This window comes from Scleropages formosus, chromosome 9 (genome assembly GCF_900964775.1).
Source record: "Scleropages formosus chromosome 9, fSclFor1.1, whole genome shotgun sequence".
NCBI lineage: Eukaryota > Metazoa > Chordata > Actinopteri > Osteoglossiformes > Osteoglossidae > Scleropages > Scleropages formosus.
The window spans coordinates 1,272,164-1,335,140 of NC_041814.1; the positions used below are offsets into that span (position 1 = coordinate 1,272,164).

Here is a 62,977-nt window from a genome sequence, read left to right on the forward strand (position 1 = left end):
GTGTTATTGGCCCACACACCTTATTCACCGCGGTGACTTACACTGCTAGATACACTGCTTGCAATGGGTCACTCATCCATACATCAGTGGAACACACACACTCTCTCTGTCACTCAGTTTGTGTGGAGTTAACACATTCTCCCTGTGTCTGTGTGGGTTTCCTCCTACAGTCCAAAAACATGCTGTTCAGGTTCCCCCACACTGTGTGAGTGACAGAGAGAGTGTGTGTCTCACACCACTCTGGCACTTTAAGAGTTGTCTCAAAATACACCTCCTTTGGACTCAATCCTTCCCAGATCTCCTATGTTCTTGATAAATGTGCTCTTTTATCTATTTAATAATTAAATGATCATGTAATGTACACTGGTTTATACAGGGATATGTGACAAATGGGCGGTACTCTAGAATCACGTGACTGCATCCAAATCTCTCTTTCTGGTGATGCACTTTTTCTGTTGTTCCCTGAGATGTACTGAGAAGTGTCTACTAAATGAATAATTGTAAAATACCAACATTATTATTATTATTATTATCATTATTATTATTATACTCTCTAACCTGCAAAACCTCACAATTACTGTTATTGTTTATAGCCTAAGGCTTGTAATCCACCCTCCACTGTGAAATTCATAGAAGACTAGCAAATCACAGAGTCTGAAACCGCTTGTCCCAAGCGGAGTTGCAGCAAACCAGAGCCTAACCCGCCAACACAGGATGGAAGGCTGGAGGGGGAGGGGACACACCCAGGATGGGACACCAGTCTATGTCAAGGCACCCCAAGCAGGAATCGACCCCCAGACCCACCAGAGAGCGGGATCTGGCCAAACCTGCTGCACCACCGTGCCCCCTATGGTAAATCACATCACACAAAGTCATTCCTAATGATACTGCCTTTCATGAGAATTCTATAGGTATCATCACTCCAAGTTTTACACCAGGTTTTCTCGTGCTTTTTGGCTTTAGGGCTCATGATTATAATAGGTTATTAAGAGTCACAAGGTTTCAGCCATACTTGCAAGATGAGCTATCTAATAAGGGACATAAACAGGAGAAGCCGTGCCAGACACATTGGTTCGCAACATCACCATGGTGCAGGTTTTCAGCTGAAATTTCTGTTCTCCTTAGTGTGAATTGATAGATCTTTGTGATAATTTTCAGGTGCCAAATATATCTGCTCGTAACTCAGAATTGTTATAAAATGAGCGTTTTGGAATACAAAGGAAACCCGAATGAACAACTGGCTTTGCTTCTGCTAAGTAATTTGCAGAAAAATACAATTGTTATGGATTCCCGCTGAAACACCTGCTATAATATTCAGTACAGGGGCCGACTTCAAAGTGGCCTACTCACAAAATCCAACTGTATGTTCTGAAAGAATTCTGTAATCTATTAGAATAATATCAATTAGCAGCCAAAACATTTTCAACTTCTCTCTGTAAAAAACTGACGCAACTGACTCACTCATTTTATTTTAAATGTACGTACCGGTGTAAACTCTGTACATCTATTCTCTAAGATTCAAGTCACTTTGGAGAATCTGCTAAAAGAATAAATGCAAACTGAAAATTTTGCTACCAGCCCAGTTTTTTATTATTATTAGTATTATTATATATTTACATTTATTTATTTAGCAGACGGAGGGGTGCGGTGGCGCAGTGGGTAGGACCGCAGTCCTACTCTCCGGTGGGTCTGGGGTTCGAGTCCCGCTTGGGGTGCCTTGTGACGGACTGGCGTCCCGTCCTGGGTGTGTCCCCTCCCCCTCCGGCCTTGCGCCCTGTGTTGCCGGGTAGGCTCCGGTTCCCCGTGACCCCGTAAGGGACAAGCGGTTCTGAAAATGTGTGTGTGTGTGTGTGTGTGTGTGTGTGTGTGTGTGTGTGTGTGTGTGTGTGTGTGTATTTAGCAGACAAGGGGGGCACGGTGGCGCAGTGGGTTGGACTGGGTCCTGCTCTCCGGTGGGTCTGGGGTTTGAGTCCCGCTTGGGGTGCCTTACAAGGGACTGGCATCCTGTCCTGGGTGTGTCCCCTCTTCCTCCAGCCTTACACCCTGAGTTGCTGGGTTAGGCTCTGGTTCCCCATGACCCTGTATAGGACAAGCGGTTCAGAAAGTGAGTGCATTTAGCAGACACTTGTCTCCAAAGTGACTTCCAATGAACTCTATGTAGTGTTATGAGCCCACACACCTTATTCACTGCGGTGACTTACACTGCTAGATACACTACTTACAATGGATCACTCATCCATACATCAGTGGAACACACTCTCTCTGTCACTCACACACTATGGGGGAACCTGAACAGCATGTCTTTGGACTGTGGGAGGAAACCCAATCAGACACGGGGAGAAGATGCAAACTCCACACAGACTGAGTGTGGATGGAACCCATGTCCAGATGCTGTGAGACAGCAGTGCTACTCACTGTGCCACCAATATACATAATAATGATAATGCTAATAATAATAATAATAATAATAATAATAATAATAATAATAATTTAACAGTCATGGATGTGCCTGTGTTAGATGACAATGATCTGAATATGATTTGGTCCCTTCAGGAGTAATGTGGCCAGCGATGCTGCAGGCCCACAAGTCGTCCGTCTTGATGTGTGTGACTCAAGTTTTGAACATAATGTGCGCTTAGGGAGGACACACAGCCAGTCAATGCAAATGAAACTGGCGTGTTGCCAGCATGAAATAAACAGAACCGAGGTGAATCTGGTAATGACGTGATTCACGTGGAGAGAGGAGCTGGAGAGACATATGCAAACAAAATGGCAAGGACAAGAATACTAAGCAGGCGTATTCCTTTTCTCGTTCATATTCCAACTTTTTCCCATATCGGTTCACTAATTCAGAGAAATTACACTGCAAATTTGTTAGCTTTTTACCATATTTGTTTAGCACATCTTCCTTGTACTGAGAAAACACCTTGAAATCCATATTTGATGGGTTTAGAAACACCCTGTGAAAAATGTCTAAAAGGTATTTTTCTCAACTTTTCTCAACCTGGTGCCTTTTCCAAGGTGAGTCAGAGCATCAAAAAATCAACTCTACAGTGACTTACCCATACAGCAGAATATCCTTACTGCATCATTTCAAGGTAAGCCTGGACGAAAGGTAGAACAAGAGCAGGACTCAAACTGGAGACCGTCGGCAGCCAGGCAAAAGTCCATAATCTACCATATAAATACAACATTCCACAATTGTATCAGCAAGGTATATACTGTAAAATGTAAGTATTTAAAATATATATTTTGATTTTTTCACTGAAATTTCAATATTCGAGTAATGTTGAGCATTCTGTGTAAATAAAGAATAATCACTACTCAAACAATGTGAAAAAGACACTATTTTACCAAAAATCCAGTGTTTCAGATCAACGTTTAGACATCGTTTTTTTGCGTATCACCCTGAATTGGGTTCCCACGCCTATTCATCCACCCTCTCTCAAGTTTCACTTTAATTTGAGTTGTAAGTAGCCGTGCTTGAGCTGTCCATCGAATAAAGTGCACAATCGAAAACACGTTACACTGAACACTTCTGAACACTTTTCAGTCCTGATAAACGGTATTAGTGCGCAAAGTCCAATACGAAAGAAATCCATTTTAAAAGGATTTTTAATGTATACGTAACACGTGAAAATTCTTCCAGACACATTGGGAAGACCATTTGATTATTTATGAAGTAGTAATAAAAGATAAAGAGTGTTTCGATGAAAAATTTTGCATAGCTCAACAGAATAGAATTGCAAGGTTTTGTTCAACCGAATGGACCGGGTCCTGCTCTCCAGTGGGTCTGGGGTTCGAGTCCCGCTTGGGGTGCCTTGCGACGGACTGACGTCCCGTCCTGGGTGCGTCCCCTCCCCCTCCGGCCTTACGCCCTGTGTTGCCGGGTAGGCTCCGGTTCCCCGCGACCCCGTATGGGACAAGCGGTTCATAAAATGTGCGTGTGTGTGTTGAAACGAAAATGAGCAGAAGAGGGAATTGCCGAAGCAGGACCAAGAAAAGCTGTCCGTTTAAGCGGGCTGCAAGAGAGATGCTTTGGGGATTGAGTGTCGGGTCAGTGTACTGAGTGTTTATAAATGTGCTATTGCACTAGAATGTGTAAATTTCTTAGTGCTGCTCTTTTCCACTTCAATATGGTAATACACTCACACACACACGCACACGCACAATGTCTACAACCGCTTGTCCCAGGCCGTGGCCTGGCGACTCAGGGTGACGCGCCCAAAGTGCTTGAGCCCCAGACCCACCACACAGCAGGTCCAGGCCAAACCCGCCGCACCTCCACCCCCCCATATGGTAATAGTATTGGTAATTTACAATTGTAATGGGATGAGGAACTGGTGCTATGTCTGCCCTTTTCTCCTCTGCAGTCTTCAAAACCGTCCACAGAGCACTTTCATGTTCAGGTGTGCCTGGAAGAGTAATGGACAGCCTCTTATCCGCAACCATGTGAGGAAAAAACAGACAATGACCGAAATCCATTGTTTGCACTTGTAAGCGAACAAATTACAGATGATTGCTCTTTGTAATGAAGGCAGTCGAGCATATTGTGCAAACGCTCCGCTTCTTAATGATTTAATTAAGAAGCTCGGCTCAAATCAGCGCGGAGGGCCGCGGCGCCGCCGCGAACGAGCGGCACGCCGAAAGCGGCCGAGGATCTCGGGCCCTGAGCTAATTGGTCCAGGAGAAGCAGCTGCGCGACCAGCCCTCGCCCCCCACAACCTTCTGGCACATTTCTACCTTCTTAAAATTGGATGCGCTTGCAAGGCATACCAAGCCTTATCGAAAGCAAACCGTACACCGGCAGTCCAACGCAAGCAGATCCTGCAGCTATTTGTTCCCTCCATTTTTTTTTTTTTTTACTCTCGGCTCTAATGCGGGACTTTTTTTTTTTCTTTCAGTTTTCTACGCGACTCGAAATTTAGATCCGTTCCCGAGCGTGAACGACGAGGGAATGCAAAATGCCGAACACGTGTAACGGGATTCAAGGTAACCCGCCCATCTGTCGACGCCAGTTTCGGCTCCAGCGTTGCCGTATTGTTGCGATCCCGTAATTGTCCTGCTGTTCCGGAGCCCCATAAACATTCAGGTCACAAACGGCCTTCTGTCTCAAAGAACTGCAAACAAGGGCAGTTCATTTAAGCTGTCGAGCAGTGAGTTAGCTTGTCATTTAGAGAGAGGAAGTGCGGACCTAAATCTATTTCCTGCAGAGAAGGTGCGCTGTCCCTCAGCGAGCCGAGCGATTAATGGCCATCCTCATCAGGGCAATCTGCCGGCACCTCATAAAGCTGAGAAGAGATCAAACCGCTCGGCAAAGGAAGCCTTATTTACTTCCACAATAGCAGCAAGTAGCTGCAAACATCTCACTCTCTCCTTTCCTCTTCCGCCGCTCCTCTCCCTTTCTCTCGTCTCGGATCAATTGAGTGGCCCGCGTCTCGGGGGCTCGACTGCCACGCAGGCCGCCGGCACACAATTAAACCCTAACCCTCCTAAGCAAACCGAATCGCAAACTGTAGTCGTTGCGTGTCACACAATACAAATACGGGGCAGGCGGGCTGCTGGATATGTCCTCAGCAGCAACGCTGATCCAATGCCCCGCCAGCAATTTTCACACAGGCTCGGTTCCATCAGGCTTCGTAATTCGGGCTTATTGATTATCCACAGAGGGTCGCACACCGTGACTGCAGCCTCAGCCCGAGTCTGCCGCCTTGCCGCACCGAGCCAATGGCTTTGGCGAAACAAAGGCATCGCATCGCTCCCCCCCCCCGCCCCTCCATCCCACCGCTCCGACAGAAGATGAAATTTACTCAGGAATCGTGGGCAACCCAAAAGTGAAGCAGAGGTCAGCCCCATATGACAGGCTGCTTTGTCCTCTGCATGCGCCGAAGGTCTACAGACAGCTGGGGCTGGTGTAAACAGGTCGATGAAGGTGTCAAGCAAGAAGAGCGAATCATACCTCTTTTCTGTTCCCCCCTCTTCCTGCAATGTCTCTTTTGACGTATGGCACGGAAAGTTTCCGCAGTACCTCAACCAAAGACCGGCTGGAACCTCTGCTCTGCTTTCCATAGCTGCACTTAGAAGGTCTATAAAATGCAACTGATTGGAGCAATTAATCATAGAAGAGGCATTGTCATTTTTGCTGTCCCAGGGAAAAAAAAAAAGCGCTCACCAGCCTAGACCATAACACACAAGACTTGCAGTGAATGGAAAAAAAAGATGAGTAAGCTCTCTGTTGGGACGGTATGATGCTCGTGCATTTTTAAGAACGCGGGGCCATCCTCGACACTCGAGAGGTGATGAGAACAGAATCACTGCTTCTTTCACCGCAGTAGCAATGCAAAGAGTCGAGGAGTCAAGCTGTTGTTGAACGTCATTGCGTTCTTTGCAGGTCACGGCTCTTTCTGGATCGTTCTTGGTTGCACTTCCGCTGCTTCTGGGATCAACGTGAGGTGGAATTTCTTTTTCTGGTCATCCCTATAGCCAGCTGACCTTAACACAGATTGCCGCAACTGATATTGACTAAATGGACAGTGCATGCGTTACAAAAGGGCCAGAAAAGACTTAAAGAGTGACAGTGGCTGGTGTCAGATCCAAGCTGTACTCTGCCAAGCCCTGTGCCTCCAGGATAGGCTCCGGACTACGGCGACCCTGCGCTGGACAAGCGGTCAATGATAGTGAATGAGCAAGATGGCAAAGTGCCACGCATTTCGCTTTAGTGGCAGCTGTTTATTCCCAGAAGAGACAAATAAGGGGAAATCTTGAGCAAATCTTCAGCAGTGTTCAAACGTATTATTCCAGCCAGGTAATGAAAAAAAAACGTGATGACCCCACTTGACCTTACTCTTCATCAAATACATTTTTTTTGCTATTGGCACACTCTCAGAATACACGCTACTAAAAGGTGCTTCTCTAAAACACGCCTTTGTAAACATGATGATATACAGTAATTAACTGACCGATTGGCATTTGCTCTTGTTCGTCTCACGAGCGCGAGGGAAAGTTTTCAAATACAACACTGCCATCTAAGGGTCAATCGTTGAATTAAGTTCCGCAGGTCGTTCTGTTATTTTTACGGAAGCAAAGTTAAAATACATGACTGAACTGCGATAAATACAACTCAGCCTTCGCGCACACATGACACTTGTTCATCTTCTTGGGTTTCTGCTGTTTTTACTCAGTAGTTGTATCGCCGAAAGTCTGAAGAACTGTCGCAATGATTAATCGCTTGTACTTCATCGATTACGGTAATTTACCCAGAGAGTAAAAACCTTGATTCGCAGCGAACTGGCGGCCATGAAATTATGGCGCGCTTATTTGATGGAATACGGCAATTTTCTCTCCGCGAGAAGTTCAAAGATGGCGGCCTCGCTGATTTGCAGCGACACCGTGAGCAGGTATATACATTTATCCCTTTAGTTGTCGCTTTTCTCCAAGCCACTTACAGTTATTTACGCGTTTATACACCTGTATAATTTTACTGGACCAATTTAGAGTGAGTACCTTGCTCTAGGGGACTATAGTATAGCCTAAATTAGCAGCACGTGAGATTTGAACTGACCACTGCAGTTAGCCATATGCTACCGCTAATGCTAATTTATGAGGTAAAAATGGCTTTGGTGGACTGCAAAAGTGCCTCACTGACCAAATACAGCGGTGATGACTCGCTCTTTTGAATCCTTGGCTTTTCTGTGTCATACTGAATAATTTGGGCGAGAGGACGTGGGTGGGTTCGATCCCGACTCGGTCTGTGTGGAGTTTGCGTGTTCTGCTGGGTGCTCTGGTTTCCTCTCACAGTCCAGAGACATGCTGTTCAGGTTCAGCCACAGTCACAGTGTGAGTGAGAGTGTGTTCCACTGTTGTATGGATGAGTGACCCAGTAGTGTATCTAGCAGTGTAAGTCTTTGGGTGCTCTGGTTTCCTCCCACACTCCAAAGACATGCTGTTCAGGTTCCCCCATAGTGTGCGAGTGACAGTGTGTGTGTGTGTGTTCCACTGATGTAAGGATGAGTGACCCAGTGTAAGTAGTGTATCTAGCAGTGTAAATCACCTTCGTGAATAAGGTGTGTGGGCTCATAACACTACATAGTGTTCATTGGAAATCGCTTTGGAGAAAAGTGTCTGCTAAATAAATGTAATTTCCCCTTTCCTTCTGAATGTCATGTGTGCTAGAGTCAGTTCTGTTCTGAACCGAGATGCGAAGCAGTTTGGCAAGAAGTACATGTTCGATTGCAACGAGGAGACGTGCTGGAACTCGGACCAGGTACTAGCGCATCGACTGCAGCAAAAACGAATGAATCTGACTTTTGAGGAATTGGAAAAACTCAGGCCTGTAGTGTAGCGCATTTCCGCGTGAGCGGTGCGTAAGGGCACATCGATGACACCGCACTGCCGCACAGGGGCTGAGCCAGTGGGTGCTGCTGCAGTTCCCTCGGGCCTCCAGGGTCTCCGCGGTGATCCTCCAGTTCCAGGGCGGATTTTCGGCGAAAACGTGTCGACTGGAAGGTACGGCGCACCGTGACCCACACCTGCTTCTACCCGCAGAACTCGTGGCAACCGTACGTGACAACCTTGTCGTCCCCCGCCCCACAGGGTGTCTACGAGAGGGAACATTTGTGAAGATCACAGACTTTTACCCAGAAGACAACAACTCCTCGCAGATATCCTTTGAGTCCTCCCTGCAAGCGGTTTTAGAGCCTTTAAGTTTTACTGTACATTTAATCTTAAAATCTCTGCCGTCAAGTTTCGTCTAGCATAAATGTATACTTGCAGTTCTGGAAAAACCACACCATCTGCTCTTTTTCCAGCTAGTGCTTATTTTTAAGTTGTACAGATATAGTTAGCGCTAGTTTGAGAGATTGGGAAAGCGTTCGCTCTGTTTGATGTACGTCTTTCTTTGTTACTCTTTCCCTCCTCTTCCTTGACTGCCCACCCACAGCTTTCCCATTGAGGAGAGCCCCTTGGTGGACAAGTTAAAAATAGCGTTTGAGAACAGTACGGACTTCTTTGGAAGAATCGTTGTTTACTCCTTGGATGTCCTGGGAGAAAGGGCTTCGTGATTGTTCGGACACAACCGGGATAAATAAAAGGTTGGGTGGAGGAAGTTCATCCTGGAGCCACAGAAGCTGAATTGCAAGACCCTCCCACCGTCTGCTGTTTATCTTTGGTGCAGAGGCTTTGTTAGCCAAACCGTTCCACAGGAAGCTGGAGAGGGAGAGCATCTGAGCAGCAACTTAGGATGGAGCTGTGTGCTTGGGACGCAGCCCATTTTAATGACTTCCAGTCATACGTGGCCAAACTGTATTTATTTTCCAAGAATAAATTAGCATTTTCCAGGGTACGACTATTTCGATTAAAACAAGTATAAAAAAAATTAAACAATGCACTCAGAACTGTCAAGAACCTGACACTACAATAAGCACAACTTATTTATTAAACTGACAAATTTAATGTGGAGCTGAAGTATAACTGCTCAAAACTAAGTGCTCAGAGTGCTTCCACACTTAGTGTCTGACCGACTGATGAGCAGTGACCTGCCAGGTCATTCACTTTGTCTCTTCCTGCAGTCTGCCAGCAGACCTTACTCATGGTGCCTCTTCCTTCCAGAACTTTCCGCTTGAAGCTGCCTTTCCATACCGGGCCTAGCATCATGGCTTCTGCTTCAGCAGTGTTAGAATGTGTTCTTCAATTACCCTTTGCACTGCAATCACAAGGTAGCAAATACTTCAGCAGGTAGATATTTAATCCCCTCTGTTTATCATCTGTGCTGACAAAAGACTTCATGATCTGTTAGTAATGTCCAAATGGTACATTTATAGTCCTTCTGGTCTGACCTGCCTTCCCTTTCCGAGAAATAAATGTAATTGCAGCAATACATTGGGTAAAGCTACAGGAAATGAAACTAAAAACAAGTAAGCCATTTAAGCTGAGGAAGTGAACTAGAATGAAAAGTAATGCGCCGAGTTTGACAGCCACAACGTAGCCATATGAAGGTGGTGAACTGTCTTAAGTAAAGAGCATCTTCATATGCAGGTTGCTTCTGTACAAAATCAATGGCTACAGAGTTTTAACCAAAGAGGATGGAAGGCAAAATTACCCTTTTTGTGGCCAAGGGCCACAGCAAGGTCCATAGGGCTGTATCCTGAGTCCGCCTCTACGGTCAAATCTGCGCCAGCAGCTGAAACAAGAACCACATGCTCAGTTAAGAGTAGGCTAGCGTGGCCGACAGCACGGGAACTCGAGAATCCCTCAGGAGAGAGTGCCGCAGGACAGAGTAACTCACCGAGGAGGGTGCTTACACACTTGACGTGGTTCCCCCGTACCGCATACAGCAGCGGCGTTCCACCATTCTGGAATTTAGAACATCACACTGTATCCATCAGCATCACGCACCGAAAACCTACAGGCGAACAATGTGTTCTGCACACTACATGCTGCTGCTAATCATGGTACAGAGAACTTAATGATTTGAGGCTGACATCTCACTGAACAAAATATTTGCTGTGACTGATTTAAAGTATTTATGGTATTTAAAATACTGTCCCTCTCTGTTTAAACGGGGTCAAATTGTCTTACCCAGTCGTAAGTGTTAATGTCCACTCCGTGCTTGAGGAGGACGTCCACAATGTCAGCATAGCCCCCGGAGCTGGCCAAGGACAGGGCGCTCTCTCGTTCTCGAGCCAGAACTTTCGCGTCGGCTCCCTGAGAAGTACCCCGCGCACCCGACGTGAAGTTTTAAAATTTTTACAGAAATTTGATTATTTTGACAAATTTGATTACTCCTAAACCCCAGCGCTCACTGCTTACTGTGCTAGTGGAAATTAGACACACGTGAACAAAATCACTGCAGCGTCTAGCCTGATGACGACCGACGCCGAATGGACCGATCGAGTACGGTCCAAAATGAGCCGAAGGAGGACTACGCCACCTGCGCTCACGTTTCATTTCCGAGAGCCTGAGCAGTCATTGTCACCAGCCATAAGACCAACACGAATTAAAGGCAGCAACCAGCATTAATCCTGGGTGATTTTTGGGATGTGCACTCAATCATTTCACCCTCTCTCAGTTGCTTTCACTCACTGCAGCAGAAATCAGGTGTGTGCTGTCAGGGAATGGTGTCAGTGCGAGTGGAGGGCTGCGTGGGATGATGCCTGACCTTGTCGAGGAGGAACTGCACCACAGCGATCTCCCCGAACGCTGCAGCCCACATGAGTGGCGTGAAGCCTCGCTCATCTTGACTGTTCACCAGGGAGCTGTCTGCAAGAGTCACAGTAATACGCACATCCCGACTCAACGCGAGCAGCAGCGCCTGCATTCAGTATTCGATCATCCCGCATCGGTGACCCCACATGAACCCACGTAGGTAAACAATATGTGTAAAAGCGGGTTTCGACCTCTCGTGCTTTTACGAGCTACGTGTGATCACGAACATTCTGCAAATAAACGGCTTCTTTCTCATTTAATCGCCGTTAGGATACAGTTCGTGTTCTCCGTACTGAAGATCCCGTCACACGGGTTCAGTGCGGAATATCACTTTAGAAGTAACGACTTGCCGTGACAGCGCAGGCTCCTGTGCAAGACTAGTTTGGATTTTGCCAAAGGGGTAATAAAAAGCTGCAGACAGCCAGTGTAAAAGGCACAACATCTTACTCGACTGCACATTTACCGTGTAATTATGTGCTGCTCATTACACACGACGCACTCAGAATGCAATGTCATTTAAAACAAGCCGAAGCACAAATACGTCAATTAAAATACTAAATATAGAAAATTAATCACAGTGTCTGTGACCGATATTTTTAGGTGTCTTGGAAATATGTTGTCCAATGCATTCCTGCAGAACGTGTCAGCTAAAGAAAGTAATATTATATTGGCTTAGATTCCAGGAATATTTATTACCTTTTCATTATTCATACAACGGGGGGTGTGGTGGCACAGCAGGCTTGGCCAGGTCCTGCTCTCTGGCGGGTCTGGGGTTCGAGTCCCGCTTGGGGTGCCTTGCGATGGACTGGCGTCCCACCCTGGGTGTGTCCCCTCCAGTTTTACGCCCTGTGTTGCCGGATTAGGCTCTGGCTTGCCGTGACCCCATATGGGACAAGCGGTCTCACATGGTGTGTGTGTATTTATACAATGTATATGTGCACAGTCCTGGTGAAAGCATCTAATCCCAACAAAGTTATCTTTAATCTACAATACTCTAAACCAACATCTATTGTGGAAAGTTGAGGGAGCTGACAAAAATTCAAAACGTTCAACACTCCTTCATAACTACGAGACCTGATCACAAGCTATGCCACAACCAAACAGCTATGCTCCTCAACCTCCGGCCGATCGGTGGTGGCACGCACGAGAGGTCCAAGATCAAAAACAAAGATTCTCAGTTCTGGCTCCATTGTGGTGGAATGGTCCCCTCTTAAAGTGTATGAAAGGTCTCAAGACCAATCTCTTTCAGACTCACTTCTCCTGAGATCTATTTACTCCATAAAATTATGTAATTTATCACATACACTTTTTGAATTTCATGTCAACTCTACAGGCTGCTCGTGCAATGTGACTGTTAATGTCACCCAATTTTAAAACATGTACTCTATACGCAGCTTCCTCCATAACACATACCGGTGTAAATAGTGACAGTACTGTGAGAACTGTATCCTATCTGCATCTATGTCAGGGACAGCTGGTAGAGCAGTGGTTAGAGTTAATGCCTTTGTATCCAAAGGTTGCAGTTTCGATTCCCACCTCCTGCTGTAGTACCCTTGAGCAAGGTACTTACCCTAAATTGCTCCAGTAAAATTTGCCTACTGTATAAATGACTAAATAATTGTAACTAACACTGTAAGCCAGTCTGGAGGAAAGCGTCAGCTAAATGAATGTAAATGTCCATCTGTTGGTGGAATTAACTGTTGCATGTCGCCTTAGTGAAAAACCATCTGTCTGTCCGAACCGCTTGTCCCATACGGGGTCGCGGGGAGCCGGAGCCTAATCCGGCAACACGGGGCGTAAGGCTGGCGAGGGAGGGGACGCACCCAGGACGGGACGCCAGTCCATCGCAAGGTACCCCAAGCGGGACTCGAACCCCAGACCCATTGGAGAGCAGGACCTGGTCCAACCCACTGCGCCACCGTGCCCCGCTAAAAACCATCTGTGAAATAGTATTTTCAATACATAATCAATATATGTGGTGTGATCAAAACTCTCTAAGACTTTTTAAAAGAATGATGTACATCAAAAATACACATGGGACAAGATCAAGGAACACAGAGGGAGTGGTTTGAGAGGAATTTTCAGCGACAATGCTCGTTCCTGCTATCTCTATTAAAAAAATTTTGCCCAAAAAAAAAAAAAAAAACACCAAGAAAAAAATAAAGCTGAAAGGACAGCAATTGAGTTACATTCCAAGCATCCCTGACACATGAGCGCAGAACTTGGGTGAGATCACAGCTGAAGACTTCTGAAAGTGGCAGGAATGTGGGGACAAGCCCATATCATCTGGGGGACACTACTTAATGCACAGCACATAAAAATGATGGCGGTACACTCTCAGCTATAAATTACAGCCTTAGAACTTTCCGATCACACCTCATAGCAAAAGCACTTTACTACTACTGTACATATAAACACATTTATTCATTTCGCTGACACTTTTCTCCAAAGCGACTTACAATGTTCACCTATTTAAAATTATTTACCCATTTCTACAAGCTGGGTAATTCTACTAGAGTAATTACGGTAAGTATCTTGCTCAAGCGTAATACAGCTGGAAGCGAGACTCGAACCTGCGACCTTTGGGTTCAAAGGGAGCAGCTCTAACCACTACATAACCAGCTGCCGCATACATAATAGTGGGGTTAGCTGCTGAATCGTGTCGTGCATCAGGACTCGTACAACTGTCGACGACACCGACATCACTCATTAATCCATCAGCCCACATTCCGTTCGACACGTTCACCAACTGTTTCATTTTCGATCGAGAAGGGAGCGAAAAAACATACGACGACGGCCACAGGACTGGCTGAACATTCTAGCTCCGCAGATCGGAAAACGCGCCGCTCTATTTCCACGCGCGGTTTGGAAAGTCGGGGCGAAGGGACCGACGCGACCCGGGCTGACCTTTGCTCAGGTGTCCAGCCAACTGTGTGACCTCCCCCTGCGCTGCCAGCTGATGCACCGAAAGAGCTGTAAAGATACAGGCAAAAGGCGGCACCGTGTCAAAATCACTGAATCTTGTGCGCGACTGTGGTTCACATACTGCCTGCAAGTACTAGACAAGTTAAAAGGAGGGAAATTAAGCAAACGGCTTTTTTCTTTTTTAAAAAAAAAAAAAACAAATAAACTAGATAAATATTGTGTCTATAGCTGGTCCTTTGAGCAAGTAATTTAGCTTTTTCTTAAAGACAGTAATTAGGTAATGAAAACAGGTTGACAAATACAAAATTCTTCCATTTTCACAAACCAGAAGGTCTTGCGGGGATCGAGACCCACGAACCCGCCCCGTTTCAGGAAGTAAGCGCCATGGTAGACGCTGCGAGTCGCACACAAATTAGTACACCGAGGGTATTTCCATCTGAGCTCCATGCCTTTGGAGGGCGAGGGGAACGTGGAGCACCCAGAGGAAATGCATGCATATGCATGCACGCACACACACGTACGCACTGAGCCCCTTTGCTGCCCCACAAACACAAGAGTGAAACCGAAATTAAACGTATATGAATGTTCGCCGCTTCACCAGCACGATCAGAACAATCGTCTCTTCCTTCCCACGAGCAAAAGCCAGGTTGTTGCCTGCACTGAACTTACTGTCTAAATTCGCGGGCCGCATGGTGATCTCGTTGCCCCGCTGCCTGTTGGTAAGGGTGGTTGAATGTTTAAATTGGCCGTCGTCGTTTTTGTTTTCAAAGGCAGCCGTCGTACCTGGTGACAAAGAGAGAGGGAACGAACGGAAGAGGTTAACTTTAAAATTGAAGCGCACACACACACTCTGAACCACTTGTCCCATACGGGGTCGCGGGGAACCGGAGCCAAACCCGGCAACTCAGGGCGTAGGGCCAGAGGGGGAGGGGACACACCCAGGACGGGACGCCAGTCCATCGCAAGGCATCCCAAGCGGGATTCGAACCCCAGACCCACTGGAGAGCAGGACCCGATCCAACCCACTGTGTCCCCCCTAAAATCGAAGCAGCTACTTTAAAATATATCAAGAATTTCCACTGGAAAATGGAGACGAGCCAATGGCAATCATGTTAAGGAAGAGCGGAGCATTAATGTTCCATGTGAAAGTCGATCCTGTGTAAATAAAGGGACCTGCTTACCAAAATAATAAGTATTCAAGCACCTAAACTTGTGACCAGAGGTTGCAGGTCGAAACTCTAAGAACTGTGCAGCTGAGACATGAAGAAACAACGTGCTCATTAAAAACCATTCATTGAAAAGAAGTGCTACAATGTCAGCTACACGGGTCACTATGGGGTAAAAAAAAAAAAAATAAAAAAAAAAAATAATAATAATAAAAACAAAGAAAAAACTGAAAATGAACAACAGAGCAAGCATACAAGAGGTGCGAAGGAGCTCATGTACAGAATCACTGTGTGTATGATATATGTTTTGTCTTTACACAATAAAGCATTTTCGAAAGCGACAAGTAGCTTTAATGGGAGGGGGGGGGGGGACAAGATCTCGGTTAGAGTGGGACAAACTGGGGTGTGAAGGAAAACTTCTCCAAGTCGAAGGAGCGTGCAAGACCGCTGCAACATTACCATCATAACTTTTATTGGCATATGGTTCTAGTGTTGCAGTTTGGTACACGCTGCTGACTCATTGCACGTCATGTTAGCAATGTAATACACGCACACAGTATATGTAAGGATATATCAAAACTTTAGTCCTTACCATTCCTGACAGGTAATCCGTTCGTGAGCGAAGGTGCGTCTCTTTCCTCCTGGTTGACGGTTAATGGATCAGCGGGGTACAGGTGAATCACTAACGTCTCCTCTGCTAAAGCGGAGCTCTCGCTGTCCATGCCCACAGGATGTGCGCTCGCAGCCTGGTCGCTCGCATCGCTGGCTGGTGGCAGCGCGCTCTTGTCGGCCTCTTCCATCCTGCCCGAGGAAAAGCCAGAGAATTCACGCAGTTTCAGAAGTTGCATATTAATATTATTTGACTCGACATTTGTGATTAATATGAAGATGTATTGGGAAAATTAATAGAAATGACACAAGAAAAAAAGTGTGGAACTCTGAGGTTTAGAAATAAAAGTTAGAAATACGGTTCAAATCGGATCAGATCCGGTTTAATATTACATTACCACGACGCTTTAGCTATGGAGTCTTGAAGGGAGCAACGCAAGACAGTGAATAAACTCAAATTCCAAATAGTCAGACAGCATCTGTGTGACATTGTTATTTAACGCTTTTGTGAGCAATATGTGGAAAGGGGAACAGTGTTGCGGATGATGACGGCATTTGACAAACGAGGAAAACGTGCAAAAAAAAAAAATAAAAGAGAAACTGGTGATCGGAGTCCTAGCGACAGGCACAGCCAGACAGACGCTTAGTAAAAGTAATCAGAAAACATCATTTTGACACATAAATTAAATTAATCGACTCCCTTCCATCCCAGTCAACAGAAAACCACACGGTAGGCTCCACAAAGGTGATATTTATGCTCCGGTTGCATTTCTGAATGCGCTTGTGTCCAAGGGGCCAACAGGCATGAATGCCTGACCTGCAGAAAGGTTATGGATCTCATCCCCTGAGCAGCGGTGACAAATGTGACCAATGCAATGTGACAAAATCAAGATGGTCCGATGAGTCATCTTTTTACTCCTTCTCAAAAATCCACACGGGTTTCTTGAGAGGAAATCTAAGCCGAAGCCTTCAACCAACCCACGGTCTGTCTGGAGCTGATAAATATTCTGGATGCGCCACGGTAAGGACAGCCTGGATCAAGTCGTTTCCAGCGACAGCTTTGCGGCGCCTCCAACAACCAAGGTGCGGAAGGGACGCCACTGCGGGAGGCCAGCTGCACCCGATGGTACAAACACAGCGAAAGCGATGGACACCGGGATGGAGCCTCTCCATCGCATCTCAACGTCCCTGAGGACTTAAGGTCCAGAAATAAAGTTGCAGTATCGCAGCACACACACTTTCATCTTTACGCATCAGCGCTCGTAAGAAGGTTCGAACCCCTATGCGGGGCAAAGGGGTTCCCTGCCCTTTATGAGCAATACTCCTTAATATTTATACAGCAATATAAATAAATATTTCTATATTATTTTATACACTCTTCAGCGTTTCCTCTCCAACTTTAAGTGTAAGGGCTCAATCATGTTCTCAGAGATATTTTCAAAAGCAGTAAAACTGCATACCCCCGTGAACGTGGTCAAATTGCACTCTCAACTGATACCAACACTATGGCACGTGTAACGCACAAGCACACGTACACGTACACGCACACGGAGCCCGGCGTGTAAACCTCGTGTAACCGTTACGGCTCACGTTGATTGAGAGCGCGGGCCCTTCCCGAGCGCACCGTGACGCTGCCGCTGCAGGTACAGTACTCCCTTACTGTGACATGTTTCAAACATTGTTTTGAACGATCGGTGAACACACACACGACTGGAGAAGAATTAGATGGCGCGCGCGCGCGCACACACACGAGAGAGGCTGAGCGAGTGTTACGCACGCTAATCACGTAAAGAAGAGCTAACGCGCTACGCGCAGCCGCGTTCGAAGTACGCGATTGATCGATTGATTATTAATGTGTCGCCGTAACAAGTTACCTACGCGGCGCCTGGCTGATAGGAACACAGTGTCAGTCGCAGCGCTTCGCCACGAGTTGCGACTGCAGCGCGTGCCTTTCGCTCATTGTAGCGTCCCGCCGCTAACTTCCTGATCTCTTGGCCAAAAGTGAAAGTAGCCGAAATCAGCTGCGAAATCCCGTCATGCAACCGCGGCAGCTTATTTACTCGACCGCAATCGGCCTTCTTAAAAATAGCCCTGATTGCTCTGCCCCTCGCCGTGTTGTTTATTTGCAGGGATAACCAAAGCTGGACGCTTTCGCAGAGCTGGAACGCGTTTGTTTATTATGTTTGAAGAAATTTCGGCACTCAAAGGGTGCAGCGCTCGGGACACGCCCATCGTCGAGTGCGCATCCAATCATGTTGCGGCGATTCGACGATCCCATTTGAGCACCAATGTGCGGCGCTGTGGAGACCCGAGCGCGTGCAGCCGAGCCACTGACGTCAGAGTTCCGAGCTGCCACTCACGGTGCGCCGTTCGTTGCAAGTCGTGTTTTTTTTTCTATTAATTTTTGTTTTTGCATGTATTTGTATTTATCAAAGCTATTTTTTTTTCAGTTTTCAGTTCGCACAGAGAGAAGTTGGTTTAGATCGCATGGCTCTGGGGGAAATAATCGTTAAGAAATGTTCTGCTTTTACTTTTCCCTTGTTACATTTTGTGCTCATGATGATGTTTGATTTTTTTTTTAAAAAAAGTCTACTACTGTATTCTGCTTGTTCAGTATTATAACGGGATGTGTTAACCGTTTTTATTGACAAATTTAGACATACATAGGCTACTGTAACACTCAAAATAAATTTAATTTATTGAAAAACTGCTTTTCTCAAAGTCAAATATGTATTTTTTTCCCAAATACTATGGAAGAAAGTTATCATGGCTGTACAGCTATGACTCTGGGGGGCGGGGATCTTTTCAGTAAATTATCTCCTTTCGAAACAATTAGATGTTGCCAAAAGAGCAACATGCATAGAGAAAACAGGAAAACAAGTAAATCTGTTCACAAACCATCTGGTTTTTTACATTTTAACTGGACTAACTAGCTGCAATGGCCTCTCAAGATCATAACTATTAATTTAATATTAAAGTAATAATAACGTGACCCTCTCCAAATGTTGAAGTAGCTAAATGAGCTGGATAGGTATTACTGTACGTCTGCTTCCAAATGATAACCAGGGGACCAAAGTAAGGGAGTGAGCTTTAACTAGCGCCCGCTCATCTCCACAGTCATTATTCCCACTGAGCTGCCCATGCTAAGTCAGTGTAGCTCATTTAATCATTACATAGCTAGTTAATGGTTCACTGAGCACAACAACAAGGGTTACTAACTAGCATCATCTTGAAAATAAGTTTGACACCTAGTTTATCGTAACTCACTACTGTCCATGTTGTGTAACTTGGCTAATAAAATAGTGATATGCCATGTTTGACGCTTGAAAGTAAGCACATCATGTTACCGAGCTATGGAATAGTCACCAAGCTCGCTAGCAACAGTGTAGAGTAAGAAGAGCAGCCGCCTTTACCAGTTGATGTGGGTAAAAATAAAATGTGACATTTCCCAAACTATGCCTTTTTTTTTTTTTTTTTTTTTGCTTACTAACTATGAGTATCAAAGTCAATGGTCGTAATTTCAGAGCAAACTTTCCAGTCATACAAAGTTGGACAGGCTAGTTTTAAATATCCGTACTTATTGTGGACCCTCAGAGTTGATATACAAAAGCCTCAATCACCACAAAGAAAAATGTGTAAAGATCTTGCCCTAATTACAGCTAAATAAATGGCATTTCTTAAAATAATTGCCCAATAGTCAATCACAAACAAGGTGCAAAAACACCGTCATAGCTGAAAATCAAGATACACCAAGCATTCCCTCAAATTAACAATCACAGTGTAATAATTCTAACTGCTGGAAAGTCAATAAGGGAAAAAAACTGCTTAATTTTGCCATTTAAATCACCTTTGCATGACTATGGGATTTAGGCTACCAATTTAAAACTGCCTGGGAACTAAATATTTGACTTTTCTTGTTTTTTTCCACTGAAGAAAGGCTAATTTTAGATATCATGACAATATTTCTCAGTAAGCCACTTTGTTTTCAGTCATGTTAGAGTAAATTAACTGTAAATGGATTTCCATTAGTGTGGGTCAGTAATGAATAAATGGTTGGGTTGGTAGAGGAAATTTACTGCTAATCAGAACATGAACATATATAAAATGGTTTTTTTAGCTTAGTATTTGTGTTTGACAAATTCTTTGTCTTTCTGGGGTAAAGGATTTGTGATTTTGGAAATAAATGACCTGAGATGTACAGATTGGTGTGTGAATTATGCAAATCTTTGCCGCAGTACAACTATTTAGCATTGTGCCTTTTTAAATACAGCAGTTTCACAGGAATGTTATGTGCAGTTCTACTTATATTGTGCAGCATATTCCTCATTGTACTGCAATATTTATTCTGACATCCATTTTTTACCCAGATTTGCCAGCCTGCTAATAAGGTTCCAAATAGGCCCATAACATTATTATTGTAGCACACAGTGCCACGGGTTTGGATGGGGCAAAGAAGGACACAGAGGTAGTGTTTATCATGAATGATTTATCTGAACACCAACACCAAGGAAATAATGCTTTCAGTCAGAAGACTCGGTTTCCTCCAGGACCTGCATTTATAGCTAGCCTTCCCAGCCTGCTTAGCACCCACAGGCTCTCTTCTCACCACACTCCCAGACACAGTCACCCCATCATTTTTCCCGTAAGTGCCCCCAGTGGTTGCACACCCACATTTCACATTATTCCCCATAATGCAACTATTTACATTTATGAGTTTCCCTCCTAAAACAGTAATGTGGGGTCATATTATTATTATTATTATTGTTATTATTATTAAAAAGCCCAATAGCAATCTGTATTAGGTGTCTTGTTTCTGTATTCTCTTCTCTCATTGCTGATGACTTTGTTTTTCAGAGACAAAGTCAAAGCAATCACTGACATGTTCTCAGCATCACCCTGCCTTGTTCGCACTAGACCTCCTTGCAAAGCTGTGCTGTCCAAATTCAAGTCTCTCTCCGAATCTGAAATCTCCAACCTCCTGATATCATACGGAGCCACCACCTGCTCACTTGATCCGATCTCTAAGATCATCAACTCCTCGCTCTCCTTTGGCTGTTTCCCAGCTGCCTTCAAAACTGTTCTCATTTCACCTCCGTTAAAGAAACCATCCCTGGATCCCAATTTGGTCCAAAATTACAGACCGGTCTCCCTTCTCTCCTTCCTGTCTAAAACTCTAGAACGAGTGGCCCGTGATCAACTATCTGATTTCCTCACCCAGAACCATCTCCTCAGTGGATATCGGTGGTGTCTGGCAGTGTCTGATGCTCTCCAATTGGCTAGAGGTGCCTCCCTCTCCTCGGTCCTCATCCTCCTCAATCTGTCTGCAGCATTCTACACTGTCAATCACCGGTTTCTACTCTCCTCTCTTAACCAGCTTGGGATCAAAGGTGCAGCACTAAGATGGTTTGAGTCCTCCTCTCTGACAGATCCTATCAAGTGGTCTGGCGGAGCTCTCATTCTTCTCCTCTGCCTCTCTCAACCGATGTTCCGCAGGGCTCGGTGCTGGGCCCTCTGCTCTTCTTGATCTACACCTCCTCCCTCGGTCCTGTCATCGCCCCCCATGGATTCAAATACCACTGCTATGCTGATGATACCCAGCTCTTCCTCTCCTTTCCACCTGGAGCATCAGAGATTTCTGCAGACATTGCTGCCTGCCTGTCAGACATCTCTGCATGGATGTCTGATCACCACCTTCAACTCAACCTCTCCAAAACAGAGATTCTTCACCTCCCAGCTGGCCTGCCCTCCTGTCACGATCTATCGATCAAACTGGACAACGCACTCATTTTGCCTACCTCCTAGTCTAAGAGTCTGGGAGTTACGATTGACTCAAGTCTGTCTTCTCTAAGCACATCAAAGCCACAACCCGGACATGCAGATACATCCTGCATAATATTCGCAGGATTTGTCCTTACCTCACTACTGACTCTGCCCAACTACTTGTCCAGGCCATGGCGACATCCCGTCCAGATACTGCAGCTCTCTCCTATCTGGCCTTCCTGCTTCCGCCATCAAACCTCTACAGCTGATACAGAATGCTGCCGCACGAGTTGTGTTTGATTTTCCAAGTGTTCCCATGTATCTCCTCTACTCATTTCTCTGCACTGACTTCCTATAGCTGCCTGGATCAAATTCAACACCCTGGTTGTTGCCTACAAATGCATCAATAGAACTGCTTCCAGCTATTTACAGGTCTTGATCAACCGCTACACCCCAACCAGACCCCTTCACTCGTCTACTTCTGCTTGCTTGGTGGTCCCACGCACAAAAGTAAAGCACGGAGGTTCTCGGTTCTACCTCCGTTGTGGTGGAATGACCTCCCCCTCTCACTCAGAACTGCAGAAACTCTGTCTATATTCAAGTTGGGTCTGAAAACTCACCTTTCTGGACTCACTTCGCCCAAGATCTCTCCTGCTCATGTATGGTATAAGTGTTCATGCACCCTAACTTTATAATCATCCTCAGATAAGTCTTTACACAGCAGCTACTCCTGTATTGTTGTCACATCCATGCCCACAACACAAGCGACAACACCTGACTCTGCACTAGTTCCTGAGTAATCACTCACCCTATGAAGACCCTCTCCAGCTCCCGTACCGTTGCGGAATCTCGTTTGGGACAACCGCCCTTCCTCACGTTACTTCGCACACACACTTGCTCTATTCTCTGTTCACAATCTCTGGTTTTTTGACTCCTTGCTTCGTTTTCCGACCACGTCCACGGATCCTCGTTCCCGGCCTGTTCGCCGATCGACCGACCCTTCGCCTGTCCCTGGTTTTGAGAACTTGCCTCTTCCCTCAACTTCAGACGAACAACGCTGCACTTGGGTTCAGTCGTCCCGGTTCCCTGTGTTCCGCGTGACAATTGTACGTAAATGTTTGTGTATCTTATAAAAAAATTTTCCTACAATTTTTTCTTTGTCAGGATTCATCTATCCTGCGTTTTATGCACCTACTAAAGCAATGAACATCGGTGCATCAAGTGGAAGGTAACAAACTAGGTTAACTTAAGAATCACATGTCTGCAACTATGTCTCTTTCTCCTAATGTAATGCACAAAGTTTTTTCGCAGAGATGTATGTCGCTTTGGAGAAAAGTGTCTGCTAAATGAATAAATGTATATTAAGCCTAAATTACCGCTAACAGTATCAGTTTGTTAAACTTTGTTTTTGCCCCCTCGTATGTAATTAGACAAAATGGATGAGTGACCCAGTGTAAGTAGTGTATCTAGCAGTGTAAGTCACCATGGTGAATAAGCTGTGTGGGCTGATAAACACTACATAGAGTTCATTGGAAGTCGCTTTGAAGAAAAGTATCTGCTAAGTAAATAAATGTGAATGGTATTTCCTCTAACACCCCTAGTGATGGTAAAATGTTCTCTGCTAAATAAATAGATGTAAATGTAAAAACCTCTGGGTACTTTATTCTTTCAAACCAGCACCCAGCTCCCCCTGAAGCTTGGGAGGGACTGTCCACAGTAATTACTGAGACATGACCTATGTTCACGTAATAGCTAACAGTAGCTGTTCTCTGCAGCAACTTGCTCTACAATCAATGCAAACTCTTTTTATATGGCAAATTTAAAAAAGTTCAATGTAGTTTGTGCCTTGTATTTTTAAGTTTGAGAGGTGTGTCTACTGTCATTTGTTAAAGTATCAAAAAGCATTGTCTATACTTGGTTTACATTTTTATTTTGTTTAGACACAGATTTGCTATTCATAAACATGGTTTGTAATGTACCTTACTACTTACGCTACACATTGTGTAATACAATAGTGTCAAAAAACTGTATATTGTTGCTGTTCTCACACTTCATCTACCCTCAGTTTACGAAACTCAAGATTCAACTTAAAGCCGTCACAGATGCTTAACGTTGTAAAGTTTTTACTATTTAAATAGTACCCTCTAATTAATATGATTTATATCTGGAAAGTAGAAATCAGGAGCATTAAGAGATTCACAAGTATTTTGCCAAAATAGAGCATGTAAGACAATACTTCCTGCTTTCTCCAGGTAAGACTTTATTCTCCCATTACCTATGTAACGGAGCACAATACAGTGACTGAAATCATCAGGTCTCTCTCAAACCATAAATTTGCTCCTGTTCTGAAAGCAGTATCAAATTATTCTGGTCTGCCACCTCCATCTGACTCTGAAATATTCCTCTTACAAAAAGTATGTAACTAAAAAATTCATTATCAATACAAGTGCATACCTCTAATAAATAATCGTGCATCCTCACTTTATCCCGATACATACAGTATACCTGTATATCTATCAACGGGTTCTTTCTTAAATTAGATCCACACATGCAAAGGATTCTTTTTTTCCATCAACATCAAACATTTTTAAATATTCCGTCCGTATTTGTCAAAGCCAAAAATGGGTGCCAGCCAATGCGAAGAGATACTTATGGCTGCCTGCCAATACCAACCCCCCCCTCCAACCCATGGCATGTGCTCCTTTCTAGTGTTGGCAGCACAGGTCACACTAGAGTGGAGTCCTTGGCCATGTTGGCAGATTTGCGTGCTAGCACTTTTCTCATCTCACTGTTAATGCCATTCCATGGCTGGGACTGTGCTTGCAGCAGCCCAGACTCTGCCGAGAGGGTCCGGTGCATCCTGGGAACGCTCCCGCTGCTGCTGCCGTAGCCTTTGTTGTCACTGGTGTGGCTCTGGCTCGCGCAGGGGTGCTGCTTGGGCTCGGAGAGTGGGTACGAGAACTGGCGCTGGAAGCCCGAGAGCCCTCGATGGCACCTCTCGGATTTGTCCCCCGCACTGCGGTCTGAGGGATGGACACCGGGGCTGCTGTCATGGTCATTCCGATACATGGTGTCGGGGAGCTCATTCCGGTAGTGCCTGGCCGTGCTGGTTGCCCACACAAGGGTATGGGCCACAGTGATGAGCAGAACCAGCACACCAGATGCCAGGACACAGGCGCTGGCAATGCCCGTTTCAATTTCAAACACAAGCAGCATATAAATGGACATGGCTGCAAGTAATAGAGGGAAGATTGCCAGTTTAAAGAAAAAAGAGAGAGAGAAAAAAGTTAAAACAGTTCTCTCACAAAAGCACAGTTTTGTTTGGATTACAAAGTTCACACCTGATCTAAAGTACTGCTTCCAATGCAAATATCATATTACACGGGATATGAAATGAAAAAGGATGACATTGTTTATCTGTAATAGCTGTACACTTGTCTTGTATCAACTACGTATGACCTCCATAATGGAGATTTTGGAACAGGAACACATTTGTTCCTGACTTCCTTAGGCCTTAATAAAGTGGACGTGCTGCTGACTGAATGACTCAGTGAGTGCAGCTAATTTGTGACCTTAAGTTTTTTCAGTGTGTTTCACACCTTGCACTGTTCTGTCACTGGGTTAGAATAAAATCTGATTGCCCTTTAATATAAGGGGCAGCAAGTAGCATATTCCTGAGAGCTGTTTTCTTGTTAAAACAACAAAATCACAGAACTCAAGTCCCCATCTCTGCAGTAATACCCTTGATTAGGGTCCTCATCCATAATTGGTTTGATGAGAAAACCCTGAACCATAAATGGATATGTCGTCATAATGTTTCCCACGTAAGTCACTTTTGATGCTGTGCCAGCCAAACAAAAGTTGACATATTAAGGCTATAGTATTTCTTTATATTTTCATGTGTGCTAAATATTACAGTTTCCATTCATAATACATCTCCGCGTCGCTTATTTCGTGTTCCTACCTGCCAAATACACACAGACTCCAAGGCAAAAAAGTCCAACGGCCACATGTCGAACCGCTCTGCTGTCCAAGAGAAACCAGTCTGCTCTGTGGGGGGTGGTGGGGGAAGGAATGTGAAAAATGAATTATTATGAGTCCCTTTCAGAAGAATATGATGTAAACAAACAAAATCACAGACATCCCATAAAAAGTAGCAACACAGTGTTTAACAGAACAGTTAAAGGAAACCAGGATTAGAATATTATCGTATTTTTCAAAGCCAACAGCACGACAGTGAGTGTTAGAGACGGAAGGTAAATTAATATTGTAATTTTTATTTGCGCTGCTGTTGCGTTGTGTGTTTGCTGGCCATGTCTGTTGTCTTCCAGAGTAATTATGAATCAAAGTACTGTGTGTGTGTGTGTGTGGAGCTGCTGAGGGACGCGACGGTATTTCTGCGCGAGAACAAGCAGAAGCAGCGGACGTGATCGGGGCGCATAATGAGCGGAGACCCTCGTTGCTGGGAGACGGGGCTGAAAGCGGGACGAGGGGACGGAGCGGCGGCTCGCGCAGCGCTCGGGACCACCGCACTTCGGCCAGATGGAAGATAATAAATACAGACAACTGTTGCGCTCCGTCCACTCCATGGTGCGTTATGTCCCCAGCAAAGGAGCTCCACTTTTTTATCCCGTAAAGCGAGAAATCGGAACCGATCACCTCCACTCCATCGCACTGGCGCGTGAAACGCCCCGTTCTGCGGGATGGTGCAACAATTCGTGGAGAAATAAAACAGCCACAACTTAGTGACACAGACAGAACATGCGGCATACCGTGTGTATATGAAGTGTACCGTTATATACGCGGGTTTCAAACTTAAAAAAAAAATCACAACATATGTATGCAATTTTCATATATAATATTCTATACTAATCGAGGAGTCCTACCTGTCCGCATGGTCCTCCCCCGCGCAGCACATCTCGGTAGTGAAGTAAGTGTGAAGGAGACACACGAGCACGGAGCTCAGGTTCAGTGTGAGCGATAAGGCCGCGAGCACGGCGGACACGCGCACCAACACGGCGCAAACCTCCGCTGGGAACGGCGGCGGCGGCGGCGGCGGCGGGCTGCTCTCCTTCATGGCCGCGCTGTGCGACTGCAGCTGGAAAACGAGCATGAGGGACAGCAGGGCCATGACGGCGGACAGAAGTCCCAGAAAGAGCAGGACAGCTAGAGAGCGCTGACTGTAGGTGCGCGCCATCGTGCCCGCGGGCGCATCCGTTTCTCGGGCTGATCGGACGGTGGCGGCGAAGCGCGTCGTCCCGGACGCCTTCAGATCACTTCGGTGTCCCTCCCTCCCTCCTACTTGATTTACTGTGGCATTTCTGCCCGATTACGTTTCGCTCCTCCGACGTCTCCAGCGCAGCGCTCGCGGTGTCGCGCGCCCGAAAGAAAGTACGGCGCGTGCACGGCGCGCTCCCCCCGAGGATGCTTGCTGGGCGGGAGCGCGCAGCGGCAGCTCAGACCGAACATGTGATGTGTTTTAACACCGCCAGATTTGCGAGTTCAAAGGAACAATGGACTTTTGAGCTGGACGCTCCACGACGACCGAGTCTCTCCTTCGCGGAACAGTGTGTGGAAGCGCAAACAGTCTCTTCAAACGAAGTTTAAGTCCTTTTCTTCGTCTGCTTATTATGTTATGCGTCCACGCGATCATTTCATGTAGAATAAATTAACAGGTGGTGTACGATTCCTTATCAAGTTTGACAATGTTTTTCTTTTACATCATGTCATATCCTAATAAAAGCAATGACCATCGTGGATTTTTTTAAATTATTTTTTAAATTGAATTACAACTAACTGGTGGCCAAACCCGTGCACTTATAAAAAAACTGTCGTGGAGGAACGATATGAAATGAATTTCAGTAAGTTTCGCCCTTTCTAATGATGTTCACACTTCCAGATTGAGGCTGCAGAGAAGGAAAGTGTATCGTTGTTAGAAGTTCAGCTTTTCCCACTGATTTTTTTTTTTTTTCCTTCGAAACTTGTTTCCATAAATGGGCAAATGGAGCTTCCACAAGTCAAACAGGAGGTGAAAACACAGCAGCGGAGTGTGTGACACTTTGAAATAAACTGGCATGCACTTGCATTCTTCTCCACACACAAACTTCTCCGACCCACTGAATCTAATTAACTGTTTTGTTGCCATGGAAACAGACGCGGGTGTCGAGTGCCGCTACTCAGCCAGTGCGGCTGAGCGAAGCTGCGCCAAAACAAGCACTTTACTCCACTCATCGATCGTCTTTTAAACAGCTTTTGAACTAAACTTGCTCAACTAAAGCAAGGGTTTCGATGATGTTTGCTGGAGCTGACCTCGACATTCCTGGGTTTGAACCCGATACATTTGTCCAGTTCGGGAGGGCGGGGGGGTCGGACACGCCCCTCAGTGTCCAAACAAGCCTGTGTTCCACTCCATCGAGGACTGCTACTCATGTTTTCTTCTAAGGAATCTATGGGGGGCGCTAACACATAAAGTTATACAATGAGGGCACTTTTGTCGTGCTGCTACAATTTTGACATCATCCTCCTTTGAACTATTTAAATATGAATGGAAAATAAAATAAGATTATCCTGTACAGCAGTCATGTATACAATTTAAGGCATGGCACTGATTACAGAGGAAAAAAAAAGAAAGTGGGATAGAGATAATCTTCTTGATGTATATATGTTTAAAAATATGTACAGGACATGCAATGATAAACAAAATTGTTATATAATCATGTTCACATCATAGTCCATGTTATTATTTAAGCATAATTAGTTGTAAGTCTTCCATGTTTTAATTAATTTCATGTGAAATGTAATTTAGGAAGTTTAATATTTCACACCTGTGTACACACACACACACACACACACACACACACACACACACACACTCAATGACTGAAACCGCTTATCCCAAGTGGGGTCGAACCCCAGACCCACCAGAGAGCAGGCACAGGCCAAGCCCGCCGCCCCACCGCACCCCCCTTCGCACCTGTATAGGATTTCATCATTTTTGTGGAGAGCTGGTGACCACAGAACAAGACCCTGGATACTGGTTAGTAACACAGTGCTGGGTACTTGTCACTGCTCCATTGATTTATCACCCAGCATTAATTTTATTCATAAACTCGTAGTTAGCACCCTTGTTTTAAACTAGATTAAAAAACTGCAGGTTCACTGGCCAAATGCAGGAGAGTCTGTAGACTGGTAGGATCAAGAAAACAGTGTTGCAACCAGCAGTCAATAGCTGGAAACAGCGGGGACCTTCGCAGGGGGTGTGACATAGTAGGCCAATGTGCAGTATGACAGCTTAGAGCCGGAGGACCAGGCCATCACTGAAACACATTTCTGCCAGTACCAACTCTAAACCATGACCTGGTGCCAGCCAGACCATCTTCCTTGGTGTGAGGCAGTCTGCTGCTTGACAGGTAATAGCTTTTCCACAACAGTGAAACTGCTTGTCCAGAGTGGGGTCGCAGCAAGCCGGAACCTAATGCGGCAACACAGGGTGCGAGGCTGGAGAGGGAGGAGACATACCAGGACAGGACGCCAGTCCATCAGAAGGCACCCCAAGCGGAACTCGAACCCCAGACACACCAGCAAGCAGGACTTGGCCAAACCCGCTGCGCCCCCACACCCCCAACTCCACCACTCTTATTAAACAAAAAGATACAAGCTATTTCCCAACTGCTGAATATGTGAGACTGGCTATTAAACAGCAGTATCTCAAAGAGCTTTGCCCATCTGCCTTAGATTTAATCATTTAGTAGAAAATGCTAATGTTCTCCAAAGCAACTTGCAATGAATACTCTGTAAGTATTTAAGTAACACTTTTCCACCCAAGGTGACATACAATGCTACAAACACGACAGTACACAACCGGGAGTCAATCACTCATTTTTAGCCCAGAGTAACACACACATACACAAAATGGGCAATTTAGAGTTACAAGTCCACTTGAAACGTGTCTGTGGGAGGAAACCCAAGTAAACACAGGGAAAACATGCAAACTCCAGCTGAGCAGGAATCAAACTCAAGTCCTCTTGCACCACCCAGGCACCATGAGACAAGAGTGTTACTCGGAGCACCACCTATTTCCAGTGCCTTTGCCTTAATGGGAAAGCTGTGGCATACTGAAACGCTGGCTTTGCATTTACATCCTAATAATTTTCTTGAGGCGCCTGAACAATTGGACTCTGTCGATAAAATGTAATGATAAGTCACTTTTTTCTTTTGCATGAAGTGTAGGTCCTTCCATAATCTTTCAATGAGATACTACAATCACGTTTTTGGTCCACAGAGCATTGGTCAATGCTGTGAATGATATGTGCGTGATGAAACCTTCTTGGCAGAAAACTGACGGTGCTGGAACTTGATTTTGAACCATCCACTAAAAATGTCAACATCATTGGTGCTGCTGTTCAATCAATACACTATAGACCAATATTTTAAGATATTAGTGTGTAATAGGCTGTTCAGAATGAAATGTCACTACTCACACCTCAACATACACAGCTATGAGAAAAAAAAATTGTGAACCTTTTAGAATTATTTGGATTTCCACATGAATGCCTAACAAAATGTGATCTGATCTTCATCTCAGTCAAAATAAATGAACAGTCATATGTGATCGACAACACATGCAACATTTTTGAATATCACATCTTTACTGAAAAACTGGTTAAAATAATCGAGGTTTTTAGTGAACTGGTATGTGAAGCCTTACGCTATATAATAACAACTGGAACCTCCTTTATTAGCACTGACCATATTCCAATGCTTTCTGTAGCTGCTGATGAGAGCTGTGTAATGAGTAAGAGGTATTCTGACCCATTTCTCTATACAAAACTGTTTCACAGTTATGTATATTTTTGGGATGCTTGAACAGCCCACACTACAGCAGCCCCACAGCATTATACTCCCTCCACCATGCTTCACAGCTAGGATGAGGTTTTGGTGCTGGTATGCAATGTTCTGTTTTCTCCAAACATAACGATGTGTACATTTACTAAAAAGTTCAACTATTGTCTCATCTGGCCACAGAAAATTGTTCCAGTAGCGCTGTGGAACATCCAGGTGGTCTTAAGCAAACCTGAGACACGGAGCAATGTTTTTTTTTTGAGAACAGTGGTTTCCTTCGTGGTAACTTCCCTTTAACACCGCTTTTCTTGAGTGTTTTTCTTATGCTAGATTCATGAACAAAGACATTATCAAGTGCAAGAGATGCAGGCAGATCCTCAGCTGTCACCATAGGGTTTTTGTTATTTGTCTGTGGATTGTGTGCCCTTGCACTAATAAGAGATGTTTTTTTTACATAGCAGAGCAGGTGAAACCCACACATGAAATTATTGGAAACACCTGTCTCACTGATTGGAATACCTGACTGCATTTACCCGCTTTTCAAGATATTATTATCGTAGAAGTTCACATACTTTTTCCCATCAACATCCCTGATTGTTTAACAGTTTTTTTTTCACAATTTTTGTGTGTGTTTGTTAAATAAGACTGTGTTTATTGTTATTACTTAGATAAAACTCAGATCACATTTTAGGAACCATCCATGCAAAAATCCAGATAATTCCAAAGGGTTTGCAGACTTTTTCTCACAAATGCATCTAATATTATCTGTATGCTTTCCGTATATGAGCTGCCTCATGGAATAAGTTATTTTTGGTTTTTCACAGTTAGAGGGCCTAGTGTGAAAATGTTGGAAACCATTTTTTAAACATCTTACTGCTCCTGTAGGTGTGTTCGGTGTGATATTCTTGAGTGGTATGGGCATGTAAGCTTTCCCCATGGCCTTCTCACACTTTGTGGCCTGCCACAGGAAGCCGTTTGAACTATTTCAGACCAAGGCATAAACTTTGGGGAGGAAGACACAAGTTTCAGGAGGCCTTTGCTGTGCTGAACCTAACTGTGGAACAGCAGTGATCCATTTCCAGTTCAACCCACTGAAAGACTTGAACTGGGAGGGCACATGACCTGCCAAACCAGCCCACTAGTGACTTTGGAACACAGAATGTAAGGTTTATTGCCCGTATGTCACGTTCATCCTGTTTTTTAACAGAATGGCTAATGTCTGCAATTGTGACTTGTCGTTTCATGTCGTTTCTCAGGACTTGCACTCAAACTTAATGGAAGACTTAGACTTTGACTCAGAAAGTAGGAAGCTGTTCTGGGTCTTGAATGTCACTTCAATGAAGACATTAAGCAGTCACAGGCACAATGGTTTATGTATTTATTTGAGATGGTCAACAAAAACTGAAAAGAAACCTTAATCACACAACTAAGGAAGAAATCTACAGCAGACATCACACCAAAAATGAAAAGCACAGAAGAATCCCCAAAATAAACATGAAATTGAACATTGTTCGCAAGATCGCATATTAAAGCAAATTCTCAAATAATTATGATCAGAATTAACACATTTGCAGAACAAGATCTATGAAAGAGGTACATTAGCTCTGTATTTATCCAGTTCACTGCCAGATTGCCCAGTGACTTGGGCTTGGGCTGGCAATCGAAATCACTTTGTGACTTGGGCTCGGTTCAGACTTGAAGCTAAAGAAGTAGGTTACTTCGCTGGCGAACAAGGTGACCAGAGCTTCTGGGGCATCAGCAGTCACACCACATTCATGGTATAATTATTATAGCCACAGTTTGCTAGAGATTAACTGCAAAGCCTCCAGCTCCTGGTGGACTGATTGGTCACGGCTGTTGATCCTCTTCGCTCTAAGGCCCCAGTGCTGAGTCCTACACGGTGAGCATTGCCATATTTAAAGAATACAAATTCAAGTAAAGCATTTGCACTGTACCTCTGAGGGGATCTACAGAGCTGTAGATTTTTGAGGTTTCACCTTTTCTCCACAAATGTCAGAGCAGCAAGTAAAAGCCAATGATAATAATTAGGCTTATTGTTGGCGAAATACATATTGCTGAACATACCAGCATCACACCTGTTAACTGACAGACGCACAGCCACTATGCTATACGTAAGTAGCCCGTTTGTTACCTGTTCAGTATCTGGAGTTGATGGAGAGAGCCAAACGCCTAGAGATCGGGTTATACGCCATCACCGCATTCATGAGTTCCTGTTTGATTCGACATTGCTACACCACATTCTTCAAAATAGCTTATTGTTCGGGACATGTTGGTTCCCCTGGTTTTCAGCTAGCATGTTGTGGTGCCGGCCGCACTCTACCATCACCAGAGCAACTCTTACGATTCCTGTAACCTGCTGAGGCCCTCAGCTCCTGTACTGCAGAGCTCAGGTGGGTTTGTGCTTGCAAAAGGGGTGCACGATTTTCTCAATGCTGCTCTAAAGGAGATAAGCCAGCGGCTCTGAAGAGATGCAACAAATAACTGTATTCATACACGCACGCTAACCGTGGAGGCTATTTCTGAATTCGGCAGCCTTACCACACGCACCAAAATGTCAGCCGCTGATGTTGTCAAAAGCAGAAGTGAGCAGTTTCAGGAAAGTAAAAAACGGGCCCTAAATGTGAACCCTATCCAGAAGACTCCTTCACACCACAAAAGAGAAAAAGAAATGTGTTTTCTTTTAAAAATTATTTACTCATCCTCAGAGAAAAGATCGGGCTCATTTAAAACCTGCTCATGTCATCACGTAAAATCTTTACCTCATCGCTGGCAACTGCACATATAAGGAAAAATCGAGAATAACAAAGTGCCACTAAAAACCTTTAACGTAACATTTGTAGCCTATTATCATCGAGCTCCACACCATTTCCTGATTCTTCCTTTACACCGTTATTGATGCGGTATAGAAATGGTAATACAATACGGCCTGAGCTGAATCTACATTATTTCCCAGCATTCTGCTAATCTTTTCCCTTGGCTGCCTTGCTTGTGATTTCTCCCAGTTCACGCAGGGTCCTGGCAATTCTCTGCAGAGTTGGAAGGCACCAGCTGCACGGTGCTCTGCCGTGGGATGCAGCCCACGGCCGGGGGTGTTTCGGTAGCCAGACACCGTGTTGCCGACTGTTACATCAGATGACATGCAACAGAAGCACCCTGTAGAAGTCAGGACTTTATACTCGTGTACACGAGTTTAAAATATGCGTACACATGCATGAGAGGTGCCAAACATATACATGAAAAGCACTTTTGTATACTCTGTGAGTTGCATGTAGCCTTGGAGTAATGTGCCTGCTGAATAAATACGGGTAAAAGTAAATTAAAAACTGTGTGCATATGTGTATGAGAGGTGCATGTGTGGAATTTGCATGTACATGTGTAAGAGGGACATATGCATATGTTACGAGATGTACATAAATATTTGTCTGCAAGATACGTACACCTGTAGCAAAGTCAAGACGCCTTAGATAATTGTGCAATGTATTGTATACAAGTATGAGATGTACATGTGCGTGTGTGTTGTGTATGTGTGTACATCTGTATGGCATGGTGTAAATCGCTACCATATTCAAAGACACATCTGCTAAAATGAACCAAAACATTCAAAGGACAATAGGCGATAATTGCATACCGCTTCGTAAGAGATCATATAAAATACTGTGCATACCATATATGTTGTGCTGCACAGATATACAAACATATTCAGTAAGGTTTTTCATAAATTCACTGTAAGAAAAAACACAATGCAATACAATTTGTGTCGTGTTTACAGTGAAAAATTAAGACTACTGTAAATTTTAAAAAGCATATTACCATATTTTATTAACGCTACTGAAGTTTTCTATTTGAAGTCACTTGTACTAATTTCACTTTTTCCCAGAGATACCTTAATATACACTGCAAAGTTTTCAATTTTTCGAATTCTTAATTTTTTGTTGTTTTATTTCGCTTTTGTCAATGCTTTATGGGGCAAAAATTCAGCATAAAGAACAAAATCTTCTGAAAAAATATATTTGCTAACCCTAACTACTACTACTGTAGATCTTATACACTGACCTCAGCCGTACCCAGAAAAGGATGCAACTGAAGCAAAAATCCATAATTCAAATGGATAAAGTCTCTCCGCTTCATCTTTGTAATGTGTCTTAGAAATAGGAATCTTGCTTTTGAGAAATGTACGGTTTGCCGAGTAATATCTTCACAAACTACAGTATATTAGAGTCTTTTGCTCAGTCAGCTGAATGTATGCAAAAGGAAGATATGGTTGCACATACAAACACAGACAAGACTTTGAATTTGCAATAAATTATACTTCAAAAATCAGTGGTGAAGTTTCTTGTACAGTTGGTCAGTGTCAGTTTGCTACTCAAAGAGTTTGTAAATCGAATGTAGGCCAGAAGTTGTCATCACTTCTATATGCGCTACCCATATAATGTACGTCAGCAAAACCGTGGTATTGGACAAGCTTCTACGAGAATCGAGTCCGCATCTGTAAACCTTCGTCTATTGTGGAATGCACCTTCTGCTTGCTCTGCTTTGGAGAATGTATCTGCTAAATGCATAAAAATGTGAACGCTAATGATCTGGACACCTCTGCAGGGAGGAAGGCAAAATCTGGGTTTTTCAGATGGAAACAGAACAGAAGATTCACTCTCTCATTTAGCAAAACAGCCCCTCTCTCTGGTGAACTGGGATGCCTCATGCCCATGCTTGGGCATTCTTAGTCCCCTGGCAGGGGTATTTATGACACATTGTAAATAAAAAAAGCACCACAAAGAACAGCTAGACCAAGGCGTTGATGCTCATCTGCGGCTTCGTGATTCCTTCTTGCACCCCACACCCACGAATCACCCATCACATGAAATTCACTGATACCCAATACAAGCATAATAATCAGAAATGAAAGGCTGTCATGTTATTTGCTTTGAAGCGTAGACAACAACTGTACATCAACTCAGAGTCGGAGGTGTTACATGGAAGCGGAGGATGAGAGAGAGGCAGCCCTTCACAGATGTGCTTAAAACTGGTAGATGCACAAGCCATAGGTTCATCTATAGCTTGTCCACCTTCTCTACACTTTTAAAAGCTTTAGTCAGCCTGTACTGTTTGCGATTGCTATCTGTTGGGACATCAGATGACGCTTTGGCACAAGGTGTGAACTAGTAAGCCACCTCTTTTTTTTCAGTTAAAATAAATGCTAAACACTTCTCAAAAAAGTTCGTATTGGCTAACAGTTAGTAATTCAAAAGTTTGTAAATCGGAGACCAACTGCATTTCCAAATTATGAGAAAAATTTAAGTTAGTATGAAAGGAATTTCAATGTCCATAGGCTATAGCAAGCAGACATGGCTAAAATGAGCTTCGCAAAGACTGGCTGTGCCCCGGAGTGTGTCGTGATGGAAATGGCTTGAACGCAGGAATAGATATGGTGCTGTATTTATAACAACGGCATAGATTGTGATAGTAGGTGTAGAGTCATTGGGAATTGTAGAGTTGTGTTGTCAAAGATTAAGTGAAACAGCTTTCGTTTGCTGTCAGAAATAGCAAAAATTACATATGCATTACGGTAAGATGGATATCTACCTTCTTAGCATCATATACAGCAAAAAAAATCCATTAAGAAGTCTTAAGAAGTGTTCAGTCCCATTTAAAAAAATGAACCAATGAAATGGTTTACAATATCCTTTCTCATAGTTCTCGAAAGGATTACAATGTCCAAGGTTTTAACAGAATCCTGAAAACTGGCTGCTAACTCTACTTTCACTTTGAATATTCTGAAAGCACTTCAGTGAACCTGCAGAAGGACAATAATGCAAGTCATAAAATGCATGTCATCGCGAAAGCTCAGCTGATCCGTCCAAATACCCGTATCATCTGCTACAATGAAAAGTGACTCTGGGATGCTGGCTTTAGAGGCACAGTTTTGAAGAAACAGCTGTATCCGAAACTGGGGAAAATAGAAAAGTTTAAAGTAAGCAAAAGAACCCAGACGTTGGATGCTAGATGACTGCTAAAGAGTATTAATGAGTCTAAATCTTCACTGTGGTACATGATACTGGTATCTGTCGTGTTCTTTTTAGGGAAGCGGCCAAGTGAAGACCTGTAAGGCGTCTGTTTCTCAAACTAGACTCTCATGCACTTATCCTGTTATGCAGTTGTGCATCTGAGCTTTCTGCTTCTTTTCCAGTCCTGGTGGCATCTAGTTTGCCCTCTTCTCTCAAGACAGTAGTGAACACCTTTGCATGAAACCAGTTTCTTGGCAATCTGATGCATGGAGCAACAACCATTTTGCAACACAACTGATTTGTTTCTTCAGAAAGCCGTTTCGTTTTGGTCATTTTTGAGCCCAGAAATTAACTTTAGGAATGCCAGTAATGTGGAACTCAAAGAAAGAGAAATTACTTGATTTCTTGAACAGAATACCAGGTTTCTGTACCGTTGTGACAGTTACCATTAGGACGCTGGAGTAAGAATGGGACCATGAAGTCGTATGAAAATAATAAAGCATAAATCAGGTTTTTCAAGCAGTAACAGCCACTGGCAACTTTAGTGATGATGTCTGTGTTAAAATCAATTTAATGGTACCTTGATTTGAAAAGTATCAATTCTTTCAAAAGCATAACAATTTCTGGATGACTTATTTGGAACAGTTGCAGGACACACACACACACTGTCCGAAACCGCTTGTTCCGAGCAGGGTCGCGACGAGCCGGAGCCTAACCTGGCAACCCGGGACACCAGTCCGCCACAAGGACATGCAGGACTTGAATCCAGATCCGCCAGACATCAGGACCCGGCTAAGCCCGCTGCACCGCTACGCCCCCCGTTGAAGGATACACAGCAAGTTAAAATGAACATATTAGTGCCAGTGCTCCCAGCAGAATGGTTCGGCCTGTTCCCCTGGAGTCTGAAGCTTCCTGGCTGGAATCCCACTCCTGCTAATATTACCCTTGATCAAAGCACTCACCTTAAACTCACAGTAAGAATACCCTGTTGTATAAATGGGGTAAATCATTGCAGAGCTAATGATATGTTCCTTGGGCTTTATTTAATAACACTGATGAAAGTCTTTCCGCAGGGGGTGCGGTGGTGCAGTGGGTTGAACCCCAGTCCTGCTCTCCGGTGGGTCTGGGGTTCGAGTCCTGCTTGGTGTGCCTTGCGACGGACTGGCGTCCCGTCCTGGGTGTGTCCCCTCCCCCTCCGGCCTTATGCCCTGTGTTACCGGGTAGGCTCCGGTCCCCTGTGACCCTGTATGGGACAAGCAGTTCTGAAAGTGTGTGTGTGTGAAAGTCTTTCCATATGTATGTGTCTCAAACAGCACCATGTCTGTCTATCTTGCTTTCTCAAGGTTACATGCACCGCCTTACCTGGCCCTGAGATGTCAATTGCTTATTAAGCAGAAATTTCAGCCCCTGCAGTGTCTGATTTGTAAGAGGCAGATTTCAGGTGTGTCAAACTAGCAGCTGGTTTCTATTACCCATGGTATAAAATATGAGTCTTCAGCTATATACTATATATATATGTGTGTTGCATGTGGTTGTTTGGGAAAGGAAAGGGCCATAAGCAGCTTCTGCTTCTGCTTCTGCTTCAGCTCCAGCTGTGTAGGTGATGAGAAGGGAGCAGAGGGCGGTGCCCGCAGTCTCGGCAGCAGCCAATGGCGTTTCCAAGGGGCCGTTTTATGCTAATCAGCAAAGCAGTGCAGCCAACCACAGCTCGCGATGCGCGGTTTGTCTTTAGCGCCACTGGAAGGCTCGCGCGCATCAGGTGGCCCCGAAGGAGTCGAGCGGAGCTTCTCCCGGCGCTCCAAGAACATCCAAATCACAGCTGTCGCGTTTTAAGAAAACACGTTTCTTTAGCAACAACAAACATGCATCTTTGACATACGTAGATTTTTATTTTTTTGATGAAAATCTTTTAAACCTTGCTGTAGGTTCAGCGCGAGCGTGGGACGTCGCCGCGCGCGAGGACGACAGAGGTGAGCTACCTGAATTTTCGCGTTCAAATGGATTTACTGAAAATGACCCAAAGGGATGAAAACTGTTCTGAAAACCTGCTTGTATATCATGACTGTAGCAGTTTAGTGAGATTAAACACAACACAAATAACTGTAGCCCGAGCAAAACTGACGTTCATTTCTTTATTACATACAATAAATGTATTAATGTATTATGTAATTATGAGCTAAGACAGGTGTCTGCTTGCAATCTCCTTCTTTCCTTGTGAGAATTAAACCAAATAAGTTTGGCTTTTAAGCGGCGCCCAGTGCCTGTGCGTCTCTCCAGTTATTGCGGGTCCGGCTCCTCATCATGTGTCTTATTATAGTGGGTTATTATAGCGAATTGCAGCATCGCTTCCCTCATGCTTATTCAAAGTGCGTCTCTGCCCTCGAGAGCTGCATCCTCATTTTCAGATGAAGATATATAAAGCAACAAAAGCGCTTTCATAATGAGAAAATGCGCTAATTTTTGACTGCGGGGAGTAATTTTGTTTCGTTGTTTCTTAATTGGTCTTGTGAGGTCGTGGGAAAAAAAACTAAACTCAAGAGCAGAGAAATAAAAAGGTGTCTCTTCTGAAGCCTCGAGGGTCACGAGATCCTGCAGCCACTGGCCGCTCCAATGTGCTCTTCAGTGTCTCATGGTAGTGCTGCTCACTGCTGCACGTTACCCTAGTATTTGGCATACTCTGGTAAGCACGTTTTGTACACACTTGAACTCTCCGTTAATGCCTCCCCATGACTTTTTGACAACTTTGGTCATGGTAATGTATTTTATGAAAAAAAAGGCATTTATTTTACACCTCCCCTGAAAGATTGATTTAATATGTAATAATACATAAATAAAATATGTGTGTGTGTGTGTGTGTGTGTGTGTGTGTGTGTGTGTGTCTCTATAAATATAAAAACATGTACCACATACCACCCAAAGTGGAAGATTATTCATGGTTGTTTTGAAATGATACTCATTATTATTATTTTTTTTTAATCATTGCAGGGAATAAACTAGCAGCTGAACGATCAGTACTTTTCCAGAGACTCCCACGACACATAATGAATTTAATGAAAAACCATAAAAGTCATCCCACATTTTTGTCCGCTACATTCTGCAGATCCTCGTGCACTTTTATTGTGGGAGGCCTCCAAGATGTCACAAACAATTTTTTAAATCGCTTTTAACCGCTAAATATAACAGAAGTAGTGAACTAAGAATCTTAATGAGACGTGATGCTGATATGCTATACAGTATATGAGAAATGGCAAGATAGTAGTGAAAGTTTTGTTAATTTCGGAATCACTGTTTCATTGTCTGCGTGTGACAAAAAAAAATTTTGAGAGACATGTATCTGTTAGAGTCTCCAGCAAGAGACTGATTGGTTACTGGATATTGTCCTTTTACAATGATACAGTAAGAAAACTATCCATTAGACATTAATAGCATCAACACTCATTTAGTTATATATGATTACTCACTAATAAACGTGAGCCACAGCGAATAAACAATCCATAAGAACATTAATATTACCAACATTTATGCAGTTATGTTCAATTAGTGACCAACAAACAATCCAAATTTTCTTGTTCTACTATAATAAAAAATCAAAAAAATGATTATATCTTAAAACTTATATGGGAAGATGGGTTATGGAAATATCCCACAACTTGGACAAATAATAGTATTGAAGTATTCAAACTAAAGTTTATTTCATAGTGTGGTTTGACATCCTCTATTTTACATGCTTTTTAATCAAAGGCTCTTGGTTTAAAGGGCACGTCAGTGTAATTTCTCTCAGTTCTGAGTTATTTGTAATCACACAAAAGTGATGCTGCCTTTTTTAATGCATAGCTGAACTGACATAAAATGTTTCATTCCAAAACATATTTTGCCAGAGATGAAAATAACTTAGCAGTCAGGTAACAATTCTGCTGTTATTACATAACTCAAAATAATACTTTATTTATTTGGACTTTTGACTGTTTATATGTTGCCTTTTTCTATAAATCAGGCTTTCATTTAGCGGACACTTTTTTGCAGAGCAAACTACATTCGATGTTGACTAATGCCTATGTCCAAGGCAACACACAGTGCTCTATACTCTAGTAATGAAAATCATTCACTCATTTGTGCAGCAGAGCAGCGCAACACACACCAGACGGTTTGGATTCACCTGCAACACATGTCGTTGGACTGTCGCAGTGAAGCAGAACACCTGGAGGGAACCGGCACGAACGTACAAACTAAACACAGCGAGGTTCGAATGCACATTTCAGCCTGCAGCCCAGGAGCTGCGAGGTATCGGCGCTACCTGCTGCGCCGCTGTGCTGCCGAAACATTTCAGGCTTTTCCTCACTAGATTATACTTGCATGCTTCTATCAGTACCGTAGTATTGAACTGCATTCACATAAATGTATATATTTTATAAGAATTCATTAATTCATTATCATTATACCATTTGTCCTAATGGAGGGTTGTGGTACCTTATAAAAGATGAGGCTGCTATTTTACATAATTTTTAATTCCGTGAAATATAGAATTCAGATCAGTATTAGTTTTTGTCAGTGTGAGCTTAGTATTCACTTTAGCAGAAGCTTCAACATAGTATCTGACTTGCACAATGCAAGATACTTGTTAGTTTCATCGGTTTTGGCTTTACAAGGTATTACAAACATTGATGTTTGGTTTTTTAAAGAAAATTCTGAAAATTTCTTTCCAGACTCATTTTCCTGTCTGGCATGCTGTCAGAGGCATATTTAAGACAGAAAGATATTTCACTCATGACATTTGCTGTGAATAAATTTAAGTAATTTTTTATTTATTGTTCATAAATTTGAAGATGAGAGCTGAGAATAACAATTATTCATGTCAAATGTTTAAACTCATGAAAATGTCACAAAAAAACTTTGTAATATGTATATATATTCCTCCCGTACAAAGGGAAAACATGAGTACATTGCAAATTAATGCTTAAATTTTGTTGGTATATGATTCTGGTTGGTATACGGTGTATGATCATGATTATCTCGGCATTAATCCGTTTCTAAAAATCAGTTTATGACAGGTCCTCTTGAACATAAAAGCAATGCTAGGAAAAAATGGATGCTGAATTATACTTCCGTCCACTATTAATTTGAGTTTCATGTTGTTCTTATTTTCATTGTGAAAAAATCCAGTATCTACTTCTGACAGATTACTTTTTCGCTACCGGAAACACAGAGCATATGCCTTCACAATGTGACCACCTTTATAATTTTTTTGCTTTGTCAGGAGAGCAGGAAACCAAAGTCAAGATTCCTGTTTGGCTGCTTTAATATATAGTGCCCACAGCTTCTGTCCTTTCCTGGCACCCATAGGTTGCTGGACCACAATAACACATGGACTCCTGCAAGATCACTCGCCATCGCGGCCTTAGAAATGTTGCGTTCTAACGTTCTCTATCATTTTTTACAACCGTCTTCTCAGCTGTATAGCTGTATAATTAAGAACGAACCCGTTGAACCCGGCTGCGTGTAACGGCTGTTGCAGTCCCGATATACAGTACAGTTTTTACGTTTGCTTCAGATATGTGCCATTGTCTGCTCAAGAAAATATACCGGAGTGAACGGTGTAAAGCATGCAGATCCCTCTCTTGCCCTGGATGGTTTTTGAGAGGCTCCAGCGATCATTCGTTGGGGACTTCCTTGGAGCGCGCCGGTGGTCCTTTTTAATGGCGGTGCTGTTTGTTGACGGTCCTCAGGCAGTGTTGTCCTGGTGAATCGGTCGGCAATTAGGAACCGTCTTCCCCCGGGGCGTAGCGCCTGCGGGGGGCTGGGGATCCACCGCTCTCGCCCTCGCTGTTTGTGTATTCTTTTCCACCCACCGGCCTTTGGGAAAGCATCAGAGGAAGCCGGGCGCTCTCCTGGGGTCCACGGGGGGGAGGTGGCGAGGACAGGGCGACCATGCTGTCGCAACGATTGCGCTACAGCACGATGCAAGCTCTGCCACCCCCCCAGCCCTGGCACACAAACGTTTTGTTAAAAACTTGCTTTTGCTGCCAAAGCCTTCAAGACTTCTTGCTGTTTTCATCTCGTTTCCTTTTTTGTGGCCTCTTATCTATAGGGGTCCTTTAAAACACACTGCATTATCTGTACAGGCTGAATTACACACACATTCCTTAGAAATAAAAAAGCTTTGGAAACGGCTTCAGAAATTTGCATAAGCGGGTGTATTTTGTCGATGCGTTACGTACCGTAGAAGAAACAGTCGAGAAAACGTTGCGCTTCTGGGCATTGTTTATTGTCATCGAGAGAGACGTTAGCAATCTGCACAACGAATGGTTGTGGTGTCAATCCAAAACCTGGTAAATATAACGGCGAATGTATAGCATAATAGTTAAATGTTCTGGTGCAACTGTCACGTGATCTGAAGTAAAAATATGTTGATATGTGCATTGCAAAGAATTATCTGGAGGCCATAAACTGAAAAATTGTCACAATCTTCCAGACATTACGTTCAACAGATGTCTGCAGTACTGTGAGGTATTTAAGTGGACTAAGAGAACGCTATTCCGCCGGTAGACTTTCGCCGTTATCCAAACCATTTATTATCAAACAGAGCTGAGTTTTGCACTTTTTGTTTGCTAAAGCTGCGAAATATTAGAAAGCTGTGGTTTTAATGACGAACGTCACCGAGTTAGCAGTCGTCGGACGCGTGCGAATTGACACGTTGCGTTTCTGGTGGAGAAAAACTGTGAAACCACAACGACAAAAGTGCGTACCTGTCTCCGATGGTGATGATGGTGTGTGCATGCGTGTGCGCGCAGTGAAATAGTCTTTTACTCCTACCGTGCCTACAGCAGCGGTAGTCTGTGCAAGTGCTCGCTGGGCGACAGGTAATCTGTGTTTTTACTGTGTCTCAAACGTGCTCTTTTCTCTTTCCAGAAACACCTCCATTGTCAGTCCAGCAGCCCACTTATCCAAGGCAAGGCAAGGTGAGCATACCGTGAAATAACAAAGCATAATCTGGCAATCCCATCATGAAGTCGGGTTACACGCATTGATTTGTCTTTTGTCTTTTCGCTGGCTGTCACTTTTAGAAAAGACACTCTCGCGGGCCATTGAGGGGTTGCTAAATACGTCGGTTCTATGCGCCATCCCTTTCCGAAACGCAGGCACGGCTTTAGCTGGGCCTCACGTCGGTGTCTTATTAATGACTCCCGTTGCCTAGAAGGTCAGAGTCCAAGTGCGGAAGGCTCCTGCTGCGGATACTTTATAAGGAAATGGTGGCACTGTGGCCGGGATCCCACCGAAATGCCCTAAATGCCAGTGTACCGAGCGTGGGCCGGGGGGCAGCGGCCACGCCAGGGGTCATGGGAACACTGGCGCCGCATCCACTCGGTACTTGGAGCTGAGCTCTAAATATAACGAACGCTTCCACGTGTCCGAGTCGAGAGGAAAAAATAGGAGAAACTGTCCCCGGGGCCACCCGCTGCGGGAGGGGCAACGCTAACTGCTCTACCGCTCTCTTAAGCTTTTACCACGTTTCAGCAGGTGACGTATGGATGAGTGACCCATTGGAAGTAGTGTATCTACCGGTGTAAGTCACTACGGTGAATAAGGTGTGTGGGCTCCAAACGCTACATAGAGTTCATTGGAAGTCGCTTTGGACAAAAGCGTCTGCTGAATGAGGTAACGTAAATGTAACATTCAGCAGTTACTGGCCTGCAGGTCGCTACACCAGGTAATTGACCTCAGTAGCTGTACCTTGTGGGCTGTGCCGCATTTCGCAGAATGTAGCTTTGTGTATAATCACACACAAAACACGGTTTTATAACAGCTTTTTCCCTGCCACGGTGAGACTCGTGGCATAAACTACATCAGGACTGATTTAAGATTCCAGGTACCTCATATAAAGTGCAATATTTAACCTCCAGGGGGGTAATAATAATATGTGCAGTAATAACATGTGTAATAACCGTTGGAGCATTAACATTATTATTAACATTAACCATTAGCCTGTTAATATTATTAGTATTAATATTAACAGTATTATTGTAGTCCTTACTGTGTATTTCACTGTGTATGGGATATTTTCTGGTGTATTTTGTCTGTGTTTTGTGTGTATTATGCATTTTATTTTTGCCCCCCCCCCATTTTTCTTAAAGTATTTGTTCCCTTTTTTAATAGTATTTCCTCCTTTTTTAGTATTTACCTTCTCTATTACTGTAGTAATTTTATTTATTGTATTATTGTAGTTTTATTTATTGAAGTTTTAGAGTATTTGCTGTGTACATGTTGCTTATACGTTTGACTCTTTCAGCATCGCACAAGAATTCCTATGTGCCCGGACCACGTGTACGTCTACGAATGGCAAATAAAGTTCTATTCTATTCTGTTCTATTCTGTTGGATGAAGGCGTCTGCTAAGAAAGCTTGTAGTGATGAAACAATCGTTCCACTACCAGATTAGATGCTAAGAATTTGACGACCAGCAGACCTCGAGTTCCCTCCCCTTCGCTAAGGTCCTACCGGCTCAAAATAAAAAAAAATCTCAGCTCCTTTCCTTCACGAAGTCTGTAATATGCCAGCATCAAAACCTGAAATTAAAGCTCTGGCACACACACGTTGCGTTTACATTCAGGCCTTCATCGGCGGTGCTCGTAAGAAGTTTATTTCATTTATTTAAAACTTTTCGTTTGTTCTGTCCAAAGGCAGAAAATGGTAAACGACAAGGTTTTACATTCACGGTTTCCAGAGAGGAATCGTCTTTTTTTTTTTTATTAAAAAAAAAAAACGTATTCAAAAAACATGAAGGCAAAGTAGCCTTTTCTATGTTCCTCTGCTAAACGACATTTCAAGTTGTGTTAGCTGATAATAATGTTTTTTAATTTCCCAGTATATGCTTGTTTACCCTAATGTGTGGCTTGTTTGTCTCATAGCTCCTCATTAAAATGATGTTGTGATTGTGCAAACTGAGTATACTAATCTCTTTTTCCATTTCACTGCACATTTCTTTATTTTTTCTTTTTGCTGTCTGCGTGCTACTTTTGTATAACGGAATTCTCTCTTTGGCCAAGAACGCGTTCAGACAGATTCGGAAAAAAACTGGACGACCTTTAGGAAAGATTGGCTTCATGGCACTGTACAGTAAATGTGTGTAAAAAAATGCAGAAAAAGCCTCATAGCAGTTGAATGTATATTATTAAATACTATTTCCAAATGCATCAGTTGACAAGTCACAGAATATTGCGTGAGCCGTATAACCTTCATACATCTCCGCGTTCAGCCTTGTGCTTTGGCTTCGCTTCTAAAATTGCCATTTTTTTGTTTTCCTTCCGGTTTCCCATATTTGCTGTATGTTTGCTCACTATCGTACTTAAACATGGGAGAAGAGGGGGTGGATTCTGACGTCCTCTCTTTAAAAACGACCCTTTCCTATTCTCGGCTGTAATAATACTTGTCCTGCCACAAAAGGGGAGACGGGTCCCGGGGAAACCCAGACCAAGGCGGTGTCATCTCGGGCCCAAGCTAACTTTAGCACGCATTTCAGTGACGTTAAGGTATAAATAACCTTTTTATAATATGAGCAGGGAGGGCTGAAATCACGTCTGTCAAGAAGAGCAAGTGACATTTTCCCATAGCCATCATTACATGTGCCGGCGTGTCCAACGGACTCCTGTTCTCGTTACCTTGGATCGAGAAGGCATGTCCCCCGCGTGGGCTCACGTAACAAGCAAGATCATATACGGATGGGTCTGAAGCGCAGCCTTGTTTGTTTTATCAGCCGTACCGCTGTGTCCTTCTGCCTCCACAAAATCTGTTCTCATATATGTAATATACTATATTATACTGTACAGAGGGGGTGCGGTGGCACAGTGGGTTGGACCACAGTCCTGCTCTCCAGTGGGTCTGCAGTTCGAGTCCTGCTTGGGGTGCCTTGCGATGGACTGGCGTCCCGTCCTGGGTGTGTCCCCTCCCCCTCCGGCCTTACGCCCTGTGTTAACGGGTTGGCTCCGGTTCCCCGTGACCCCGTAAGGGACAAGCGGTTCTGAAAATGTGTGTGTGTGTGTGTGTGTGTGTATACTGTATAGAGCATATATTGTTCTGCATCTCTTTGGAGTGTATGGATCCAGACCTCCTGTGTGTCAGAAGCACAGTGTAGCTGCTGTAACAATTTGTCGATTACTGAATAAAGTTTATTTTAATTCTGTATGAAAGGAATTCCTTCATACAGCGTGGATAATATGGATTAAGCATTGATCAGTATGTATGCGATTTCGATGTTTAAAGTTGCAACGCATCTTTTACAGCACGAGCAGAAAATGGGAAGGAAAAAGATTCAGATTTCTCGAATTCTGGACCAGCGAAATCGACAGGTGAAAATGTTTTTTTTTTCTTTGATGCCCGCAGTGCTTCGATTCATGCCCGTAAAGGATTGCTTGTACACTTTTGAAATTGGCGACGAACAGTCGGGAGCGTAGACGCTTAGACGTGATTTTAAAATCAAAGCAAGTCATTTTGAGGGAAATACTCTGAAAGCGAATTGATGAAATCTTTCGCCCGTGAGATATTTCACCCATTCACGAAATCATCTCACATTTTGTCGGTGCAAACTTAAGAGATGAGAGAAATGATTGGGGTTAAGGGAAGCAGCGTTTTGCAAGGGAATATGACATCACTGCTCTGGGCTCAGCGCAGTGTCACATCCTGTTGTCTCTGTGACAATGTCAGTGACGAATTAACCCTTGAGTCATTGCTCCAGATGCTTAGTCCCTGTGCGCAGGACATGTCCAGCTTCGCGATGTCACGCCGCATCCCTTTGCTCCTCCGTTTGCCGCCTTCCTGAGACGCAGGTCTGTACGTTCGTGAGCGAAATCCCGACTCGCACGATTTCCGTTTGCGCTCCGGCTGCTTTCTCAGGTGACGTTCACCAAGCGCAAGTTTGGCCTCATGAAGAAGGCCTACGAGCTGAGCGTGCTGTGCGACTGCGAAATCGCCCTCATCATCTTCAACAGCACCAACAGGCTCTTCCAGTACGCCAGCACGGACATGGACAAAGTGCTGCTCAAGTACACCGAGTACAGCGAGCCGCACGAGAGCCGCACCAACGCCGACATCCTGGAGGTGGAGTACGGTCCCCCGCAACACTACTCACCCCACCGTGCCTCACGGAAGGATCTCATGTCATTTCGTGCAACATTTCTGAATTGATTCACTTTATTTACTCAAGTAAAAGGTTTTTTGGCCAGTGGTATTTGTCCCTTGCGGTTTCCTGACCGCTCTGATGTAAAGTTTTTAGGTGCGGGTTTTAAGCCTCGTTTACGGGCGTGATGGAGATGTGTTGAACGTGACCATGCTCCTCGCCTCCACCCCGCGCACCCCCATTCTGCAGACTCTGCGCAGGAAAGGACTGGGACTTGACGGAGTGGAGCTCTACAATGAGGAACCGCTGCCGGAGGGAAAGTTCCAGCAGCTGGATGAGGGCGTAGACCTGTCTGTGGTGCGTCAGCGTTACTACGTAAGTGACATTTCTCCAGCCGTCTCTGTGCGGTCACCTGTTGCAGAACACTTTGTAGCAGGTCCATCGGGACTTATGCTTTCGTTGGACCCGTTACACGATGACTAACTAACTTTTACCGGTGTTGTTACCGCCGTGCTGTTGTGGGTGGCACAGTGGCGCAGTGAGTAGCGCTGCTGTCTTACAGCGTCTGGGTGGTGCGAGAGGACATGGTTTCAATCCCTCCCTGCTCAGTCTGTGTGGGGTTTGCATGTCCTCCCCGTGTCTGATTGGCTTTCCTCTGGGTGCTCTGGTTTCCTCCCACAGTCCAAAGACATGCTGTTTAGGTTCCCCATAGTGTGTGAGTGACAGAGAGAGTGTGTGTGTGTTCCACTGATGTATGGATGAGTGACCCAGTGTAAGTCACCATGGTGAATAAGGTGTCTGGGCTCACAACACTACACAGAGTTCATCGGAAGTTGCTTTGGGGAAAAGCGTCTGCTTGGTAACTAAATGTTGTTGGCGTTAAACTTAAATTATCGGACGTTGTAATAGTCATAATGACAGAAAATAACAGATGTCAGATAATATTGCGGAAAACACTACAGACCTTTGGCTCCTTTAGTAGCTTCAATATGTCATTTAGATAAAATACCAGCAACAATACATTTTAGAAAAAAGATACAGCTTCAGCAGCAACTTCATGGACTGATGCCCACAGAAATAGCGCTTTTATTCTCACATACTGGATCTCACTGTTACTGGGTAAATACAGCAGTGAAATTTTGCTCAAGTACTGTTTCCTGTCGAAATGAATCCGCCCTCCCGAATTCTCCAGGCTCCTTCTCTTCCTCCGTCGGAGGCCCAGTACCTGCTCTCGGCAGGCTGCGAGAACGGCTTTCCCGTCGGCAACGTTCCGAACCCCGGCCTCGGCTCCCACCGACCCCCGGCCTTCAAGCCCATCACCTTCAAGCACGGCTCAGGGAGCCCAGCCGGCCCTGCCTCGCATGCCGGCCTCATTCCGCCACACTCAGGTGAGGGTGTCGGACTGCGCTGCGCAGCAGGATGTTCGCGAGACACATACAGCACAGCCATGTGCATTGCTGACACTAACTGGGTTACGCACTCTTGTTTGGGCCTGAAAAGTGAGCAGAAAGAATAATCGATGCTTTCTCTATTTTTTCAGTATAGCTGTAATAGAAAATTACCTATCAAAGAAACTTGATTACGCAAGCAAATGTGCTGTGGTTAAGGAACACGATGAACGTGTAGGGCGGCACGGGGGCGCAGAGAGTAGCGCTGCAGTCTCACGGTGCCTGGGTGGTGTGAGAGGATAAGGGTTCGATCCTCCCTCAGCCTGTGTGGAGTTTGCATGTTACATCTGGGTGCTCTGGTTGCCTCCCACAGTCCAAAGACATGCTGTTTAGGTTCCCCCATAGTCTGCGTGTGACAGAGAGAGTGTGTTCCACTGACATACGGATGAGTGACCCAGCGTAAGTAGTGTATCTAGCAGTGTAAGTCTTTGGGTGCTCTGGTTTCCTCCCACAGTCCAAAGACATGCTGTTCTCTTTCCCCCATAGTGTGTGAGTGACAGTGAGAGTGTGTTCCGCTGATGTATGGATGAGTGACCCAGCGTAAGTAGTGTATACAGCAGTGTAAGTCACCGCGGTGAATAAGGTGCATAGAGCTCATTGGAAGTCGCTTTGAAGAAAAGCGTCTGCTAAGTAAATAAATGTAAATGGTATTTCCTCTAACACCCCTAGCGATGGTAAAATGTTCTCTCACAGAAGGTTTATTTGTGGCCTGGTTGTGAATCCTCACGTGTGAACTAAATGGCGCTGAGACAGCGTCTGGGGGCTTTCGTGCGGGTGGGCTGGCAGGCCGGGAGCTTTATTCCGTTAGCTAAACGTTAAAAAAAAAAAAGGCTGATGTCGATGCGGAAGTGACCCCAAGACCATTGTGTCAGTTCAGCTCCGGCTGCTGTAAGGTGGCTCACGCAGGAAGTCGAGCTTCTGCACCGCACAGAACGGACACCCCCACGTACGAGAAGGCGGCTGGCTGGTGGCTTTTTTTACCAACTATCTCAGCCACCGCACACCTCATGTTAGCCTCACACCTCACACTCCGCAGTCTATAATACCCCACCGAAGCAGCGTGTGAAGATCCGAACAACTGCAGCGGGGTGCAACGTGCAGCAATCGCTCGAACTCTCCAGAAAGCGTTCGTCGGGAAAGGAGCGTCACGAGGAACCGAATAAGTTAACTTCAAAAAGCGACGCTCTTCGTCTTAATGCAACGATGTATCATTTAGCGTTATGCCCAAATAGGAGCGACGTCGTACCGTAATACTTTCGCGGCTTCTTTCCGCTCACGGAGGTACTTTCTTCGAAGCAGATTTCACGCGGAGAGGCCGACGCGAAGATCCGTTTCAGAGGAAATTCTCCTTATCTGAGAACAAGCTTGAAATGGCACGTGTTCCATTTTTAACACCTCCTGCGCTTCACTTCCTCTTTGTCCTCCTCTCAAGGGATCGGCTACCCGATGTTCTCCCATGCCAATCTAAGCAGAGCTCTGGAGATGAAGGGCCCGCCACCCCTGAACCTGGGCTGCGATGGCAGGCGAACGGAACCGCACCTAAGCGTCCCCGGCGTCCGGCCCGGCGCGGGCAGCACGGTGAGTTGCCCTCCCGCTCCTCCGCCGCACACACCGCTGACGTACGCCCACGTGGCAACCCGGTGTTCCCGACTCGATGGCACCCGGAGTCCCCGATGCCGTTTCCGCTAAACTCGAGTGCCAGCGAGCGGGCGGTGGACCGACACCCGGAAACGCAAGGCTCGCCCGGCATGCGAGCGGTGCTGCCGCCCACAGTGAGCACGGTTGCGGTTACCGCACCTCGGGGCCGCTATCGTAAGGCAGCGCACCCGTGAGCGATGAGCCCAGTACCGGGTTGTTTCCAACGCCGATGCGCCGCTGCTCCCTCCGATCATGTGCGCATCTACACCGATTCAGCAATTTTCCCTGCACGGAGAGGTGTCCTCGGGGACGGCAGCACCCCGGCGCACGGGGCCCGTGCCGAGAACACGTGGCGCAAGGTGCGAATGCCGCAGTCGGTTTCTACGTCCTTTCGGGGAGATTGACGTGAAGGGCGTTTCGAAGAGCGCAACCCGCAACACGGCGGGTCCGTGCCGTCCTCGCCGCTTAATTGTGCCGAAGGCTCGTTTTAATGACTTTTCACCGCTTTTCCGTTTGTCCTGCTACTTCAGCAAATCCGTTCACCTGCCGCCAAAGAGCACAGTTTCGCGTTAGGCTGCATTTGATGTCAGATTGATGCTTGATCACGTTGCTCTTCCCCCCTGCCAGAGAGTGCTGTATCACCCCGGGAACCACGTGATGGCCATGGGGAAAACAGGTACGCGAGGAGACGGGTCTCGGGGGCCGTCCAAGAGGTCGGCCCTCTGCTGTTTTGCACCGTGACCGTCTCCCTCCTTCTGACTCTTCGAGACAGAATTTTGCCAAACTTCGGGAGACGTGTGTAAATATTTACGCTACCTGTGTAAGCCTGCGTGGCTTTCTCATTTTTCCCGCTATTTAACTTCTTTAAAAAAAACAATTGCATTTGTGAAATTTAAGGAACAGCGACTCGCACGTGTTGCTCTTTCCTGAATTTCCTGAAAAGCCTCCTTCTTCTTCTTCTTCTTCTCCCTAGAATACCCTTACCCGGGTTTCCCTCACTCTGTGAGTTTGCAGCGGGGTGGAGTGACACCGTGGCCGCCGTCACAGCCCCAGGAAGCACACGCGTCTCAGATCAGCCAAGGGTAAGGCTGCTCGTTTGCTGGTGTTCTTCGCAATTCTCTGTATTCGTGGGATCGGCAGATTCCATAGCGTCTGCTGAAAAGGATGAACAACAGAACGGCTGCCCGTTCGTTCTCCAGGCGGCGCTCTGATGTAGTGCCCTTGAGCAGCACGCACACTGCATACTGCATTGCTCCAGCTAGGAAGTACACCCATTCCTCGCATAAGAGGGTTAATTTTTTCCATGGAATCATGCCAGCGGGGGCGCGGTGGCGCAGTGGGTTGGACCGGGTCCTGCTCTCCGGTGGGTCTGGGGTTCGATTCCCGCTTGGGGTGCCTTGTGATGGACTGGCGTCCCGTCCTGGGTGTGTCCCTTCCCCTTCCGGCCTTACACTCTGTGTTGCCGAAGAGGCTCCGGTTCCCCGTGACCCCGTATGGGACAAGCGGTTCTGACAATGTGTGTGTGTGGAATCATCCCATTAACCAAATTCTGCTTGTGGGAGGGTTTTAACTTCAATGTTTGATGAGGAAAAAAAAAAACATAAAACACTGAACTAAAACATTTTTTTATGCGCGGCAGACATAATACCAACATGCTTTATAGTTCTAACAAAAATATTATTTCTAGCTTGTTTTTAGCATTCTATTGTCATTCATTCATTCATTCATTCATTCATTCATTCATTCTTCTTACTCTCAATTGCTGCAGTGAAAATAACCCTGCTGGATAAATGGGTGAACCATTGCAAGTAGCTGAACAGTATTTCACATTGGAGAAAAGCGTGCTCTATATTGATTAATTATACAGTCCATCCTTGGAACAACAAACTATATGGGGGGAGACAGTAAAAGAGTCAGTTGCTCCCAACATTTCCTAATTTTGTATTGTGTATAAATATACACACACACACATTTTCAGAACCGCTTGTCCCATACGGGGTCGCGGGGAACCGGAGCCTAACCCGGTAACACAGGGCGTAAGGCCGGAGGGGGAGGGGACACACCCAGGATGGGACGCCAGTCCGTCACATGGCACCCCAAGCGGGACTCGAACCCCAGACCCACTGGAGAGCAGGACTGGGGTCCAACCCACTGCGCCACCACGCCCCCCGTATAAATATATAATATTCATATTATTCATATTATACTATAATACACACACACAAACCACTTGTCCCAAGCGGGGGGGGGCAGGGAGCCAGAGCCTAACCCGGCAACACAGGGCACGAGGCTGGAGGGGGAAGGGACACACCCAGGAAGGGACACCAGTCCATCACAAGGCACCCTGAGGGGGACTCGAACCCCAGACCCAACGGAGAGCAGGACCCAGTCAAACCCACTGCACCACCATGCCCCCCGTTACACTGTAATAATTATACACAATATTTCGTTATATGAAAACATACAGAAACATGTAGATACATATGTGTGCTCCTGAACAAAGCAGTGCGTGTCCAATTAAAAAAATTAAATAAAAAACAATGCATAACAAGTGCTGTGCAACATACGAACAAGAGCCTGCTTTGCAACCTTTGAGAAAGTGAGGCGCTGAGGCCGACACACACACCAGCGTGTGCGTATGAACATTTGTATGTATTTATGCATGTATTTGTACATTTTTAAATTGTTTTAATTCCGATTTTTGTGTGTTTTACTGTTTTATGAAATCTTGAAAATTTTTGCCTTTTTCATTCATTTAATTTTTTTTTCAAAAATGAAAAAATGCCATTTTTTTCGCCGCTGTCGATCATTCCCAGAATCTGTACTTTGTGTTCATCGTTCCACGGATGGGCTGTAATAGTAGTGAATCTCCCGCTTTAGCTGTGATTCACATTCACCTTAACTGGTGGCTGTGATTGTTCATGTGGTGCTGGAAGTACTGAGGTAGCTCCTTCTATGTACCGAAGACAAAAAGTCAGATTGACACCACTGAGCGACAAAAATGTTGTGGGTTTGAGACACCATGTGTCTGTGTTTTGTTGCAGGTGTGTCATAGAAACCGTTGTACAGAATAAAATACCTTTTGTGGAAATGAAACTGCAGCGTAATGGGCAAAAATGCTGTTGTACCGAATAATTATTCGGCACAACAGCATTTTTGTACTCATTATAATGAGTCGCACGAAAAAGGTTGCGTGTTTTCCTGCGGCTTTGTAGGGGTTTTCTTTGCACAGAACCCCATTTGTCTGAGGGCTGAGTTCACACTGTCTTCAAAAATCCGAGCAGCGGTAGCTGTTACTTCTGCACCCTTCGTAATTTCTTCGTACCTCGGCAGGAAAGAGAAGTGTCTCAGGAAGCGACACGCAGAAATAGCTGATCAAAGGCAAATCGATGGAGTAATTGTTTGCTCGGGAGGGAAAGATCCTCTCAGCGGTGATGCATTTTTCAGTAATTGAGAACCAGTGACATCTGCAGGTTCGTTTGGACAAAACCGTGTCGTCCGTCGTCAGGGTCACGGCCCGGGATCCCAGCTAGTTCCGAGCTCTTCTTTTCACCCGACGCCCCGCGCATCCCTTTTTCTCCGGGGAATGCGGCGATGCGTCCGCGGAGGACTGTGAAGTGCTGTAAAAACGGTGAATTCGCTCGTGCCGTGCCCTGAGCCCGTGTGCTGCTTGCAGGATGTCCAGCGGAGGGTGCTCTCTCGCAGCGCAGACCTCTTCGCCAGCGCCGCCCGCTCATCCTTCGCTCAACCTCAGCATCAAATCGGAGCGCGTCTCTCCCGAGCACCCCGGCTCCCCGGCCACCCCCCCGCCGCACCGCATCGGGCGCCAGTCGCCCGCCGGCAACCCCGAGACGGCAGGCCGCGGCCGCGGCCGCCCCGAGCCCTACGCGGCCCGAGACGGGGAGGAGATGCAGAAGGGAAGCTACCCGTCTCAACACGGCACAGCCCAGGCGCCTTCAGAGGACAAGGCGGGGATTCCCATCAGGCAGTTAGAGATCGTAGACGGCTGGCAGAGATAACCGGGCGGCTCCGTCTCTTCAACGCGTGTGAGTTTTCTCTGTCCGCGGAACGGAGGCGTCCTTCACGGACTTTTAATTTCGGTGCCCGAGGTTAAAGCCGACGTTGTCCGCTCCGCTACGACGTCAGAGAAAACGCACAGTTTGGATCGCGCGTTTTAGGCTCCGGCCTCCGCGGGCGGGCCGGGGCAGCAATACCCGTGTTTCTCGAGCTTCGGCAGCGGCGTGCGTGCGTCCCGTGACCCGCACCTGCAGCGTGGAGCGCAGCCCTCCAAAGGTCCTCCTGTACACAACATGCTACTTGTTCTCTTCTTTCTTCTGTCCCCTCCCCCCCCCCCCCCCCCCATTATTTCAACGACAAGAAGGAGCGCAGTGAGCCGGCAGAACCGACCGCCTCACCTGACGCTGCTCAGGGATCAGCGGGTTTCGTGAAGCATCCGCATGAGGGGCGTGGAGCAGGCGCAATGGCTCAACTTGCCGAAAAACATCACTCTCAAGGGACTTCCGTAAATAACGATATTCTGACCAGCTTCAGCGATAAATAATACTTTGGAAACGTCTTTTACGCTTTCGCTCTTTAAAAACAATACCCGATAACGCACTCGGTTCTTTCTTTTCCAAGATCACGATCTTAACCCTTGTGATATAACAAACATGCATCCGTAGACCAAAGAAGACTAGACGTCCGTACGCTTCGCTTATTTTTGAGAAATCCTCACGGCGCACGTGAAGCACGGTTCGACATTTCGAGCTCTCCCGAAGCTCTCTCTGTCTCACACACGCTCCGTTTCCAAAGTCATACTTGAGCTCTTCGGTTCTAGAAGCCTCGGCTGAAGTTTGTTAAAGTGGAATTTTGGGAGAGAAGCACTGGACCGAAACACACACACACACACACACACACACACACACATATATGCACCTGTCAGTCACAGCAGTGCGGTAGAACCTCCGTGCTTCTGCTCATGCTACATCGTGTAACCCGGGACGACCCCGTCTCCTCCTCCGCTCCGTCCGTGCTCCATCCGCGTCTCATCCGAGTCCTCCGTGAGACTCGAAGGCCACCCGAACGGAGCGTACGCCAAACACGCGCACAAACACATGCTCACGGCCTAGTGCTTGTAACTCCTGCGATATACAGTATGTGCGATTCAATAGAGACGATAAGCGCTTATAAGTTTGCTTGTGTTTGCGGACAATTCTGGTTTCTCCTCCTTCCCTCTTGTCCGGAAAACATCGCGCTTTTCTTCCGACCTTTGTCATGCTGAATTTATATAGTCGCAATTCCAGGAGCATCTTTGTAAGCCATTTCTAATACCGCTTTTGATTCAATTTAATAAATAATCAAGTGTCTTTATTTATATTGGGATCATTTTCTATGAGAAACAACAATAAAGTTGATAATTCCGTGTTGTAACAATTTTCCCGCCGGTCTTAATATTTTTGTTTGTGCATTGACTGTTCGCCGATGCTGAAATTCTGCTGATTTGTACTGAATTTCCAACAATCTTGTTTTCAAACTATTTTGATGTGATCATTAAAACTTAATTTATGTCATTTCTTTAGTGCGTGCGCGAGTTCCCTGAAAATTAGATATTGTGGGGACACAACAAAACAAAATGCTTTGTTTAAAAAGTTAAAAGCACAAAAACTTGCTTTTTTGCTTCTGTGTTTTTGAGTTTCATTTTGTACTTCGGTAAGGATTCATAAAGTGAGAGTCAATGTGAAATCTGCACAATGATATGGAAAGAAACATTTCTGTGTGTGTGTGTGTATCAGATGGCTGCTTTTCCATTAAACGTGTGCGCTGAGAAATAAATGCATTATGCTCCCACGCCTCTTTGCGGTGTGTGATGTGCTACGGCTCGCGTTCGCGTCCACAAGAGGTCACACTCTCCCTCCGACACGAAGACGGGCGTCTTCGGCGCTTCGAGCAAAAGCGGATGAGGAGCTTCCATCTCGTGAATACGCGCCGTCATTTTGCCCGACGCGACGCCCGGGAACGCCGAGCTGCGCGCTGCAGCCATGCCCACCCCCAGTGCAATAATGTGAATAACGGCACAACGAGAGACACGCGTGTGTGTTTGGCGGAAGCCGGCCGGTTGTGCTTCCGCGTTTATGTGAATGTTGAAACGGCAACGGCGGGAGTTAGATCGCGGCCGGTCCTCGGCGCTCTTCTCCGTCAACGTGCCGACCCTCCGAGCCGCGGACGCCGACCGAAACGAGCCGGGCCTTAATAATCGTTCGCCGCTCGCTCTTTTACTGCCTACGTGCCGCACCCTGTTCGGAAATCCCGTTTTGAATTACGCCGATGCTCGGGGTATTACGTTTTAGCCGCGAGCCCCAAAACAAAAGGCATTTCGACAAACCCCTTATCTCGTCGGAGCTCCGCTTAACTCGCAGCCTCTCGAACCTCCGGCTTCCAGCGCTGACGTCTGTCCCTCGCTCCGCGCCCGAGAGGGGAAGCCCGTGCGGGGGTCTGTTCGTCCCTGCCTTCCTATTAATTCGTCTCGCTTGCGACTCTGTCCATCTTACTAAGGCACCTACGTCCGTGCCCCCCCCCCCCCAGCCTAAGGAGGTGTCAAAAAGTGCTCCTACACCCACGCGCACATTCACACTCTTTCCATTTGCCCAAGTTAAAAGCGAGCCACGGGGGTCACGTCTGGGCACCTCTCCGGAGAGCGGGTCCGGTCTGCAGGAGACGTCCGCATTCTCCGCTCCCCGGTCTCTATGGCAACGGCCGAGGGCTGCTGCAGGCTTCGGACTGGGCCTGAAAACAGATGCACATAATTAATGTAATTATATAGATATGTCAGCCCTGTCACCTTCCAGTTCATTAAGCGAGAGACTTTCCCAAACCTACTGGGGGTGTCTTTATTTGGCGCAAATTCCGGCCTGCCTGGGGCTACGTCGTACAATATACGGCACATGAAAGGGCAGGCTTTATGGGAGGGGAGAAAATGCCACCAATAAGAGTGTCAGGCCACGGAACAACTGTCTGGTCCTCTTTGTCCAAAATGGCAGCGTGTCAATTACCCCACTTTTGAAATTCCTTCAGCCCCCCCCCCCCAAAAAAAAAAATGTGAAATGCCCCTGTCGATCTGAGTCTATAACGATATTGTCGTTGGAGACGTATGGTGCTCCTCACCTGAAAAACCCTTCTCTTTTCATAAGTGTGGGCTCCGGTGGGGGGGGGCACAGTATTTTTTCGACTGCTCACAAGGCCTAGGCTGTAGCATAGAGTTGAACATCTCTCAATTAGCATCACACGGTATACATGGATTAATAGGCGTGCGGGAACAGGCGGCCCAGGCCGCTCTGGTTGCAGAGCACCGTAAAGAAGTGCTCTTTTTAACCTCTACAGCGGACATTCGCTGGAATGTACTGCGACGCTTTGCTTATTTTCTTCTTTATTTTAATCTGAGCACAAATGTTAAGCTTGGCGGGTGCGGCGGCGCAGTGGATCGGACCGGGTCCTGTTCTCCAGTGGGTCTGAGGTTTGAGTTCGGCTTGGGATGCCTTGCGATGGACTGGCATCCTGTCATGGGTGTGGCCCCTCCCCCTCCAGCCCTATGCCCTGTGTGTTGCAGGTTAGGCTCTGGCTTGCTGTGAACCCCCCCATGGCACAAGCAGTTTCAGACAGTATGTGTGTGTGTGTGTGTGTATGTGTTAAGCTTTAAAACAGCAGCAGAAAACAAGCAGCAACAATCATTACCAACATGTAAGTCCCGTCAGACGATTTACGCAGTTATTCCATATCGCCGCGCGACTTTTCAGACTCTTTTATGTTCCGAGGTTTTGTCGGCCACGTTTACGACTGTCAAGCAGACTTTTCGAACGTGAGAAATGAGCCTGGCGCTTGGAGGGAGTGCTGCTGTAGTTACCCCGCTCAGGTGTAATTGGAGGCAGACCTACAACAGCCAGCAAGCGTTGCGGGGCGTCTGGAGAATTGAGGGGTCAGAAACGAAGCCCGCTCGAGTTCGGCGTAAAGCTCCGTTTCCGGCCATCAAATGTCAAAGAGTCGGACGCTTTGCGGCATAGGTCTCTGTTAAGGAGGATCTTTCGCTTCCTTTGTGGCCCTCGATCCTCCTCTTCCCAAGTGGTCAATCGCGGCAACTAATTGGTGCTGCTGTACCGTATTCCTCTTCGCAAACGCACTGTCGAGGAAAAAACGGCCCCGAATCCCTAAGCGAACACACCCCTCTAAGATGTGCTGTGAACTTTAATCGTTTCTGGGAAGGAACTCCGTCGACGCTGAGAAAATCTTTTCCATCGCGTCCCGAAGACGAAACAGAAAACCGTCGCAATGCCGACTTGAAGAAACGGGAGAGGTGGCGATGAGCTTGTCATTTCCCCAAGGTTCTCGATGGGATCGTTCGATATTTTCGGCTGGCGCGAAGGAGCGGATGTTTGACGCCGGGGACATCAGCAGTGCCCGGTGAACCCTGGCGCGGCTTGCGAAAGCCACCGAGAAAAGCGGCTGCTCTCTCCTGAGTGGAGCGCCTTTGTCGATTCTCATGCGTCGTCGAAATCAAATAATATCACCAATAGAGCATGTCAGCTTTCGGACGAACGTCCTACGGGCCCCAGGCCGGACGCCGCTCCACCGCGAGTCAATGACTCACTCCTGGGCTACGGAGGGAGAAGATCGCAAGTAATCGAAGGCGATAGAGCGAAATTGTACAATGTACAAAGACAATCCTTCATGAAGGCAACGAGTGATTGTAGGAAGAGGTGCACGTTAATGTTAACCGTTTTCACAACGAGATCAGTGTGTACTGCAGCGTCGCTCCCATGAGGCTCGTTCCAAGATGCCGCCAGTTCAGGGACACATTAACTTTAAAATAAGTGAGGGATCAGGAGTCAGAATCTCAGGAACCAACAAGTAGAGGAGGCGACAGCCAATGCGTTGGTATCATTTAAGCTGAAATCTAGGCCCCGGTGTTCGTTAATAAACTGCTTACACCATTTACTGCACATGAATTTCAAATAAAATGGCTATGAAAAAATACATTAAAGCCACAGAGAGCACTGAAGGTGAATGAATGAATGAGGAAGCTGGTAGCCATGTGCTTAAAGATGCTCCCTTTGGACCTGTGGGTTGCAGATTTGATTCCCATCTCTGACCACACACACACACTTTCTGAACCGCTCGTCCCATACGGGGTCGCGGGGAGCCGGAGCCTAACCTAGCAACTCAGGGTGCAAGGCTGGAGGGGGAGGGGACGCACCCAGGGTGGGATGCCAGTCCGTTGCAAGGCACCCCTAGCAGGACTTGAACCCCAGGCCTACCGGAGAGCAGGACCCAGTCCAACCCACTGCGCCCCTTGAGCAAAGTACTTACCTTAAATTGCTCCGGTGAAAAAAATTATGCAGCTGTGTAAATGGGCAAGGAACTCCAAGACATTTCAGAGAAAAGCATCAGCTAAGTGAACGGAATGGGAAAAGAACATTTCCAGAAACGTTATACCAGCAAAAATCTGTGTTGCGCAATCCACCTGTCACGCCCCCCCCCCATGGAGCCATTGCACCTGCAGCAGATCAGGGCACAGGTGCATAAAAGCCTGGCACCCAGGCACATCCGGTCCTGGAACCTCTTTGAGCACGCCGTGCGTATTCAGCGATTTCCGCGATTTTCCCGTTCCCTTGTTGACCTACCCCGTCTCTGGTTCTCTGTTTTTACCCACAGGCCATCAGGCTTGCGAACGACACCCATCCGCTGCCTCTTCACCCATCATGGCAGACACAGATTACCCTCTGAGCCCGAGAGGTGTCAACTACACCCCATCCCTCCCACACACACATACACATCCACAACGCCAATATCATCGGAAACCGCAGACTACCTCCGCATACCTTGCGTAGGCAAATACACACCCCCCCCAACTGCGGATAGACCCGATCTCCCTCTGCAGGACTTTGCACATGTACGTCTTCCATGTTGACATCGCTCACTGCACACTTTATATATGTATGTAACCTCGTTTCTTGGATTTTTGCACTAATAGTAATTTTAGTAATTTTTGTCATCTGTGATTTACGCCCTCTGTTCTCCTTGTGTTTTTCTTGTATTTTTCTTTCCTTGTGTCCTTATAATTTATGTCATAGGCTGCTGAGAGGATTCACAGAGTAAGAATCTCATTGTACGGTGTAACAAACTCCTTACTGTACGCATGACAATAAACTCTTGAATATGAATATGACTCTCGCCTGCCTTCTGACCACGACCTTCAGATTCTCCTCGGAACGACGTTTGCCCCTCGAAGACCTTCTGCCTGTCCCTCGGTTCTCGCTTTTTCCTGTCCTTTCTCGGCTTTCGCGTTCCGCAAGGCTGTGCACCCACGCCACCAAGTAACACACACACACACACACACACACACACATTAGCTGAAGCTGCTTGTCCCAAGTGGTGGCGTGGCAAGTCGGACCCTAACCCGGCAACACAGGGCGTAGGGCTGGAGGGGGAGGGGACACACCCAGGACGGGACGCCAGTCCGTCGCAGGGCACCCCAAGTGGGACTTGAACCCCAGACCCACCGGAGAGCAGGACCCAGTCAGGCCCGCTGCACCACTGCACCCCCTCCACCAAGTAACATTAATCTTCAAGTATGTGCAACATGTTATTATGCTTTACGCCACGGCTGCTTTTGCCGCGACTAAATGATTTTCAGTACCTCATCTTTCAGTTTTTCCTATGATTGATTGAGTTCTATTAAGTTCTGAATCTTATGAACAAATCCTACGGATGTCACACTGTGATACATCCCAGCAGGATTCTTTTTTATTACCAGTACCATTGACCAGTACCATTTGCATGCCATTTACCAGTTCCTTACAGGGATTTAAACAAGTATTATTTGCACTTCAGACTGTAGTAAACTTTACTCTTGATGCCCCATGAATGGCAAAACAAGTATTCATAATACACACACACACACACACATTTTCAGAACCGCTTGTCCCTTACGGGGTCACGGGGAACCGGAGCCTACCCGGCAACACAGGGCATAAGGCCAGAGGGGGAAGGGGACACACCCAGGACGGGACGCCAGTCCGCCGCAAGGCACCCCAAGTGGGACTCGAACCTCAGACCCACCGGACAGCAGGACTGCGGTCCAACCCACTGCGCCACCGCACCCCTTGTATTCATAATAATGTAGCTTTTATAAGTACTGATACTGATAATTTATGACTGGCAGAAGTGGTTAGCGCTGCTCCCTTTGGACCCAAAGGTCGTAGGTTCGAATTCCACCTCCAGCTGTAGTACCCCTGAGCAAGGTACTTACCCTAAATTGCTCCAGTAAAATTACCCAGCTGTATAAACGGGCAAGTAATTGTAAGTCCCTTAGCGTTGTAAGTTGCTTTGGAGAAAAGCGCCAGCTAAATGAATCAACGTAGATGTGTGAGTAGCACAGCGCTACACTCGGCCTTTGCGGCTACGAATAAATCACCGAGCGGACAGTTAATAGTCACAAACGCAGGATGTTGCTGTTGATCCGAAAGATGACATCAGTTAATCGCTTTAGTGCTGGGACAATGCACTGGCCACCTTGCCTTGCGATAAGGTTATCTTTCCGCCTGTCGCAGCGCCTTGACCGGGTCCTTCTGACGGCAGAAAGGTCAAGGCACCACGCGCTTGTGATGGAGCAGCATTCGAGATCCACAAGTCCTGGGCGTGAAATCTGGAGTCCGCAACTTGGTGAATGTTAGCCGCAAGAGGCCTTGCCTCAGTGTTTAGCGCACGACCGGGACTGGTGACCGGCTGACTGAAGAGATCGCTCATACAGCACATTTCAGCCCTTTGCGGAGCGGGAGGGCTGAGGTTCGAGTGGGCTGACATTCACAGTTAATACAATATAATGCTCTGAACTTTGATACGCACTTTCCGAGGATGTTCTTAACAGGCTCCTTACAACAGCTCGCGGCTACCGGCGATTATCACAGGGATCCATCGCCTAAGGAAGTGTCGATGGGGGGACAGAAGCGTGTCTCACCAGCCCATCCGTATTCAGTCGTACTCTCTTGGCAAAGGATCCAGTGTCAGTGCTGGTGTGGTTGCAGTCACATGCGCTGCATGCGTGCACAGCATGTCCGAGTGAAGCGTTTTAAATAAGTATGTAACCAGATGCATGCCAGTCATGGAAATCGTGAGATCGCTTTTGTCTGGAATAAAGGTACCAGGAGGTACCGATATGAGCACCTGAGCACCCATAGCCCATGTCCATTCGCAAGCATAAGCAGCATGC

The 62,977-nt window shown here is 45.9% G+C and overlaps 4 protein-coding genes across 7 annotated transcripts; 2 read left to right on the forward strand and 2 right to left on the reverse strand.

The window, feature by feature from the left end:
• Positions 1-7,353: 7,353 nt before the first annotated feature.
• Positions 7,354-9,082, forward strand: nr2c2ap (nuclear receptor 2C2-associated protein). Its single transcript, XM_018728386.2, has 5 exons — positions 7,354-7,397; positions 8,173-8,263; positions 8,400-8,505; positions 8,593-8,660; positions 8,937-9,082. The coding sequence occupies exons 1-5, from the start codon at positions 7,360-7,362 to the stop codon at positions 9,057-9,059; spliced, it is 426 nt and encodes a 141-aa protein (XP_018583902.1). The 5' UTR covers positions 7,354-7,359; the 3' UTR covers positions 9,060-9,082.
• Positions 9,083-9,623: 541 nt separating this feature from the next.
• On the reverse strand, positions 9,624-18,236 carry rfxank (regulatory factor X-associated ankyrin-containing protein). 3 transcript variants are annotated; one of them, XM_018728384.2, is made up of 9 exons: positions 17,781-18,236; positions 15,886-16,094; positions 14,797-14,910; positions 14,110-14,175; positions 11,156-11,256; positions 10,576-10,701; positions 10,283-10,349; positions 10,097-10,177; positions 9,624-9,700 (listed from the first exon to the last, which is right to left on the reverse strand). In XM_018728384.2, exons 2-9 carry the CDS (start codon positions 16,091-16,093, stop codon positions 9,648-9,650), a joined length of 816 nt encoding a protein of 271 aa, XP_018583900.1. In that variant the 5' UTR covers position 16,094; positions 17,781-18,236; the 3' UTR covers positions 9,624-9,647. The 3 variants fall into 3 exon arrangements, with proteins under 3 accessions (XP_018583900.1, XP_018583899.1, XP_018583901.1); XM_018728383.2 differs by having other exon boundaries at positions 17,777-18,235; XM_018728385.2 differs by lacking the exon at positions 14,110-14,175 and having other exon boundaries at positions 17,777-18,234.
• A 5,469-nt stretch (positions 18,237-23,705) lies between these two features.
• tmem221 (transmembrane protein 221) lies at positions 23,706-27,126 on the reverse strand. Its single transcript, XM_018728122.2, has 3 exons — positions 26,549-27,126; positions 25,627-25,712; positions 23,706-24,892 (listed from the first exon to the last, which is right to left on the reverse strand). The coding sequence occupies exons 1-3, from the start codon at positions 26,857-26,859 to the stop codon at positions 24,387-24,389; spliced, it is 903 nt and encodes a 300-aa protein (XP_018583638.2). The 5' UTR covers positions 26,860-27,126; the 3' UTR covers positions 23,706-24,386.
• Positions 27,127-38,293: 11,167 nt separating this feature from the next.
• Positions 38,294-55,072, forward strand: mef2b (myocyte enhancer factor 2b). 2 transcript variants are annotated; one of them, XM_029255024.1, is made up of 10 exons: positions 38,294-38,496; positions 43,433-43,482; positions 46,800-46,865; positions 47,410-47,613; positions 47,882-48,007; positions 48,825-49,020; positions 50,513-50,658; positions 51,346-51,394; positions 51,692-51,800; positions 54,395-55,072. In XM_029255024.1, the coding sequence occupies exons 3-10, from the start codon at positions 46,812-46,814 to the stop codon at positions 54,735-54,737; spliced, it is 1,227 nt and encodes a 408-aa protein (XP_029110857.1). In that variant the 5' UTR covers positions 38,294-38,496; positions 43,433-43,482; positions 46,800-46,811; the 3' UTR covers positions 54,738-55,072. The 2 variants fall into 2 exon arrangements, with proteins under 2 accessions (XP_029110857.1, XP_029110856.1); XM_029255023.1 differs by lacking the exons at positions 38,294-38,496; positions 43,433-43,482 and having other exon boundaries at positions 46,569-46,865.
• Positions 55,073-62,977: the final 7,905 nt, after the last annotated feature.

Bases quoted from the DNA above. Each gene is read 5' to 3' on its own strand.
- nr2c2ap (XM_018728386.2), top strand. From the start codon at position 7,360: ATGGCGGCCTCGCTGATTTGCAGCGACACCGTGAGCAG. The intron at 7,398-8,172 runs GTATATACATTT...CATGTGTGCTAG, and splicing joins TGCAGCGACACCGTGAGCAG to AGTCAGTTCTGTTCTGAACC. The intron at 8,506-8,592 runs GTACGGCGCACC...CCCGCCCCACAG, and splicing joins GAAAACGTGTCGACTGGAAG to GGTGTCTACGAGAGGGAACA.
- tmem221 (XM_018728122.2), bottom strand. From the start codon at position 26,859: ATGGCGCGCACCTACAGTCAGCGCTCTCTAGCTGTCCTGCTCTTTCTG. The intron at 25,713-26,548 runs GTAGGACTCCTC...CACCCCCCACAG, and splicing joins GGGGAGGACCATGCGGACAG to AGCAGACTGGTTTCTCTTGG. The intron at 24,893-25,626 runs GTAGGAACACGA...TATTACTTGCAG, and splicing joins AGTCTGTGTGTATTTGGCAG to CCATGTCCATTTATATGCTG.
- rfxank (XM_018728384.2), bottom strand. From the start codon at position 16,093: ATGGAAGAGGCCGACAAGAGCGCGCTGCCACCAGCCAGCGATGCGAGC. The intron at 10,702-11,155 runs GTCAGGCATCAT...GGTACTTCTCAG, and splicing joins TGCAGTTCCTCCTCGACAAG to GGAGCCGACGCGAAAGTTCT. The intron at 9,701-10,096 runs GTAATTTTGCCT...TTGTGATTGCAG, and splicing joins GGCCCTTGGCCACAAAAAGG to TGCAAAGGGTAATTGAAGAA.
- mef2b (XM_029255023.1), top strand. From the start codon at position 46,755: ATGTATGCGATTTCGATGTTTAAAGTTGCAACGCATCTTTTACAGCAC. The intron at 47,614-47,881 runs GTGGAGTACGGT...CCCATTCTGCAG, and splicing joins CCAACGCCGACATCCTGGAG to ACTCTGCGCAGGAAAGGACT. The intron at 51,801-54,394 runs GTAAGGCTGCTC...TGCTGCTTGCAG, and splicing joins GCGTCTCAGATCAGCCAAGG to GATGTCCAGCGGAGGGTGCT.